Here is a 72,089-nt window from a genome sequence, read left to right as displayed (position 1 = left end):
CACCAAGAGACAATTCAGGAGATGGAGTTCCACACTGCATCACTCTACTCACTTCAGGTACTGCATCTGCTCCAGGAGGCCCCAGATAAAATCAAAGTGACTGTGCTGTTAGAAGGCAAGTCAAGCCTCATGGAGGTAAACTCTGGGGCGGGCCAGACAGTCATCTCAGCCTGCACGTTCCGGCGGCTATGCCCTGTGAGGGAGGCTAAGCAACATCCTGCTCCCTTTACGGTCCAGGATTTCCAGAAGAAGGAGGTTCCAGTGTTGGGGGTGGGAAAGGTCCAAGTTAAATATGGTCAGTTCTCAGGAAAGCTGCCCATAATAGTTGTGGAAGGGAACCTGTGCAGCTTACTGGGTTGGTCATGGTTTGGCGCACTAGGGATCCAGGTCACAGGAATCCATCAAGTTCTCTCTAGGAGGGACTTCCAGAGCATGTGTGGGGAGTTTCCCGCCATCTTCAACGGCACATTGGGGACCTACACAGGACCCCCGGTTTCCTTAGACCTGAACCCCAATCTGCAGCCTGTCAGGCTGAAGGCCCAACAAGTACCTGTGGCCTTGAAACCTAAAATACAAGAGGAACTGGACCACCTGGTGGCCCAAGGGGTTCTGGAGTCGGTAGTAAATGCTAGGTGGGAGACGCCCATAGTAACCCCGGTGAAGCCAATTGGAGTGTCTGCATTTGTGCAGACTATAAATGCATAAATAAGGCACTGCAAGGCCATGTTTATCTTGGTCCCGTCGTCGATCATATGCTGGCTTCCCTAGTGAGTGCAAATTTTTTGGGGAAGCTGGATCTGGCTCAGGCCTACCAACAGCTTCCTGTGGACACCACCACGGCCGAGACCCAAACCATCGTAACGCACAGGGGGGCCTTCAGGGTTAAACTCAGATAAAATATATACCACAAGTTAGGAAAGTCACAAACAGGTATAAGAGAAGGCCTGCATGGTTAACAAACAAAGTAATGGAAGCTGTAAAAGGTAAGAAGGACTCCTTTAAGCGGTGGAAAGCTAGTCCAAGTGAGATTAATAAAAGGGAACACGGGCAGTGGCAAATCAAATGCAAGACTGTGATCAGGCAGGCAAAAAGGGACTATGAGGAGCATATTGCAAAAAACATAAAGACCAATAATAAAAATTTCTTCAAATATATTAGAAGCAGGAAACCAGCCAGAGAGGCAGTGGGGCCCTTGGATGACCAAGGGGTCAAAGGATTACTGAAGGAGGATAGGGAAATGGCTGAGAAGCTGAATGCATTTTTTGTTTCCGTCTTCACTGTGGAAGATGAGAAGTGTTTGCCTGCTCCAGACCCACTTATATTGGAAGGGGTGTTGAAAGTCCTGAGTCAGATTGAGGTGACAAGAGAGGAGGTCCTACAACTGATAGACGAATTAAAAACTAATAAGTCACCAGGTCTGGATGGCATACATCCAAGAGTTCTGAAAGAACTCAAAGTTGAACTTGTGGATCTTCTGACAAAATCTGTAATCTTTCATTGAAATCTGCCTCCATTCCTGAATACTGGAAGGTAGCAAATGTCACCCCCATCTTTAAAAAGGGTTCCAGAGGAGATCCGGGAAATTACAGGCCAGTCAGTCTGACTTCAATACCGGGAAAGTTGGTAGAAAGCATTATCAAGGACAGAATGAGTAGGCACATTGATGAACACGTGTTACTGAGAAAGACTCAGCATGGGTTCTGTAAGGGAAGATCTTGCCTCACTAACCTGTTACATTTCTTTGAGGGGGTGAACAAACATGTGGACAAAGGAGACCCAATAGATGTTGTTTACCTTGACTTCCAGAAAGCTTTTGACAAAGTTCGTCATCAAAGGCTCCTTAGAAAGCTTGAGAGTCATGGAGTAAAATGACAGGTCCTCTTGTGGATCAAAAACTGGCTGAGTAATAGGAAGCAGAGAGTGAATATAAATGGGCAGTCTTTGCAGTGGAGGACGGTAAGCAGTGGAGTGCCGCAGGGCTCGGTACTGGGTCCCATGCTCTTTAACTTGTTCATAAATGATTCGGACTTGAGAGTAAGCAGTTAAATGGCCAAATTTGCAGATGACACTAAATTGTTCAGAGTGGTGAGAACCAGAGAGGATTGTGAGGAACTCCAAAGGGATCTGTTGAGGCTGGGTGAGTGGGCGTCAACGTGGCAGATGAGGTTCAATGTGGCCAAGTGCAAAGTAATGCACATTGGGGCCAAGAATCCCAGCTACAAATACAAGTTGATGGGGTGTGAACTGGCAGAGACTGACCAAGAGAGATATCTTGGGGTTGTGGTAGAAAATGTCAAGACAGAAAATGTCAAGACAGTGTGCGATTGCAATAAAAAAGGCCAACGCCATGCTGGGAATTATTAGGAAGGGAATTGAAAACAAATCAGCCAGTATCATAACGCCCCTGTATAAATTGATGGTGCGGTCTCATTTGGAATACTGTGTGGATTTTGTCGGTGCGGTAGTGAGCAGAGTGAGCTTGGTGACGTGCCTGACACAGGGCTCCAGGTAAGAAATCAGCCAGACACCTGCAGCTAGTGCCAAAATAGTGTATTTACAGATATATACAATAAGTGCTCACTAGTGCAGTTCCATATATTACTCCAACAGACAAAATGCTCCGCCAGACAGCTAACCCTCAGAGAGAGACCAGTGTATAGCACACATAGTCTTCTTATAGTTCCACCAGCCAATCCAGGCTGGGCAGTGTCATGCTGACTCAGCATATTCCTTCACCTGTTCTCAGCTGGCTCAAACCAGCCTGCTGATAAGGTCACTGTGACCTAGCATGCCTGCTAGATCACCATCTGTCAAAGCAGAGCTGTCAGACTGGGTGCAGATAGATTCTTTATCCAACACACCTCCTAATCTATCGAACCCAGTGCACCCAACCACCGTACACAGTTTCCATGTTGCTCTCAGACAGTAACATACATTTCATATTTACACATTCACAATTACCAGTTCAGGAACTCATTATCCTGGTGATAAAAAATATCATCACTGTCCTGGTCAGCCAGCTCCTTCTGGCGTTTGGCTTCAGCCTCCTTGTTCTTTGCCTCGCACTCTGCCACCCAGACCTTCCACTTCTCAGCCTTTTTCTTGAGCATTTCCTCAAACCCTGGTGGGTCTGGTTTAACTGTCAGAGTGACATAGGGCACCTTATACCTGGCAGGAGGTTTGCCCTTTGTGGCCCTAGCAGATACCCGTGGTCCTGTGCTTGGACCGGCTTTGTCTCCTTCAGGCTGGTCTGTTGCCACCTCCTGGCCTGGTACCTCCTGGGCTGGTTGTTCTGCCCCTGTGATTTGAGGTTGCACCTCCTGACTCTGCACCTGAGGCTCTGAGCCAACTTGGAGCTCACGTTTCTCTGCCCCTCTGCTTGCCAGTTCCCGGTCGGGAGATTGTTGTTCCTGCTTAACTACCCTTGGCAGGACTCCAGCACCGTTATCAGTGGTTGGCAGCAGTACAAATTGTTTCTCCGTAGAGTGTAATCTAGGCCAGCTGCACTCTTCGTTAAACTGGGCAGTCTTACTGAGAATTATTTTCTTTCTCTTATCGCAGAATCGATAACACCTGGCCTCTGGCTTGTAGCCCAGAAACGTTAGGCTCTCTGCCCGGTCATCCCCCTCCCTTCTGCTCTCGGAGGGGATGCCAACCCAAGCCTGTGTCCCAAAGACTCTCAGAAATCTTAAATCTGGACACCTATTATACAGCATTCTGTAGGGCAAGTTATTTACAGGTTTACACCAAACATGATTATGCACAGAAACAGCACAGTACATAGCTTCGGCCCAATAACAAATTGGCAACCTTGCATCTTCAAGCATGCTGTACATTAACGTCTGTAGTACAGCCCCTGTGCGCTCCGCTAGCCCATTTTCTTGGGGCGTGGCTGGGTTCGTTAAACGGTGGGCAATGCCCTTGTTCTCCAGCCAACATTTCAATTCATTTGATAAGAATTCCCCCCCTCTCTCGGTCTGAATAGCCTGGAGGTTTACACCTAATTGCCTCTCAACTGCTTTGACCCATTTGGTGAACACTTTGTACACTTCAGATTTATGCACCATGGCAAAGACCCAAGAGTACCTTGTATGGTCGTCTGTGGCTACTAAGCAGTATCTCCTTCCCGACAGACTTTTTGGCAATGGGCCTATCACGTCCAGATGGACGAGTTCCAGGGCTCGCTTACTCTCCCTTGTGCTATGCTTAGAAACAGCACAAGCCCTGCTTTTGGTCTTTTTGCAGACCTGACAATCTAGGTAACATTTGCAAGGTTTTACCTTTAGACTGGGCACCAACTCCAGGGTCTTTTTCAACGCTCTAAACCCACAGTGCCCCAGTCTCCTGTGAAGCAAATGTATACACTGATCGTGCACAGGCACATTGGACACCTGTGCCACCTGGGCACAATCACTCTGGACCACATATATTTTACCTTCTCTCTTCCCAGTTACAAGCAGCTTCCCCCCACCTCCTAGGATTTTACAGCAGGTCTTTTCAAACTTCACCTGGTATCCCTGGTCGATTAGCGTGCTAACACTTAGCAGGTTCGACCTTAGTGAGGGTACACACAAAACATTTTGTAAAGTACAATTCAACACAGGAAATTCAACATTGCCTGAGCAAGTAGCATTTGCAGTGGTCCCGTTAGCTAATCTGACATGCCTGTGCTCAGGAATGTCAATATTGTTCAACAGCTCCTTATTGCAGCAGAGATGGCTCGTAGCCCCAGAGTCTAAAATCCAAGCAGACCCTGTACGCTCTCCTGCAGACGTGACCAGCCGGGCTCCTTCCTCACATGGGCTGGTGGTCCTCTGCTCTCGCTGCCTCCGTTCACGCCGCTTTCCCCTCTCTGGGCAAGCTCGAAGCAGGTGCCGAAATGACCCACAGCCATAGCAGCGTCGGACTGCCAGTGCAGTCGGCTCCTCTTTCTCAGCCTTTGGCCGTCTGCCAGCGGCAAAAGCTGGCTCACTCCTGGACGCCTTCCCGGACGAGCTGATAACCACACGCTCCTCAGCCGACGCCCCCGGACAACTCACTGCTGTAATCCTCTCTTGGAAATCAAGCAGGTGGGCACAGACGTACTCCATCGTTAGAGTCGCCACATCAACCGTCTCCAGGGACGTTATCAAGGGAGTAAACTCAGGCGGCAACGACGACAGTAAAATGTAAACTCTGTCATCGGGAGCTACAGTCTTGCCTCTGGCCTCAAGCTCAACGAAACAGTCCGTTAGCTTCTTGATGTGGTTTTTCACACACCCTCCAGCTGGCAGTAAAGTGCGAAACATCTTCCTAGTCAAGGCCATAAGGGAGCCAGCAGTGGTACTAACATGAACCCCACTGAGCGCGTCCCAGGCAGCCTTGGGAGTGTCCTTCCCTCGCACATATACCAACTGATCATCTCCTACTGCCAGCATGATGTTTGCCAGTGCCTTATCGGCTAACACAGTCTCGGCAGGAGTTAACACTGCAGGGGGATTACTCACAAACAGCCATTGCCCTTCACGCTTAAGGTAGTGTTGCATTCTCAGGCTCCACACCGCGTAGTTGGCTGAATTAAGCTTCTCAACGGCCACTGCGAGCTGCTGCTGAGCCATGATGCCGACTCCTCCACACAGCTGGCTGCCGTCGTCCCTCTGGCTCTCAAACTGAGATAGCTGGTGCTTCTTTGTCCTTCCACCGGCGTTCCTCGCCTCCGGCTCTTTCCAAACACTCCGTCAGCTCAACTCTCACGGTGCTCCTCCGCGCAGCGGAACCGCCCTGGGCCCATAACCCTGTCGGTGCGGTAGTGAGCAGAGTGAGCTTGGTGACGTGCCCGACACAGGGCTCCAGGTAAGAAATCAGCCAGACACCTGCAGCTAGTGCCAAAATAGTGTATTTACAGATATATACAATAAGTGCTCACTAGTGCAGTTCCATATATTACTCCAACAGACAAAATGCTCCGCCAGACAGCTAACCCTCAGAGAGAGACCAGTGTATAGCACACATAGTCTTCTTATAGTTCCACCAGCCAATCCAGGCTGTGCAGTGTCATGCTGACTCAGCATATTCCTTCACCTGTTCTCAGCCGGCTCAAACCAGCCTGCTGATAAGGTCACTGTGACCTAGCATGCCTGCTAGATCACCATCTGTCAAAGCAGAGCTGTCAGACTGGGTGCAGATAGATTCTTTATCCAACAGATTTCTGGTCACCGCACCTCAAAAACTATATAGCATTGGAAAAAGTGCAGAAAAGGGCAACTAGAATGATTAAAGGTTTGGAACACTTTCCCTATGAAGAAAGGTTAAAACACTTGGGGCTCTTTAACTTGGAGATACGTCGACTGAGGGGTGACATGATAGAGGTTTACAAGATTATGCATGGGATGGAGAAGGTAGAGAAAGAAGTACTTTTCTCCCTTTCTCACAACACAAGAACTCCTGGGCATTCAATGAAATTGCTGAGCAGTCGGGTTAGAATGGATAAAAGGAGGTACTTCTTCTTAAACAATTGCAGTTTGGGGTCAGCGTGGCCCCGAGGATCTTTCAGAACTTAATGGACTCTCTCCTTAAAGGTATCTCTGGGGTCCAGCCATTCTTTGACAATGTGTTGTTCTCTGCAACCACCAAAGAGTTTTCCCTTCACCTCCGGGCGGTACTTCAGCATTTCGATGGGGCAGGTCTCAAAGTCAAAAGGCAGAAGTGCGTGTTAATGGTTTCCAGCATCGATTTCTTGGGGTACACAGTGGACGCAGATGGAATTCATCCGCTAAGGACAAAATTAGGGCTATTTGCGAGGCACCGCCTCCCCTCCAAACAAGGCAGAATTACAGGCTTTCTTGGGCCTCTTGAATTTCTACCATGCCTTCCTCCCCCACAAGGTAGTGGTAGTGGAGCCCCTTCACAGATTTCTGGCCAAAAGGGCTCCGTGGGTTTGGGGTCGCCTGCAAGCCGCTGCTTTTCAGGCGATAAAGGACATATTGACTTCAAACAGCTTGCTGGCACATTTCGATGAGCGGTTGTCTGTCGTTCTGTCCTGCGATGCTTCCCCATATGGGGTGGGCGCTGTCCTGGCCCACGTGCTGCCAGATGGCAGGGAGGTTCCGGTTCCCTACTATTCCCGGACATTGCCAAAACTGGAGCGCAATCATGCGCAGATTGACAAGGAGGGCCTGGCCATTGTAGCGGGGGTAAAAATTTTTCATGATTATCTGTATGGCCAGCCCTTCACCATCCAGATGGCCCACAAGCCCCTTCTAGGCCTGTTTGCTCCCGACCACCAAACACAGAAAATGCTCTCCCTGCGGGTCTTGCGCTGTTCCATTTTCCTCACGGGGTACTAGTATGACCTCCAATACTGCCCCAGAAAGGCCATGGTACATGCTGATGCTCTGAGTCACCTGCTGCTGCCTTCAATGGACCCTGATCCAGCCCCTGAGCACCTGATCATGGTGCTGGATTCCCTGCTGGACTGCCCAGTGCATGCCAAGGACATTGCCTGTTGCTCCAAGACGGACAAAATCCTCTCCCGCGTTTTGGACTGGGTGTGGAGGGGTTAGCCCTCAGGCTGGGTGGGGTCGGAATTTGTTGCTTTTGCATCCCAAAGGGATGAATTGTCAGTCCATAAAGGGTGCCTGTTGTGGGGGAAAAGGGTGGTGGTGTCCCCGATACTGCGGCACTGAGTCTTCAAAGCACTGCATGAGACCCATCTGGGGATTGTGCACATGAAGGCGCTGGCCCGCAGTTACGTATGATGGCCGGGGATGAGGCTATCGAGTCCTGGGTCGCCTGCTATCAACCATGCCAGGAGACCCATCCAGCTCCACCCCAAGCACAAGCCCAACAGTGGGAGTCCACACGTAACCCCTGGTCCTGCCTGCACCTTGACTCAGGTACTGGCCTGAGTTTCCAGGGTACTAGGGTCAGTGATGTACGAGGTCAGAGGAGGGGTTTATGTGGAGGCAGCACATTGACCAATTGTGGTCATGTGAGGGGCCCGGGGGTGGACGCAACCCATGGGCTACACCAGTCCTGAGTGGCCCAGCACCAAGTGAAGCCAAGACACAGAGCCCAGTGTTTCCATCAGTACCCAATGCCTCAGGGGAACCGGAGCCTCCCACACTCCGGAAGTCAACACGAGAGTGCCGTAAGCCTGCATCCCTACAGGACTATGATTGCTAAGGCTTGCAAACTTGGGGGGGGGGAGGGATGTTATGTATATGAATACATGTATGTGATGAGCTTGGGGTCTGAGGAACAATGGGCAAGAGGATCCAAATCCTAACTGTCCTGCTCCAATCACAGGCCCCCAGCTGGTTTGAATGGCCCTATCAAACACTAGCGTGGGAACACAGTATTGTATATAGCTGGCCCTGCAGGGCCTGTTCAGCATTTACGCAGTAAAGCCATCAGCATCCTGTACTCAAATAAGAGCTTGTTATCACTACTGCCTCGATCTCAATGCCTAGAACCCACTATATTATATGGTGTCATGATCCTAGGCCTAGTGTGGCCTACAGACTCCAGGAAAACCTATATTAGAATAGTAAACAGGCCTGCTTCTCCCAAGAGCCCTTCTGTCCTTCTGATTGGGTGGGCAGAAGTTCTGGAGGAAAAAAATGCCTAATGGAGAATAAAGGAGTGGAACTTAGGAGGAAACAATAAAAGGAGTATTTAGAAAAGGGGAAGTGTTCTCTCTAGAAAGGCTGAGCTGGAGAGCAGCTGCAGCAGGAGAGTTCCCTCATCCAAAGAGAGAGTCTCATATTGATATGAGGTGAGTTGGAAACAGAAGGAGGGAATGTGTAGTTAGTCGTGTCAGGGCCAGACGCGTAGGGAGGGGGGGGCGGGGATGGCGGACCGCCCCAGGCCCTGGGGCCCCGCGTTGGCAAGGGGGCCCCCCAAACAATGGCCGTGACGTTGCTGAAAAAGAATGGAAGCGCCCGCGGCGCCCGACAGCGAGGGGAAGTGCGCGCGCACGGCGGAAGAAGGGGGTGGGGAGGGGCGCGCGCACGCACGCACCTCAGGGCTCCTCGTTGGGAGCCGGGGTTATGCTCTGGGCGGGGATGACACCCGACGATACGCAGAAAAGGAGCGAGCAAAGGTGGGCAGGTCCTGCGGAGCAGCTGCGAGGTTGGAGCAAGCAAAGGCGGAGCTGCAGAGCGCTGGATGCTCGCAGAGCGTCTCACTCCAAAGGGCTAGAATTGTTAAGGTTGCCATTGCCAGTTCTGGGTCAGACGGTTTTTGGGGACTGGGGCCGGAGCCTGGAGAGGGAGCTTCGCAGGGGATAGTGGCATAGAGGGCACCTGCCAAAGCAGCCAGTTTTCCCCAGAGGAGTGGGTCTGGAAAAGAGTTGTTATTCCAGATCTCCAGGCTCTGCTTGGAGGTTGACAATCCTAGTATGTTGGGAGTGGGGAACAGCACACTTGCTTTGCAAGACTGAGGATCCCGAGTTTAGTTTGTGGCAACTCGGGGCTGAGAAACATCCTTTAGAAAGTTGTTGCAAATCTGAGTACAGTGTACCAAGTGAAATGGACTAATAGTACAACGTGACATGTAAAACAGTTAAAGTGGTGTCAAGGGAGGTATGCTGGCTTGGTAGCTAAAATCGTGCTGAAACTGGTTTTTGTTTATGTAGTTTATTTGTTCTTCCTTTTTTAATCCCACTGTTCTCTGAAAAGCTCAGGGTGGCATACATCGTTTTATTTTTACAACAACCCTGTGAGGTAGATTAGGCTGAGAATGACCTGCTCATTTCTATACAGTAAGCTTCATGACAGAGTGAGGATTTGAATTCTGACTCTCCCAGACAGTCTTGGTTGCTAAAGAGGTGTGATGTACTGGACTAGCGGTCTCATTCTGTAATGAAGCTGTGGTTTACTTTGTTAAATGATTTTGGTTTGTATCATTTTTTCGAACAGGCAGTGAAAAATATTAAAGATTTTAAAAACTATTCTTTGTTGTTGTATAACTTTATAGTACCATTAACATACATAATTTTTATTAAGCAAAATATTCAAAAGAGAAGGGCTGTGCCCCAAGGAGCGTGCTATCTAAATTCTGACAGTGAGAGAAATAAAACACAAAGATGAAGAGACAGGCAAAATAAGCAGGCGATGACCATGCATGGATGAAGTGACAGATACAGAGTATCCATTTAATTAGAAGTAAGTCCTATTTTATTAAATGGGGTTTACTTCCAGGAAAGAATTCTTATATGACTGCAGCCTTAGTCATCATTTACATAAGAGATAAGGATGAACAGAAAGTAGAAAACTTTATTTTTAAAACAAAAGTCTTTATCTCTGAAAGTATTGATGTTCTGGCAACATTGATATCTATTAAAATATGCTCAATCCATTAAACTGGGTGTAGTTAATTAATTTTGCTTTCTAAATCAGCATGTCTGAATATTATGAATGATTTTATTGAAAATGGTGGCATATCACATTTGACCATTTAGAGGCCTACAATTTTTTGAAGGTGTATTACAGAGACTCCATGTGTCAGGAAACTAGCTTATTTAGAGGGGAGGCAATTTCATACACGTAAGTATATGTAAATATCAAGTGACTGAAAATTGTTCTTTTATCTGACGTAACTACAGAAGCAAGATAGTGAACTTAGGACCTTTTGGTATGCAGGGCTTGTGTCCTACTGTTGAATAACAGGCCTTTCTGTAGTCAGCAGAGATTATTGGTTTAGGATCCGTTCTCTTGAAAGGCAAGGAGCAGGCCAGTACAGGTACAGATGATGCTACCTGTGATTAGATCTTAGACTATTAGCCATAGTGTGTGTGTATTGGCCACTGTGTGATACAGAGTGTTGGATTGGATGGGCCATTGGCCTGATCCAACATGGCTTCTCTTATGTTCTTATGACTCTCCCAGCTGAGCTGTTTCAGCTGATAAGGGCTACATAAGAAAAGCCATGTTGGATCAGGCCAATGGCCCATCCAGTCCAACACTCTGTCACACAGTGGCCAAAAAACCAGGTGTCATCAGGAGGTTCACTAATAGGGCCAGGACATTAGAAGCCCTCCCACTGTGGACCCCTCCAGCACCAAGAGTACAGAGCATCACTGCCCCAGACAGAGAGTTCCATCTATACCCTGTGGCTAATAGACACTGATGGACCTCTGCTCCATATGTTTATTCAGTCCCCTCATGAAGCTGTCTATGATTTACAAGAGGCCTAAAAAACACGGACTGGAAGTTGACCTGGCCCAGGAAAGTGAACAACAGAACTCTCAAGTGATCAGAAGGTCTGGCTGAATTCAATCAAGTGCTGACTGGCTTATTCTTATTATGGGACATCCAGGGATCCCTGGAAAGATCTGATAGTAGCAACTAGCATAAAGGCAAGGGAAATCCTAGCTTGGGAGAAAATCTAAGTGATTAGACGTTCTGGAGGCGTGCACACACATGGGGGGCCCACATAAATCTTGGGCCCCGGGCCCCCAAAGCCCTAGCTACGCCACTGGTCAGGGCTTTTATTTTTTTTGTACTATCTTTACTGTTTTTCCCTTTTTCACTGTTGCACTAATAATGAAAACCCACTTGTTTGTTCTTGAGCATTTACATTAAACTTATTATTGTTATATTCCGAGTCCACATCTCTTCAGTCACGGAGGAAGGTATTTGCTGAGAAGGAAGACAAGGTGGATGCTCTAGATGCTTCCAGGCAGACTGATATCAAAATGGTGACAGCCTGAAGAGGCCCTCCCTGGTCCCCTGCTTGTGACACATGGCATTGTGACATATGTAATACATGAGTGGGAAAGCCCCTTTCTAGACACTGTTCAGTATCCTTGAATCTATGTCAGTTCTTCAATTTGATTTGGAAAAGAGAGGCCTAACATTTACGCAAAGAAGTTCAGGGGCTTGCAAATTCTGTCAATAGCTCTCACTGTCACTGGGACCTCAGTGTCTCTGGTCATGACTATATGTGCCAGTCTCCTGCTGCTCTCATTTGTTAGCTACTTTCCTCCCAAACTGAAAGTTCTGGCAGGAACTAGGGAATTTGGGGATGTGTAGATCATGTAACATAAATAGGCACATATATGTGTTTATCTACAAGAGGTCTAGGGTTAGCAGCTTCGTAAGACTGACTATTTCTGATTGGCTCCAATAATTTTATCAGATCTGGAAGCCTCATATTGATATGGGGAAATAAGTGTGCATAAATATCCTCAAGCAGCTATGATTTATAATTAACCATTACTTATTTCGTCACGATAATAGGCTTACAACCTTAGATGGCATTCCCTTGAGCTCTACCTTCCCCCCCAGTACAATATATATACCTATTCCCAGGGCTTTTTTTGTAGCAGGAACGCCTTTACATATTAGGCAATACCCTCCTGATGTTGCCAATCCTCCAAAAGCTTACAGGGCTCTTAGTACAGGGCCTACTGTAAGCTCCAGGAGGATTGGCTGCATCAAGTGTGGGGGGGTGCAGCCTAATATGCAAAGGAGCTCCTGCTACAAAAAAAGCCCTGCCTATTCCTGACTTTTCTCCCCAAGGGTTGGACCCTGCTTCCCAGTTGCCTTTACTCACAGAAAAGATGTTGCTGTGATCAGGATTGCTAGCTTTTCCCCATCCCAACAGAGCTCCTGTATCTTTTACACTTGTTAGGAAAAGGAAAGGTTCCCTCTGCAAGCACCAGTCGTTTTCGACTCTGGGGGGCTGTTGCTTTCACAACGTTTTCATGACAGACTTTTTACGGGGTGGTGTGTCATTGCCTTTCCCAGTCATCTACACTTGTTAGGGAGGTAGAAATACAATATGTAATTTTTTCCTGGGGTGGAGATAAAGCAGCAGACAGCAGTTCTTCCTTGGGCCTTGTAACTGTTAAAAGCACAAGTTCCCATCAGTAAAAAGGGCTGGAAACCCATTTTGAGATAATCACCTCAAAGAGTTCCTGATAATACCACACTGCTTAGATTTCTGTGTACCCATTTTGAGATGATTTACCTCAAAGAGTTCCTGATGATGCCACACTGCTTAGACTTCTGTGTGGTTTTTAAAGTTCTTATTGAAGTTCCCCTTGCAAGCAAGAAACTAGAAGCTCACATCACTACCCACATGATTTCTACTATCAGTGAAGTCATACTGCTGACAGCTCCTTGAATTGGTTGCAGCATAGATTTAGATGTTGTGCAACCACAGCAACATAAGAAAGAGAAAGGAGAAAGAAAACATTATCTTGGTTTTCAGGGAATGAGGCATCCTGCAACCAACTGTAGTGTGAATCAGGAATCAGAGCAGCTGCTTTTTGTCTGCATCAAAATGTCAAGAAAGAAAAACAAGGAACCACTGAAACATACAGTCCTTGAGCAAAAACATCAGAGAGAGACGAGCAGGTGAGCATGATGGGTGATACAAAACCTTCTTCTTTTCACCTTTCCGTAGAAAAGGACAAGCTGAGATACCAGCAGTTGCAGAGCAGCTGCAGAGATTGTTAGTCATGTCTGGGACAACAGGCAAGACAGCTGGATGGATAGGAATTTTCCAAGCTTGCCTCCTCAGTTTCTATTGATTTTTTAAAATTTCCTATTAAACTCTCACAGTCTCATTTCTTCTATGAAAAACAAATCTTTGGGGGAGAAATTCTGCCAGTTTCAGTGTACGTGAGAAGATAAATAGCCTCTGTGTATGTGCATATGCATGTGTATATCTGCATACACATTCTTGTTTCCAATTCCTTATTTTATATCCACAGCACTTCCTCTCTTCAGTGTTCCATGGCTGAAGCTACCAAGTATTACAATGATCTATGGGCATGAGAGATGCTGGATTATATGTGATGAAAAGCAAACCAAAGTTTTGACTTTCAGCATCAATTGTGTATTGTCAAACCCAGAGAATCTTCTAGTTTGCGGTAAAATGTTTAGAGTGTGGTCAGAGGTCAAGCTTCTGATTATTCACTAAGGCAACTAGAACCAGTACCACATAAAATTCAGCCATGAATGCAGACAATTCTCTTGTGGGCTTCCCATACTGTTTATTTACCTGTATATAACATACTCCTCTGCTTCTCCAACCATGTATAAATGGATCTCATCCAGCAGAGGTGGGCAGAAGGTAGGTAGAACTGGCCAATTTCTTCTGCTTAACCATCTAAGGCAGGGGTGTCAAACATGCAGTTCAAGGGCCTAATCAGGCCCCCAGAGGGCTCCTATCAGGTCCCCGAGCAACTGGCTGTCATCTGCTTCCTTCTCGTTATATCTTGCTTCCTTCTGCGTAACAGCTTGCTTTGCGAGACTTGCTCAATTGCTCAGGAGATACAGAGCAAAGCCTTTATTTTCTCCATTGGCTGAGGCTCCCCACCCCTCCAGTCCCCTGGGGAAGGAAGGAAAGAGCCCGAGCTTTCTTTGCCTAGTTCTCTGGATCCCATAAGAGAAATACAAAGAAAGCATCCTTAAGACCAATGAGTACTAGGATTGCCAAGTCCAATTCAAGAAATATATGGGGACTTTGGGGGTGGAGCCAGGAGACTTTGGGGTGGAGCCAGGAGACATTAGGGGCGGAGCCAGAAGCAAGGGTGTGATAAGCATAACTGAACTCCTGGCTCCACCCCCCAAAGTCTCCTGGCTCCACCCCCAAAGTTCCCAGATATTTGAATAGGACTTGGCAACCCTAGCTCGGAGCCCAGCCCGGCCCAGACACCCCCTCCTCCCCGCGGGAGCCGCCGAAGGGAAGGAAGCAGCGCAAGCGATGCCGAGCCTTCCCGGGCCTCTCACCAGCTCAAAGAGGTTGGCGACGCGCCCTGCCGCCTCTTGCTGGGGCTTCCTCCGCCTGCCGCTCGCTCCAGACCGCGCCTGCCCAGACCGCGCCGGGAGCTGCTGCTCCTCCTCCTTTTCTTCCTCCTCCTTGGTCTCCGGCAGCACCTGCCTGCGCAGCTCCCCCCGCAACCGCCTCAAGGCCTGCCGCGACATCCCCAGGCCGCGGACCTGAAGCCAAGCTGGAAGAGGACACCGCGGACTGGAAGCCAAGCCGGAAGAGGACCCGAAGGAGACAACTGGTTCTCCTTCACCGAGGGAGCAAGGCCAAAAGCGGCCAGAGGGCAGTCAGCCCAGGACAAATGCCGCTGGAGCGTGGCCCCTGCCACTCACCAGGCCACGCTCCTTGGCGCCGTTTCCCCCTCCCCCCGCTTCCATTTTTTTGGGGAGCGGGGGAAGAGGCTGGAATTCCTTGGGTCTCCCGCCAGGGCGGGAGGGTTGGGAAGCCTAATGAGTGCTAATGTTTTAAGCATGTTTAAAGTTTTAAAATATATATATTTGTGTTTGTCCGTGTTCTTTATAACATTTATATCTTTGCTACCGAATCTTAAATAGGTACACACATGGCCTGACTCAACATGGCTCGGCCCAACCTGACATGGCCCGGCCCCTCAAGGTCTCATTTATGTCAGGTTCGGCTCTCATAACAAATAAGTTCGACATCCCTGATCTAAGGCATTCCCTCCAACATTTCACAGATGAAAAAAGGGCAGTCGTGGGCATGAGGCATGTGGGTAGGGATAGAGTAAAGCTGCTCAACAGCATGGCCTGGTTGTGGATGCACATAAGAAGAAAGTAAGAACTAAATACACATGGAAGCAGATAGCCTACATGGCAAAAACAGCAAGGCAAACCACAGATTATGTGGCTACTAAAATGCATTTATAAAAATATTTCAATAAAACATTTAACTTAAAAACCTGCACTATGAAACAAGAGATATCTGTAGGTGGTGACTGCAAATCCCATATAAGCACAGAAGCAGAATTTTATTTGATCAGACCATGGACCCCTCTAGCTCAGCACTGTGTTCCCAACTGTGACCAATCAAATGCATTTTGGAAATGTACAAGCAGGTTATGAGGGCAACCAGTCATCCTGTATTGCTGTCCCTTTCCCTTACAAATTCTCTCACACTCTGAAAGCCTTTGGCTTTAATTTTCTTTGATTTGACCCATTAATACATACATTCTCCTAAAGAAACCTATTTTTTTGCAGATTATTACAAGTGATTTTTCCAACAGCTGTAAGCTTGGTGCTCTGTCTAGCTTTGTTTCTAACATGCATTGAGGAATCTGAGACTTGGACTCATACATCAGTCTTTGAAGGACTATTAACAGAAACTATAAAGTAACAACACAGATAATGATAATAGGAACAGGAGGTTTTGTTCCACATGGGGATATTGGAGGAGAAAAATCCCAGTGCTTAGGGAGGGGTGGAACTGGACTGTGCAAGTTACCCTTCTTTGAAAGCTATCTTGCTTTCAATACACAGGTGGTTGTCAAAATCCATGTGATCTATGGAGACTCAGCTCAAAGGCTAAGTGATACACATAAGCTGGCGGGATCACAGTACTTGTCAGGCTCCTGCCCTGTGGAATGGGCTCCTTGAAGAGACGAGAGGAGCAGGAGCCCCCTCCTTGCAGATATTCAGGGTGTGTGGCAAGGCCTGCTTGTTTGCCAGGGCTTTAGGGGAGGGGGTTTGAATGGCAGGCATCTTTTAAGGGGGGGATGGAGAGATTTGGGGTTAGTCTAGTTTTAACTAGAAATGTTGTTCACTGTTAATGTAAATCGCCTTGAACCTCAAGGAGCCATAAAGAAAGGTGAGATAGCTAGAGAGATGAGAGAGAGGGAATCCAAATGCTATCTGTGGGAAATTAAGAAATCTGAGGAACAAACTTGGTATCAAATTTGATCTCAATAGAAAGTTTTTTTCCAGGTCAAATACCTAAAAATTTTGAGGGAAATGGGAATAATAATAATAATAATAATAATAATAATAATAATAATAATAATAATAATAATAATAATAATAATAATAATAATAATAATAATAATAATAATAATAATAATACATTTTATTTATATCCCGCCCTCCCCGCTGAAGCAGGCTCAGGGCAGCTCACAACATATTTCCATTATTCAATAAAATCATACAATTCAATAGTTATACATTATAAAACCAATATTTAAAACATTTCTATTTAAAATTAACATTTCTGGTGCTATGTTGTAAATTTAATTATGATTGTAATTGCAGGAAAACACCTACAGTGAGTCTATCAATGGCTCAATAATCAAGCGAAGGCCATCTTAAAAAGTATGGTCTTGCAGGCCCTGCGGAACTGCTCAAGACTCTGCAGGGCCCGCACTTCTTCCGGAAGTTGATTGCACAGGTGTGGAGCTGCAATTTAGAAGGCCCGTTCCCGTGTGTTCTTCAATTTTGCCTCCTTCGGCCCAGGGATGTTCAGTTGGTTCTTTCCCGCTGACCTCAGTACTCTCTGGGGTTCGAATAGGGAGAGATGGTCCCTCAGGTAGGCAGGCCCTCGACCATATAGGGCTTTAAAGGTAATAACCAGCACTTTGTAACGAACCCGGTATGCAACTGGCAGCCAGTGCAGTCTGTATGTGCTCCCACTTTGGGAGCCCTAGCAACAGCCTAGCCGCCGCATTCTGCAATAACAACAACAATTATAACAATAGTTTTCAAGGGGAGTTCACAAATCCTGATGCTGCCTCATAAACAGAAACAGAAGGTTTCAACTGAAGAGAAACATGTTGGAAATATCAAAAGAAGTACAGAGGTCTTGTCAAGAGAAATGCCTTGGGGATCCTGCACATCTCTGATTGGAGGTCTTAGCACATCTGAAGCAAAATGTTGACATTAATGCTCAGGAGAACCATTCTGGAAGTTCCAGGAGAAGCAAACAGATGTTCAATATTGTATCAAGGGGGTCTGTAAAACCCCCTGACACTACTGGCAGAGGGAGTGGCTCTTGCGATCCCTTTCCTGCTTATAAAGCCACAAACAGCAGCCTCTTGTTTCCACTAGAGGAGGCAGGACCTTTCCATCAGAACAGCTCTTCTGCTTTCCCAAACAGCCTATAGCATGCTTTTTAAAAAAAATAAATAAGGAAAAGCAATCTTGAGCTAGCAGCTGTTCTGGTGGTTAGAAAGGCTGGGGAAAGGTTTAATTTAAATTTGCCTGTGGTGGTTTTGCCTTAATCTCTCTATAGCCTGAGTATGGTTCTCTTGAGTTTCCTAAACTGGCAAACCTCCAATCACTCAATAAAGACTCACCACAAGGAACATCAGGGTGGATCCAAGCAAGCATGATTGGTGCTCCTGGATTGTGTGCTGGGAATACTTTGGACAGCTGCTTTTATTGCCTTGGCAGCTAATCTAACTTGCCTGCTTCTTCCATCCCTACCCCAACCCCATCAATTTCTGCTGAGAGCAAATATAAATACTCAAAATCAAAATATCAAGGGAGACATTCATTTTCCAGCTGTATAATGCAAAATATATTTGTTACTGAATGACAGAGAACTGAGAAGGCAAAAAGCTTGGCACAGTTAGCAACTGCAGTCCAGCTCATTCCTTAGCCATGAGGCAAGCTCTCCAGTGCTGATGGCACACAGGCTGCCAGAATAGCTCCTCTCTGACTCTTTCTTCTCCAAAAAGGTGAGAAACTCCAGGCAACCTTTAAAGGGTGGATTTCTTATGTGGGAGAGAAGCTGTGCAGAAACATCAGGCTGTAAAAGGACACAGCAGTCTACTTTCTGGCAGGGGTGAGTCACTGCAAACATATTAGATGGATGTTCAAGTATCTGTCCTGGATTTCCTTTCTGTTTTGGGCAGTTTTAGGTTGCAACCATGTGTGATGATGGTCCAGCCTAAAATAAAACCTAGGAGCCCACACATTTATTGCAACTTATTTATTTGAAATACTTAATGACACAATAGAGAATCTTTCTTTCCTATGTGCCCTCCATTATAACCAAGGAAACTCTCTGGAAGACACTGGAGCCTACTTCACAGGGTTGTTGTAAGGATAAAATGGAGGAGGAGAGAATGATGTTGCAAGCTGCTTTGAATCCCCACTGAGGAGAAAAGCTGGCTGTCAACCAACAAACAAATACTGTGTGAAATACTGGTGCACAGGAGACCATCATAGAGTGCGTATGGAGCTGTGGGTCTTACCAGAGCTGGATGCACACACACACAAATTAAAATCAAGTCCTGAAAAACACCCACCCTTTAGATACAACCAAATAGTACAATCCTATACAGAATTACTCCATTGGCAGAACTGGCTCTGCCATTACACAAACTGGGCATCCCCCATGTGACTCAGTGATGTTATCAGTGCAAGGGGTGTGTGTGTACCAAAAATTAGACTTGCCTAGGGTGCCAGGCAGTCTAGGGCCGGCCCTGCCCATTGATTGGGGTGAGTTCATATTGGAATAATTGTTTAGAAATACACAGCAAGGTTCCCTCTTAGTTCTCAGGCATGCTTCTTTGTCCCTGTAATTAATTTTAAAACTAATTTTCCTTCTTTTTTTTTGCAGTCTTTAAAATTGAGATGAATCTCTTACCAATCCTGCAAGAGCTAACAGTAGGCCCTGTACTAAGAGTCCTGTATGCTCCAGGAGGATTGGCTACATCAGGGGTGTGTGGCCTTGGCCTAATATGCAAAGGAGTTCCTGCTGCAAAAAAAAGCTCTGGAGGTGCTTAATGAGTGTATCAGCAAATGCAAGGAGAATCTCTTCATCTTTTCTCCCCATCTCTAAGAAAATAAAGAAAACCCAGAGGAAAACAAAGATCGAAAGACAAACCGATGTCTGAACTATTGTCTTTAGTTATTACAAATTTCTGGTATGGAAAATTCAAAGAAAAGTCAATAAAAGCAGAGAGGGTCTTTAGAGCTTGTGTTACAAAGACAAGCTGAGCATTGCATTTTGTTCCCTGGTACAGACTGGGTCTCTTTAGAGATGCTGATGTTGAATTGCCACTGACATGTTAATTCAAACATAAAAGGCCTGCTACCCTAAACCAGAGAAGAAATACTGAAAACTATTCAAATGGTTAAATATAAGACGTGTCCCATCCACACTCTCCCCCCCTACCCATCTGAACAGAAGAATGCTTGGGCTGAATTTATAGTGGTTCTGGCCAAAGACTGGATGGGATAAAGGTCTGCTTTATATGAGTATGTACCTTACATTTTGTCGAACTAGATATTGGCTATAAAAATACCCTTATAAACTTTCAATTTGACTTGGCTTTAATGAGAGAGGCCATGAAAAAGCTTTGCCTGCAACATGAACTCCTACTGGCTTGGATACTGATACCACCTTGTGAATTGGAAACAGGCAGAAGGAATGGCAAAAGAGCAAAACTGATAAGAGCCAGATTGAGTGGGAGAGGAAAATGCGTATGTTTAGGCATGGTCTCAATTAACATTTTCATGAATGGTTTTGGAGCTTTCCATTCTTTAGTTTCTCTGATAAAGTTAAAGATGGAATGGCAAAAAACCAGAAATGACAGCCAGATATTAAACTAATGCCAGCAGAAAAATCAGAAATATGGATATGTTATTTGGAAAGAAGGGAGTAACCTGCTCAGGTTAACCCAGAACTGCCCTGACTGCTGCTGAAATGGCATGGATACACAAGCGGAATAGGCCTTTTCTCAAGTACACAATCAGTAACAGTTTTAGAAAGAATAAACAATATCCCAGACACGTCCATGGTCATCTTAGCTATAAGGCAACTGGAACAGTTTGCCTTGGGCCCTATGGTGGAGGCTACTGTCATCTTCCACAGTAGTTACTCAAGAGGCAGGCAGCAGTGAGAATAGAGGTTGGAAGTAGGGATGTGCCAAAAACCCAAAAATCGATAGTACATGGATTCGGAAATATATGGGGGGAAAAATACGGAATCCTATATATTTCTGAATTCTGTAGTCGGAATAGCTGAAGCCGCTTGGAGGGGAGGGGGTTTGAGGGAGAGCCCCCAAATTTGCAGGGAACCTGCAGGGAACTCTCCCCTACAAACCCCCCAAGTCCCAAAAAGATTGGGCCAGGGGGTCCAATTCCTGGGGCACCCAAAGCCAAACCTAACTTTACACCAGAGAATCTCTATAGGACCCAAATGAACTATATACATCTATCTACTCTATGAACCCTGCCACACAAAACACAATCTGTTCAGCAGATTGGCTGCTGCAAATGCAGATGCCAGCTCTCCAGCCCTGCCCCAAAGAACGCAGGGAGAGCTGGCCAAGCACAACAAGCATGCTGGCTCTGGGTCTCTCACCCAGGTGCCAGCTTCCCTGCCACAGAACCAGATGCCAGCTCTCCAGCCCTGCCCCAAAGAACGCAGGGAGAGCTGGCCAAGCACAACAAGCATGCTGGCTCTGGTTCTCTCACCTAGGTGCCAGCTTCCCTGCCACAGAACACACAATCTACAGATGCCAGCTCTCCAGCCCTGCCCCAAACAACACGGGGAGAGCTGGCTAAGCCCAGCCCTGCCCCAAACAACACCCAGGTGCCAGCTTCCCTGCCACAGAACACACAATCTACAGATGCCAGCTCTCCAGCCCTGCCCCAAACAACACGGGGAGAGCTGGCCAAGCACAACAAGCATGCTGGCTCGGGATCTCTCACCTAGGTGCCAGCTTCCCTGCCACAGAACACACAATCTACAGATGCCAGTTCTCCAGCCCTGCCCCAAAGAACACGGGGAGAGCTGGCCAAGCACAACAAGCATGCTGGCTCTGGTTCTCTCACCCAGGTGCCAGCTTCCCTGCCACAGAACACACAATCTACAGATTCCAGCTCTCCAGCCCTTCCCCCAAAGAACGCAGGGAGAGCTGGCCAAGCACAACAAGCATGCTGGCTCTGGGTCTCTCACCCAGGTGCCAGCTTCCCTGCCACAGAACACACAATCTACAGATGCCAGCTCTTCAGCCCTGCCCCAAACAACACAGGGAGAGCTGGCCAAGCACAACAAGCCTGCTGGTTCTGGGTTTCTCACCAGGGTGCCAGCTTCCCCCCCCCCAAAGCCAGAACCAGGAAAAGGGACAACAAGAGAAGGCCAAGAAACTCAACTGTTAAAAAAGTGGCCTTTTAAACAATGAAAATTAGGCCAAACAGCCCCCCCCCCAAGAACCAGAACCAGAAGAGAATGGGAACAACAGCAGCACAACACAGCAGCAACAAATCAAACACAGAATCCTTTTAAAACAGTAAAAAACTTAACTGTTAACAATAGAGGAACTTTACCAACCCCCCCTCCAAATAAAACACTTCACCCTAACCCCAAGAAATCCAAGCCACCCAAATCAGGAAAAGTAAAAGGACACTGCACTTTTAAAAGTCCTCTCACTAAAGTAAGATATGGGCAAATTGGCAAAAACCCCTCCAGGCCCCCTTCCCCAGCAGAACCCCCTAACCCTAACCAAATAAGCTACCCATCACCCAAATCTGGATAAGTAAAGGGACTCTGAGTCTTAAAAAGTCCTTTTACCAACTACAATAAAACAAGAACCCCAAGACTGTCTCACCTTAGATATCTGCTCTACTCCAGGCAAGTCTGGTAAGGCTGAGAGAGAGCAGCAGCAGCTGAGGCCAAGGGCCAGCACAGCACAATCTCTCTCTCTCACCAACACACACCAACACAGCAGCAGTGGAGGAGTCCAGCCAGGCAGACTCCTTAAAAAGGTTCTTTGGTCCTACAGAGAGCAGTTTCAAAAAATAGCACTGCTCTGTGATTGGCCAGACAACAGTTCTTACTTGGATACCCAAGTATGCAAAAGATCAAAAGAACAACAATATTGCTGATGGCTGGGGGATCAGCTACACAACAGCCCTGCAAAGCATGCATTTGCAATGCATTTTGCAAATGTATGCTTTGGATTGGCTGCTGGGGCTCCTCTTCCCCCTCCCCCCTCCCTGATCCCAGGGAGGCTATGGGAGAGGCAGGAAAAGGCTACCAAAGGCGGGAAAGGAGGCAAGCAGCTCCCCTGAGGCTGCCGAGGCCCCTTTCCCGCCTTTTCCATGGATTTCCGTATACTTCCAAATATCTATACGGAAGTATACGGGGAGCCATATTCAGCTCCCGCATAATGGGCGCCAATTGGATTCAGCTGTATGCGATTCTGTATACAGCCGAATCAGGGGTGATTTGGTGGTTGATTCAGTTCGGCCGAACCGAATGAACACCCCTAGTTGGAAGCCCCCGGCAGTGAGTGCGGGTGGCCATAAAGCCAGGCCATGCTGCACAGCTGCCTTCTTTCATGGCTGGCCAGCACAAAGGACAAAAGAGGGAGGGGGAGGGAAGGAGTGACAGAGAGGTGCTGTATCCACCTCCCTGTTTATGCACTATCCTGCCTCACTCAGCCAACTCAGCCCCTGGCAGATGAGCAAGACAGCCACACTGCACAGCCACTTTTACCCTCTCATCATGGTCTGACACCTGCAGATCTGCACAACAAGCATTATGTAGGGAGACATGCTACACCCACCTGCTTGCCCATTGCCATCCCATCACCAGCCAGTGGCTGCAGCTCCATGCACCAAGTCTGACAGAGGAACAGGTGCAAATTTTGTTATTTCCTTCCCCCACACTCCTCTTCAGAGTGAGCCAAAGGAACTGGTGAGGAGCATGGGCAATGTGCTGAGTGGCTGCCCCCTCCCATGGGTTGCCATGGGCCTGGGTAAGTCATTCCCTTTATTCTTGTTCAGTGCATTGGGTGGGAATAAAGGTAAAAGTCATCCTTGACTTTTACTCACAGCCCCAGAATCATGAACACTGCCTATGGATATTCCTAATACCATCTCTCTATATATGTTTCTGTGTCCCAGTGTTTTCTGGTTGCCACCATCTAGTTCTTCCATCGCTTATGGTAGTTCACTTGGCATCTACTGTTCCTCTACTATAGGGGATCCACATTGCAGAACAAGCTCCCTGGGGGAGTGAGGATGACCATCTTCAGAAGGTTTTAGGAAGCATTGCAAAGCCATTTTATTTGCAAAGGGCTTAAGCTGCAGGTATCTTCTTGGGGAGGGGAGTAAATGGAGCTTTGCTGTATTTTGTATATTTTTAATTTTGGAGATTTTGTAAGTTGCCTTTTGCCACGAGGGAAAGGTGGGTAATAAATCTATCAATAAATAAATAGTATAATCTCTGAACATTAGTACCCACACAGAGTGATTCTAAACAAGTCTACTCAGAATCCTACTCAGGTCTATTAAATGGGGCTTAGAATTGCACTGACAGTTTACTAGGTGCTGCACAAGAAAGACATAAGTGGAGCAGTGCCTGCTGAGATTTTAGTTTAGGACAGATGGAAAGACAGGAATACAAAATGATGATAGCAGAGACTTGACAATAAAAAATGAAGAAAGAGTTCAACTGCCAAAGAAAAGACAAGGCAAGATGGCTGGCACTGACAGGCGACTTCTGTATCCCTCATGACCCTGAGGGTTCCCTTCCATGTTAAGCATAGTTGCATCTTCAATGCCTTCAAACAAGCAATTGCAGAGCAGCACAAATATCAACATCAGCTCCAGTGGGAAGGCAGAGTGAGGCTTCTGGTTGGACAGGACTAGCTGTCCCACAGGGTCAGTGTTGAGATCTTTATGTCAGATCCTCTGCCCACTCTCTCAGTCTACAAGACTGCAATTTAAAACTAGCTACATTTGGGGAAGTCCACAGACATCAAGAAGACCTCAGATTGAATGTCAATTTTACTTTTCCTGAAATAGTTTGAAACAAATATAATACACTACTCAAACAAATACTGACAAAATCATTTAAATGGAAAAAGTTGGAATTGATTTGGATCACTTAACATCTGAATAATGGCAGAAAGATGGAGGCTAATTGGACTGATAACGATTTCCTTTGTAAACAGTTTCTGGCACATGATCACAAAAACCCCAAATGGTTTAATAATTAGTGGTTCATTAAATAGCCTAATAAAATTTCTTATTTAAAAAATTAGAGGCAAGGAACTGTTTTTGGCTATCCCTGTGGTGACATGTTGCTTTAGTCATGGGAGGTTATTACAAAAATTTATTTGGGAGACAACTAGCCTGCAAAATATATTTAATAAATTGAGTTGCAGTAATCAGCACTGGATCAGCATACAAATAACTGTGTGAGGTCATTCTTACTGGGAAAGAGCATACTACTTGACAGTTAAGGTTATGCCATTTGTATTTTAGGCTATGGCTACATTTACAGATGTGATACTAGATAAGAGAAACTCAGGGTATAGCACAAGCTCTTTTGAAATAATTAAAATAATAGAATAATAATTTAAGAGAACAAAATACAAGCAGATTGTGGCATAAATTTTCATGGACTAAGATCCACTTCATCAAATGCACACAGAGAGAGAATCAAGAAAAAGTGTGTGTGTGTGAATCTGTTCAAAAGTAATCCATGCATATTTCCCAAACATCTTCCATTTCATTCAAAGGTGCTTAGCCCAATGGGTTATGTTTGTACCAGTACGGGCCTGTGCTAGTGATAAAGAGCCTCTTTCCAAAACAAGGTCTAATTTAGACAGGTGACAAGAGGGAATAGCCAATGTTTCCAATACTTGCAATATTTTTAAACATATTATGAATTTAAACCATGTTCTTAATAGTGGTGGTTGAGGAAACATCACTTATATGAAAAATTTGGTGGTCATTCATCTGCTTTTCACCAGACAGTCCTTTTAGTCAACTATCTTGCATCCGATACAAAATGCTGACAGATAATGATAAAACTGTCTTGTTTTCCCTAGACTGGACAAGGTCACACAGGACACAAGCATGGTATAGTGATTAAGAGTGGCAGACTCTAATCTAGAGAACTGGGTTTGAACTTCCTCCTCCACATGAAGCCTGCTGGGTGACCTTGAGCCAGTCAAAATTCTCTCAGAACCCTCTCAGCCCTTCCTGCCTTACAAGTTGACTGTTGTGGGGTGAGGAAGGGAAGGCAATTATAAGCCACTGTGACACTCCTTAGGGTAGAGAAAAATGTGGTACAAACAGGGTTGGCCCTAGACTGTCTGGCACCCTAGGCAAGGCTAACTTCTAGTGTTAAACCAATTTTATTACTTCTGCAACATATTGAAAGATATTCATCAACCATAAATTCCAAAATATTAACTAATATATTACAAAATTTCCTCCTCCCCCCAACCCTCTTTTTCTTGACCTCCGCCTGTGTCTAAATGATTAAAAAGAAAAAAAGGTAAAATTCACGCTTATAGAATCTTCACTTCGAGTTTACCTCAATACAAAATAAACCAAGATTATGTATTAATTATTATTAAAATTAACCCTCTATTTATCTCATAATCTAACCCTCTACTAAATTGTATATCAAATCAAAAATCCATTTTTGCATCTTTATCTTCCCCTTAAAAGTTCAGAAAATATTATCAAAAACCACCAAATGACTCTTGACTTTCCATTGTTTTTCAACAAATTCTTGAAATTTCTTCCAATCATCTTTGAATTTTTCTGACTTACAGTCTTAAGATTCTAGTCAGTTTATCCAATTCACTCCAGTGTAACACTTTTAAGATCCAGTCCCATTTCTCTGGTATTTTATCTTGCTTCCACATTTGCGCATATAATGTCCTTGCAGCTGAAAGCAAGTACCACAACAATGTCCTATCTTGTTTTGGAAAACTTTCCATTTGTAATCCCACCAGAAAGATATCTGGTGCTCTCTTGATGTCATAACCCAAAATTTTTGAGGTCTCTTGTTGAATCATTTGCCAAAACTGTTTTGCTTTATCACAAGTCCACCACATATGGTAGAAAGAACCTTCATGTTTTTTACACTTCCAACACCTGTCTGATATTTGCTTATTAATTTTTGCTAGTTTCTTAGGTGTCATATACCATCTGTACAACATTTTAAAACAGTTCTCTTTTATATTGTAACACGTCGATATTTTCATAGAGTTCTTCCATAGGTGTTCCTGTGTCTCCATTTGTATTTCTTTGTTCATGTTTATTGCCCATTTTATCATTTGAGGTTTCACTACTTCATCTTCTGTAGACCATTTCAATAGTAACTTATAAACTTTTGAAATCAATTTTTCATTTTCGCCCAACAGCACTTTTTCCAATTCTGTTTGCTCTTGTCTTATTCCTGTATTTCTAACATCTTGCTCCACCAAGCTTTTAATCTGTTGCAGTAGATACCAATTAAGTTTGTCCTGCAATTCTTCCACCGGTTTTAGTTCCACCTTGCCTCCCTGTATTTTTAGCAGTTGTTTGTATGATAGCCATTTAACCTCCTGTGGATCTGAAGACAACTTTATGACTTCTGTTGGCACAATCCATAACGGCTTTCTCTCATCACCATATTTATTATATTTTTTCCAAGTATTCAACAGATTCCTTCTTATGTAATGATGTGAGAAAAATCCATCCATCTTCTCCTTCCCGTAATACATATAAGCATGCCAACCAAAAACATTCCCTTGGCCTTCTAAGACCAATAATTTTCTGTTAAGAAAAGTTATCCAGTCCTTAATCTATACCAAACAAACTGCATCATGATATAACTTAATATCTGGCAACTGGAAACCACCCCTTTCTTTAGCATCCGTCAGAATTTTCATTTTAATTCTTGGCTTTTTACCCGTCCATACAAATTCTGAAATCTTTTTTTGCCAATGGTTAAATTGCTTGTTATCTTTCACTATTGGAATTGTTTGAAAAAGAAACATAATTCTTGGTAGAACATTCATTTTGATTGCAGAGATCCTACCCAGCATAGACATATTCAGTTTATTCCACTTTAACATATCTTCTTCAATTTTACGCCAAAGCTTTTCATAATTGTTTTTATATAAATCAATGTTTTTCATCGTAATCTCTACACCTAGATATTTTACTTTTGAGGTAACTTCACACCCAGTTATACTCTGTAATGCTTTCTGTTTGCTCAATGGCAGATTCTTACTTAAAATTTTCGATTTTTCTTTATTAATATGGAAGCCCGCCAACTCTTTAATTTTGTTTAGCAACAAAGGCATCACTTGTAGTGAGTTTTCATTAATAAACATCACATCATCTACAAATGCCCTATACTTGTAAGAAAACCCTTTCAATTTCAACCCCATTTCTTTATCCTCTTTAATTTGCATCAGCAAAATCTCTAAAGTCATTATAAATAGCAACAGAGATAGAGGGCAACCTTGTCTTGTTCCTTTGCTAATTATCATTTGCTCTGTCAGGTCTGCATTCACACAAAGTTTAGCTTGTTGTTCTGTATAAATTGCCTTGACCATTCTTGTAAAATCACTTCCCAATTTAAATTTCTCCATCTCTCGGCTTGGCTTCGCGAACGAAGATTTAAGAAGGGTGCAATAGTCCACGTCTGCTGCAGGCTCGCTGGTGGCTGACAAGACCAATGCGGGACAGGCAGGTCCGGCCACAGTGGCTGCAGGGAAAATTCTGATTTAGGGTTGGTGCTGTAGCAGTGCGATTCTTCCTCAATCTCCTTTTGTCCTCAAGACCAGCTATGGGTGCGTTCTCAAAGGAAGAGACAGCCTGGTGGATGGTGTGTCTCCATGCTTTGCGATCTGAGGCTAGGTCAGACCACTGGTGATGGTTGATGCGACAGGTGCCAAGGGATTTCTTCAAGGAGTCCTTGTACCTCTTCTTTGGTGCCCCTCTATTTCGATGGCTGGTGGAGAGTTCGCCATACAGGGCAATCTTGGGAAGGCGGTGGTTTTCCATCCTAGAAATATGCCCTGCCCAGCGCAGCTGCGTCTTCAGCAGCAGTGCCTCGATACTGGTAACCTCCGCCCGCTTGAGGACTTCAGTGTTGGTCACAAAGTCACTCCAGTGGATGTTGAGGATGGTGCGAAGGCAGCGCTGATGAAAGCGCTCGAGGAGTCGCAGGTGATGACGGTATAAAACCCATGATTCGGAGCCGTAGATGAGGGTTGCCATCACAACCGCTTTGTAAACATTGATCTTTCTCCATCACCGCAAACAAAAAGTCCCAATTAAGATTGTCAAAAGCTTTGTCTGCATCGGTAAAAAACAATGCTACCTCTCTTTCTGGATGCTTTTCGTAATATTCTACAGTATCTACTACTGTTCTGATGTTATCTCTTATTTGCCTTCTGGGGAGAAAGCCTGCTTGCTCCTCTTGAATAAAGGTATTTAAGTGCTGTTTGAGTCGTTCTGCTAGTATCCTAGCAAAGAATTTATAGTCATTGTTAAGTAATGAAATCGGTCTATAATTTTTAATGCTCGTGGCATCTCTGCCTTCCTTTGGTATCAATGAAACAACTGCTTCTTTCCATGTATCTGGCACTTTCCCATCTTGTCTAATATTCATCAATTTTTGGAGTTTCGGTACTAATACATCTGCCAGGACTTTGTAAAATTTTGTTGAAAAGCCATCAGGACCCGGTGCTTTACCTAATTTCAATGAATTAATTGCTGCTTCTATTTCAACTTTTTAGATTGGTTCATTTAAAGTTTTTTCCCATGGTTTCTGTCAATGGCTTTACTTTTATTCTCTGCAGGTACACTTCTATTTTCTCTTTATCTACTTGTTGACCTTTGAATAGTTTAGCATAGTATTTATAAAATTCCCTTTTGATTCCTGCTTGATCCACAATATCTTTACCTCCAACTATAATTCTGTTTATAAATTTATTCTCCCTTTTTTTCTTCATTTGCCACGCCAGGTACTTCCCAGGTTTGTTAGCACCTTCAAAAGATTTCTGCTGCAGTTTTTTTAAGTTCCATTCCACCTCCTTATTCAATAAATGCCTCAATTGACTGTAAAATTGTAATCTCCCGCAAAATTTTCTTCTTTCCCCGTCTTTTCCGCAGTTCTCTTTCTTTTTTACCGATTTCTTTTTGTAGATCCACCATTTGTTTTTGTTTATCTCTTCTATCTTTATTGTTCAATGTAATTAAAATTCCTCATTACAGCTTTATATGCGTCCCACACGGTTTGATATTGAACGTCCTGATTTTCATTTATTTGGAAGAAGGCTTTATTTTCTTTTTCAAGAGAAGCCACTATTTCTGCATTTTGCAATAAATCCTCATTTAATCTCCATCTCCTCACCTTTTTTCCTGTCTTTTGCCAACCACAATAATGGATTATGGTCTGCACCTATTTTCAGAAGAATCTCTATCATTTGTAATAAGTCCCAAATCTTTGGTAGCTCATAACATATCAGTTCTTGAGGAGTTGTGCCTTGCTGAAAAGAAAGTATAATCACGTTCATTAGGATTAAACTTTCTCCATACATCTTCCAGAGTTTCTTGTTTTATTAGTTCAAAAAAATGACTTTGGCAGTTTGCCATCTGTATTTTTTCCCCCAGACCTATCCAGAGAATTCTTAATAGTTCCATTAAAGTCTTCCATTAACAATATCTGGTCATATGTCAGTTGGTCTAGTTGTTGCATAATATCTTTAAAGAAAGCATTCTTTGCCACATTTGGGTCATATAGTCCCAATAACAATGTTTTTTTCTCATTCATCAACACCTCCACTGCAACATATCCACCTTCACTGTCCTTAAAAATCAACTTTGGCTCCAATTCTTTTTTAATATAAAAAATCACTCCTTTTTTCTTTTCCTTAGCCAATAAAAAAAATTCATCACCCAAGGATTTGTTCCATAAAAATTTGTAATCCATTTGTTTAATATGTACTTCTTGTAGACAAATTATATTACATTTTTATTTTTTATCCAATGAAATGTTGCTTTTCTTTTTTGCGGTGAATTTAGTCTATTTACATTCCAAGAAATTAGTTTGTAATCCATAATGATTCTTCAATTATTCTGTATCTCCAGATTCTTTATTGTCTGCAAAAAACTTCTCCATGCCTTGAGTATCTATTATTGTAATTCTCAGTCTTTTATACTCAAAGCTAAGGCCTTCAGGTAGAATCCATCTCTATCTTATTCCCTTCACCCTTAACTTATCTTTCAATTCCTTAAATTGTCTTCTGTCACTTATGACCTTTCTTGGCAGCTCCTTCATTATTCTTACTTTGCTTTCCTCTACCACCATTTCTTTTTCATATTGCTGACTTAAAATCCTTCCCACCATATCTCTTGTAGTAAATTTTACTACCACATCTCTTGGTAGCTTGCATTTTCTAGCAAATTCTGAGTTGACCCTGTAAACATAGTCACACAAATGTCCTGTCACCTCAGGGTCCTCTCCCATGTACTCAGCAATGATTGTTGAGATGTACTTCTTTAAATCCTCTTGTTCATTTTCAGGAACACCTCTTAAACAAATCAAGTTTTCCATTAACTTGCAATCTTGTAGTGTTGCTTTCTCCTGCATCATCTTAATAATAGCATCTTGGTCTTTGACTTTAGCTTCAATCTCCTGTGTCTTTTGCACTGTTGCTTGTGACTCTTTCCTGAGATCTTCAATCTCTTTTTTAATTTCTTTCTTGACTTCTTCAGCACTAGAATTAATTTCTTTAGTTAGTTTCTTCTCATTTCCAGTTATTAAGTCCTTCATCATCTTCGCCAATTTTGCCTCCATTGCATCCAGTTTCTCTTGAACTTGTTTAGCCATTTTTCCTTCCCCCAATGAGCCTGATCTCAAATGTATTCCTGACTTTTGATCAGACATCGCTGTCCTCCCATTGCACAAAATAGGCTCTAACGTTGACCTCACCAATCAGCAAACCAATGGATGGATTCAATAGATTAGGGCATGCCCTTTCCAACAAGCCCAACATCACCGTTCTCTGAGCTTCCTAGCTCAAGATATTATTTTTAAAGTTTTTATAAAATCCAAAATGGTGGCCATGACTTTTCCAAGCCCCTTTTTCAAACAGTTTTCCTTTCTTCAATAATGCTTAAAATTTAGTTTTACTCATATAGTCCAAGATGTTTCTCCTTTTTAGGATGATTCCTGCCAGTTTTAAAAACTTTTAAAGTCCCGTTCTTTGTTTAAAAATATAAAACCTTTGACCCTTCTTTAATGGCTGCCGACGTTTCTCTATGGTTTTTGGCTCTAGAGATGTCTCTGGAGGCTTGAAGATTTCTCTTCTTCCAGCTTTTACTTCCTGACTCTCTGGCCGTGAAGTCTTGTTCTCAATGATTTATAATCTCACAATAGTTGTAAAAAGTCACTTCCTGTTTCGTCTTGAAGAACAGCAACTCTGTTATGTCGGGGGGGGGGGGGTCAAAGCCCCGGGTATGTCAAACAACAGTTGTTTTTCTGCACTTTCCAGCTTATTTTAAGTCCCAAAAGTTCCAAATTTACCCCCTTCTTCTTCTTCTTCACTTTATGCTCTCACAGTTAGTCCCAGATCTTAATCTTTTAATTTTAAAAATCTTATTTCAGTCCCAGAGTGGTAGATAATTTTTTTTACCTTAACGAACGTCTATTCTCCTGTGCACCGATCTCTTCCCTTTCAGATGTTATTGTAATCCATAGAAAGTTGGAATTTGGATGAGTTTATGTCAAATTAATGACTCTGGAGACCCTTTGTAGACGATGAAATGCAATTCTTCACTGGGGGTTCTTCAAAGCCGAAAAGGAATCCCACTGGGACTCCTCGTCTGCCAAAGTAAACCCCCTCAAAATTCTTCAAGCATGTCTTAGGCAGTTCCCTTTCTGGAAAGAGTAGGCAGCAGGCATTGGAGTCGCCTTTTATGCCCAAAACAAAGGGTCTGGTCCGCTCCTCTAGAAAGAAGCGTGTCAGCTCTCCATTTTTCCAACCCTCCTTGCTTCAGGCAAGGCTAACTTCTGGCACCCTCCTGCACTGATAATGTCACCAGATCTCATAGGGGTGCCCAATTTGGCACGTCCAGAAGGCCAGTGCCCTAGGCAATTGCCTAGTGGCAGAGCTGGCCCTGGATACAAAACCGAACTCCTCCTACTCCTGCTCCTCTTCCTCTTCTTCTTTTTCTTCTTCCACCACTTTCATTCCCTGTCTTGCTGTTCAACAGACACTAGCATCTCCACCCATGCAAGTCTACAACCTTCCTCCCTTGGAAGACAGGATTAGAAAGACCCTAACAGCTGTTCTCTTTCTCTTCTCCATTTCCCCTCTCCTTTGGAGATAAAAGGGCAGATGAAGGAAGATAATTTTTTTAAAGGTGTGGGGAGAAAGAGACATGAACCAGATCCACAGGGAAGAAAGCAAGAGACTGTCCTTTCCATTCATCAAGGGAAAGTGCTGTATTGGAAGGCCCATGTCTCTACTCCTTCACCCAGGAACAAAAGCAGATTGGCTACAACAGCTGTGGAACTGGAAAGAAATGGTATTCAACCTAAGCAGGTTTATTAATTCCTGCTAGTCTGATGGGGCTTCTAGGTACGTGTGCACAGCATGAGACTGAGCCTAAAGGATAAGGGTGGTGCAGCATGCAGGAAGGGGTGAGATAAAGGAAAGGAAAAATATGACATAAGATACTTAAATGGCTTAATGCTTCACATGTTTTAAATTTTCCCTCCCCCTCCTTTTTAAAATCTCTGCCCAATGACACACTAAGGTGTTCTCCATGTTTATTGTAAACAATGGTGGGTTGGGTTTTTTTGCAGATACAGCCTCTGAAATTGTTTGATAAACACTGTTTTAAAATTATATGAGCCTGGGCTGACCTTAACCTGATTGGTTCTGTGTACATGCTGGGAGTGTGCTATGTTCTTGAGATCCATCAATAGTCACTCTAATGGAAAGTAGTTTAACTAAGAAAGCAGTGGCAGGATTTCCCCACACTGTAGCCATGGTAAGACAAACTCAGACTTTTAAAAAGCCTAAACAATATGCACAGACTGCAAATTTAAAAGGCACACTAGCACAGTGATGTGGCTAGTGAAAAGATGAGGGAGACTGACCACATGCCCCTGGGGATCACTCAGGCAAGACTAGACCAGTTGGAGGGGTGAAGAGTGTTTAATTCAGAAGACAGAGATCCTCCCACCCACCTATTCACCCCCACATAATTTGAAAGGCAAAAAAATGCAGTTGGAAGGGAAGGAACCAATCTCTCACCAGTAAGTGCTTCTGTTAAATTTGAATTCAAGTGGCTGTGCTTTGGAATTTACTAAGCTGCAAAGATATTTAGTAATTGGCATGAGCATTATGCTTAAAAGCATTAGGAGCAACTCTAAAAACCACTTCGTTCTACAGTAGTCTTCTTTCAAGCAGTTAGTCCAGAGAAAAGAAACTCATTAGTCCTAGCTGCTTCAGAACCCTGGTATAAATGAGCAAAGAAGTAGACCAAATATTTCATCGTCTTAGGCCCCATGGTAATTTTAAAAAGCTAATGTTTGCCTAACAATCGATGACTCCTTACGAAACTGGCAAGGGCCTGTCCAGAAATGTGGCTGCCAGCCTTGAACAAAAAGAAATAGTACAGGCTTGGAAGAAAGGCCTGCATTTGCACTCGACAATGTCATTTTCTCTCCCCAAATGCCTCATTCACTCCTGTGAAACTAGCCGTTACAGTTTTCAACAGAGGTGCCTGTTGTGCTGGGTTTCTTTGCATGATGCCTAATAGCCTTTCTTACTAAACAAAGTTTGATTTGCTTTAGTGTCTGTCATGGCTCTTGCAAGGTATGTGCAACAGTTATGTTTAATCGTTGTAACTCGTCAGCTTGCAATCTGCTTGGAAACAGCATGAAATTAACAAAAATAAACACAAGACAAAAGAAGATAAGTAGATGGAGTAAAGAGAAACTGAACTGGTGATGAACTAAATTATTGCTAACAGAAGACAGAGGGTGATGATTCCTCCTCTCAAGGGAATCAACAGGAAAAAAAAGTGTGTCACAGTGCTGAGCTGAAATAGATGGCCTTTTTACAGAAAGCCTTCTGTACCCCATGAAAAGTCCCCCTCCCCATTTTGGCGATCTTTCAAGGAGAGCATGGACAGGGGCAAAAAGGATATCTGTATTTCCCTCCTTCCTTGGCCAAACACTTGTCCAAGGAAAAGGTATTATTCTGTGCTGTTGATTAAGGAGGTTTGCAACAGGCTTTCCCCCTTTCTCCCCACACCCATGAGGACTGAAAGGCTCTGTAGGGTTGCCAACTCCAGACTGGGAAATTTCAGGAGATTTGGGGGTGGGGAGTTGGAATGGTGGGATTTGGGAAGGGGAGGGATCTCAGTGGGGTATTATGATATAGTGGCTACCTTCCAAAGCAATCATTTCCCCCATGAGAACTGATCTCTGTTGTATTTGGGGTTGCCAGGTCCCCCTGGCCACCAGTGGGGGGTGAAGATGTCAGGCTTGCCTGCTCCAGGTTGGGAAAGTCTTGGAGATTTGAGGGTGGAGCCTGGGGAGGACAGGGACCCCAGTAGGGTAAAATGCCATAAAGTCTACCCTCTAACACATCCATTTTCTCCAGGGGAATTTATCTCTCTAGCCTGGAGATGAACTGTAATTCTGGAGAATCTTCAGACCCCACATGGAGGCTGGCATCCCTAGTTGTATTAATTGTAATTCCAAGAGATCTCCAGGCTCCACCTGGGAAATGACAACCCTAGGGATGGTTTCTGTTTTCTCAGTGTTTGCTTAGCTCTCTTCCATGGTTCCTGTCCTCCATTCATGCCCAGTCATCACCATCATCCATCCTCCCCCCCCCACACACACACATATAACCCTTTAGGGAGAAGAGCTCCAGCTTAGTCTTTCCCCCAGTATGTTAATTTTCCATGCATGCTTTGTGCAAAGATATAAATCAAAAGAGAAAAGGCAGGAGAGATTAAAAGAATGTGATCTGCTGTATTACATGGAATGTACCACATTTCCGGAAGCATTTTCATCATCTAAATAACCACCAGTCTAATTGCCATTAGCCCTGTAGGCCTTAGAACAGAAGATCCTGCTCTGGAGCTGACTATGGCTGGTCACATGGAGCTGGCTTCTCCCCAGGTGCCAAAGCACATTAAGAGGAGCTTTAAATAATACAGCTGGTATTTGGCTGGACTGCCTTCTCCATGTAAGCAATCATTATAGTTACTGTTGGGTATGTTTTGCAGAAGAAGCAAAGCAGCTTGTGAATGGATAGATCTTTTGTTCTGTTCCGTGGGAGCTGAGGTATATGTGAGAATCCTGGGTTAGTAAACCAATGCTCTAAAACTCCAATGTGAATTAAGGGGAAAAGCAGCATGCAGTGTTGCTAATAAGATTTTTTAAAGGGGGTAGTCTAAGAAAGGATATAGGGAAATATTGGATTTCTTCCATTATAATTTCCCTGCACAACAGGATGATCTGATGGAAGGAAACATTATACATAACGTCCCAGAAATGTAACAAAACAGCATATGTGCTGGCTCACTATCAATTTTTACTCAATTTCTAGCCAACCAGTTCATCCAGATGTAGAGAACCTATAATATGAGGAAATCGCTCTATATTAGTAAATAGCTCACAGTTAAGAGCCAGGGCTCAGATCGCTTTATACATTCAGAGCGAGAGTGCAAGGGACCCCACTGACAGTTCACTGGATAAGGTGATGGAAGATTCTCTCCTCTTGTCCTGCAGAACATCACTGTCTGTCATACCTCTGTATGGAATATGTCAGTTTCCCTTATGGCCATGTCCTGCTCTACACCCTAGCTTAAGGAGAAGAGATGAGTTAGATTCTTCTTGACTTTCCTTTGTCTCACACATGCCTCGAGCAGGAGAGGAAAAGTTGAAAATGAAATAGCTTGAATATGGGAAAGAATAATGATCACCATCTCATTGGACAGAATGTTTCTTCCCTCTTGTGACACTGTCTCAGGGTCAGACATATCATCTGCAGGTCTCATAAGCAAGAACAAATGCCGTGGCCTTCAGTAGTTTCCATTACCATCCCCTCATTTCCCTTCTATTGAGAACAGGAATCTTCTGTTTCAGAAGGGGTTAAGTTTATGAACAAACATTTGTTTCATTTTTTAACATAGCGCATCCATGGATAATTAGAAACATATCCTTGTTGTTGAAGTTTACTATGTCTTTGGATCACTTTCCATCATCAAATATGTTCTCAAAAATCTTGCTGATAGTATGCTTGCTGAGCACACCCAACCTATCAAGCACAAATGAAACATAAAAACAAGAATTGCCACCGATTTTTTTCTCCTGTGGGAAAAGCACAACTTCCTTTCATCTTTCCAATTTAATTTAAAGACATATGTACCAATGGTTCCAATGCTGATTTGTCTTTGGTTTGGTCCTTTCCCATGCTTCAAAATACTGCCAGTTTAGCCCTAACCTGTATAGCCTAGGCTGGCCCTATCTTGTCAGATCTTTGGAAACTAAACATAGTCAGCCTTGGTCAGTAAATGGATGGAAGACCACCAAGAAATACCTGCGTTGCTACACAGAGGCAGACAATGGCAAACCACCTCTGAACATCTCTTGCCCTGAAAACCCGAGGGGGTTACCGAAATTCAGCTGCAACTTGACAGGAAAAAATCACTTAAACATATGTTGTCTCATTTTTTCCCCCAGGGTTCTGTCCTCTTCTCAATTACACAGTCAGAGGAGATGCTGGTTAGAACGGCCAATGTTTCTAGAGGGGTAAATTTATTACCATTGGACAGTATAGCTATGGATTGGTGGATATAATAAAAAAATCTGGGGGTATTCCTGAAATATTCAAATTGTGTTGGCTTGTTTCCCACTTCAGTTCAAAGTGCTGGTTCTAATATTTAAAGCACTTACCTATCTGTGGCCTGCATACTTGCTAGAACACCTCTCCCAGTATCAACATTCAAGAGTGCTGCTCTCATCATAACAGGGACTATTTATGGTCCTGATCTTGAGGGAGGTTAGGGTGGTTTCAGTAGGAGCTTGAATCCTTTTGAATAAGCTGCCTAGAGAAGAATGGGAAATGTGATCTGTGGATATCTTTAGGGGGGGCGGAATCATTTTAAAAGGCCTTTGGAAATCAGCCTGCTATTCTGCTGACTAGAGATGGACACAAATTGGCTCACGAACTGAAGTTCAACATGAATTTTGGCCAGTTTTTTTTCACAAAATGATGTTCATGGAAAGGCACGAACACTTCAGAAACTGGTGCTGTTCAGGAATGATTACATTTCCCAGACAGATTGCCTCAGTCTCAGACAGACTCAGTCAAACTGTTCACAAAACTCTAAGACATTGGGTGGGGGGATGGAGTTTTCCAGCCTTCAAAACACCAATAGGAGCCCTCCAAAGCTTAATAGGCACTGCTGTTTGCCAATATCAGAGCTCCATTCTGCTCTATGGGATCAGAAAGCTATATTTACACTCTCAGTTCTGCAGCCTCATTTCTCTTGGCTGTTTAGTTACAAAGAGAGGCAGAGAACTTTTAAAAAGTGAACTAACAGAGCACATTCCTTCATGATTAGGAATTCCTCTCCCCTACTGGGGTTTTGGTGTTAGGTGGATTCAGGGCTCTGAGCCACTCTGACTCTCTGCTCATGTCAAGCAGAGGGGCATAACTAGTGGGTTCCTCAGCTGAGGAACCACATTTTGATTGTAATGTTATTCCCTCCCACCACTCCAGATTGTCAACCAACCCCTCTGTGTCATAACTTGAGAGTGAAAGTGGGTGCAAAGGGAAGGAGGAAGTAGGAAGTTCTCCATCCTCCTGTACCACAGCCCCCCCCCATCCCATTCTGCTAGCCCACAGAAGACTGCCCCTAGCAGGGTATCACCAGAGGTATCAGAACCTCCTTTCCCCAATCTGTTCCTGGGGCTTTCTACAGAGGACAAAGAGTTGTTAGCACTGTCCAGAGACCAGCAGTTGATAACACTCTTGGGATAAGTCTCTGACAGTGATTGGAGGGGGGAGCAACTCCCTGTAGCTGCTCCTGCCTCCAGTACACCTCCTATTGCCCCTCCCAATCCAGTGCCAGAAAGCAGCAGTCCCTCCCACCTTCTCCAGTATTGGGGCACATTTTTGAATCCACACTTCAGAAAAACTTCTGCACCCTCCCCAGTGATCACTGTGTGTCTGAGTCCCAGGTATGCCATGTCCATGTCAGGAGGGGCATGAACGCCCAACACTTGTCCACCTCTGTCCCCTGTAGGCACCTTCAAAGAAAGTGACTAGCTTGTGAAGCAACTTCAGAGTCGACAATTAATATGTTAATCATGTACTCTGTAATCCCTGGTTGTTTGTAATACCTGGCCCTGTAATAATTACCATTATTACTGATGCACTTAATACTTATTTCATACATCTATTCTGTTAAATTCTTGGACTTCAGAATATCTTGTATCATGGTCCAATTGGTTGTTAAGATTAAAAAATAACATCCTTTTAGGGAGCCTAAGCCTGTTGAATTTTCATTGAATATTTTCCTTGTTTATGTGTGAGTCAGTGCTGGCTGCCCATAACTTTGCAAGGAACTCAGTGTCCCTTTCTCATCCACTGCAGAAACTGCTGATGTGGCCTTGAGAAAGATCTAAAGCCAGGAGCATCAGTTGTCCTTTCTGGCATAGCCCTCAGCCTGTAATAGAGGATTATTATGATTAGGATTAGTGCCAGTGAGCACTCAGTATACGAATGAAAACAGAAAGAAGAGAATTACTAAATGCTTGGGGTGAACAAATAGCATTTGAAGAATGCGTGGGAGTTAAACTCTGTTGTAGACAGTTAACAATTTGTCTAGGGTATGAGGAACAACTCCTCTTGTGAGGATCCTGCCCCCTCCTCCAGTGAAGACTCCTTTGGTTAGTGGGATCCTCCTATAATTTTGCTTACCTGTTTTAATAAGCACCCCCTTTTACAACCTAAGTGCCAAGGGGATCTGAAACTTGGGGTGTCTCATAAAGGTGCCAGGGTGCAGCCATGACGTTGGAAAATCCCAGGAGAGGAAGGGTGTGCTGACATTACAAACTGATTAAGTCCTCCAGTGTAGGGTTGTCGGTAAACATAAGACTTTCCTGTAAGACTTCACTTCATTCTCAATAACTGTTGGAAAAGGCAATGTCTGGTGTACAAAAATGAAAAGAAGACCCTAGAGGGGGCAGCAAGAAGACAATTAGATAGGATAGTGAGATCAGTACCTTCTCTCCTGTTGTGTCATTTTTAGTATGTCTCCAGATTGCCACTCTTAGGGCAATTTTCCACTTCTTCTTGGAAGTGCCAAACTCAGTCTTGCTCTCTCTCTCAGCTAGAGATGTAGTTAGGAACCTCAGTCTCTCCCTTTTCCTATTAAGTATGTTAATTTCTAAATAAACATTTATCTACTCTTTAATCAGATTGAGCATCATCCGCTTTCTGATGACCCTGAAGCAGGGAGAGGGCCACCAAATTGGGGAATCCCCTGCCCCCACCTGGGGATTGGCAGCCCTATTCAGGACCTATCTTGACTCACCCAAACTTTTGTATCAATACAGATCAGGCTCACTTCAATCTAATTACTCAGTCAACAATAACAAAATACTTTTCAACACTGGAATATCCTGGGATACCGCAGAGGTGTCTGTCCAGCCCAAGGAAGTTGCTATTTCATTAACCAATGCCCAGTTCTTCTTTTTCATTAAAAAAAATGCAATCAAGAAGGGTATTCAAGTTATTAATTTACACTTCATCCTGTTTCAGGACTAAGGTTGCCAGGTCCAACTCAAGAAATATCTGGGGACTTTGGGGGTGGAGCCAGGAGCAAGGGTGTGACAATCACCATTGAACACTGAAGGGAGTTCTGGCCATCACATTTAAAGATACCATGCTCTTTTTAAATGCCTTTCCTCCATTTGGCATAATGAAGGATAGGGGCACATTCTTTTGGGGCTCATAGAAATGGACCCCGCAGTCCAAACTTTTTGAAACTTGGAGGTTTTTTTGAGGAGAGACACCAAATGCTATGTTGAAAATTTGGTGCTTCTACCTCAAAAACAGCCCCCCCAAGCCACATATAACCACAGATCAATTCTCCATTATATCCTATGGGAATCAGTCTCCATAGGGAATAATAGTGCCCAGCAGATATTTTCCTCCACTGCCCCCGCTTTCTGATGACCCTGAAGCAGGGAGAGGGCCTTCAAATTGGGGGATCCCCTGCCCCCACCTGGGGATTGGCAGCCCTATTCAGGACCCATCTTGACTCACCCAAACTTTTGTATCAATACAGATCAGGTGCACTTCAATCTAATTATAGTATGTTAATCATGTTGTCTCATACAGTCTCTTTGTGCCCATGCGCATTTGGCTCACAATATCCTAAACAAGGTATTCTACCCACTTCTCCCCTACAAACTTTGACAGAAGTTAACTTTAAATCAGCCAGTGAGATTCAAACTTTTTATCTTGACACAAGCCAAAAACCAGGATGGCCCAAATCCCACCTACGAGGGGATCTTCTGTCTATAAAAGAAAGACATCATGCAATAGCAAATTGTTCTTCAGATCCCTATTGCTCAGAACTCTGTTTTCTGGCTGAGAACTCCTGCTGCATTTCTCAGTCCTTTTCTCCTTGCATAGCTGGCTCCTTGCTCTGTTCCTCAGACCTCAGCTGTATTTGACTCTGGACCACTCCAGACCTGAAGCCCAGGATTTCAGGTTGTATGTCCCTTCCCTAAAATTTTCCAGTTTCCTCCCACCTACCTTTTATAAGTGTGCCCTCTTGGTGGTGTGTGTGTGGTTATTGGGGAAATTAGTTCTTAGGTGCCCAGTGTAAGTTCTTCACATTTTTATTCATTTTATTTTATTCTGTATACAATTAAAATTTTTGTTTGTTTTTACAATCTCTCACATATTTTTTCTTCATAACTTTATTTTGGGGAACCACTACAGAGATCCACACTGGTATTCAGAGGCTACAGAGGTCTCACATTAATCCTTTCTGGAACCCTTTTTAAAGCTAATTTTCTCTTCTCTGGGTCCAGTTTGGGTAACACTCCTTAGCCATGACCTAACATTGGTAGACTGACAGTGATTAATATCACTGGGGGGGGGGGGATTTGGGGGGTGGAATATCCTCGATCTGGAGAGAACCTGTTGGCTCCATTCCTCTAATCCCTAACAGTAACCACCTCCTCCAAGAGCCAAATAATTTAGGAGAGGCATGAAATGGACTAGCCCAGACAAACAACTTCTGGTTTATCAGACTAGTATCTGGGACACCAGGGTTCAAATCCTCACTTGTGCCATGGAAAGTGACCTGGGGCCAGTCACACTCTATTAGCATAACTTACTTTACAGGGTTATGCTGAGAATAAAATGGAAGAGAGGCAAATGATGTCAGCTACTTTGGGTCCCCATTGGGAAGAAAGGTGGAGTACAAATAAATAAATAAAAACAAACAACTAAATAAAAATGTGGGTTACCAATGTGGCTATATGGACATGCATACACAAAGTATTTCATATGCCTTTTAAAATCCATTTTGAAATTTCAGAAATAATTCTGAAGGCCTGCAGCCATAGAAAAGGAAGGAATATTTAACCTGGGAGATGTTTGTTTGACACCTACAGTACAAACATCAAAATGTACACATCCACAGTGGGCAGGGTGTGGGTAAGAAAGGTAGGCACCAATGTGACTTCAGCTTAGACTCATTTTGTGGTGAGGAGAGGGGGTTGAGTTCAGAAGATAAAGGTAATTCTCTCCTGCCAGCATCTCACAGGAAGAACTGTGGATATGGGAACCATCTGTCAGGGTATTTTGCAGACTGTTTAAGAGGCAGCTGAAGGAACACATGAGAGTGGGATGAAACACAACATCCTTGAATGAGGAGCAATCTCATTATTCTCTAGTGGAATTACACAAGTGGGCATCTTTCCAGCATTGTCTCTGGCTCTGTGAAACACAAGGCTAATTAATGTCATGCTATGTCCAATTTTCCCATTATAGAATATTTTACAGTTGACAAAGTGAACTCATACAGCTGAAGCAAGCTCTCCAGCCTCCCCAGCTCTGTAACAGGAAATTCAATGGCTTTGAGATAAATGGTCAATATCACTTATTTGTTTCCAAGTTGCTATTCTATCAATAGCTTCCTAAGGGTGGGGGAGAGGTTTATAAAGAAATATATGGCTCAGCCTGAGTACCTCTGAGTTCGCATGCACTCAGGGCTTTTTTGATAGCAGGAACTCCTTTGCATTTTAGGCCACACACCCCTGATGTAGCCAATACTCCAAGAGTTTATGGGGCTCTTAGTACAAGGCCTACTGCAAGCTCCAGGAGGATTGGCTACATCAGGGATGTCTGGCTAAATATGCAAAGAAGTTCCTGCTACAAAAAAAGCCCTGTATTTCATATACTATTCATAAGATGCTTCTCGTCCTTTGTTGCTCTGTCACTTTGGAGAGCTTCAGAACCCATGATAATGGGTGTTGGAGTGTTGATATTACCCAGGGTTTTCTACAACCCTAACAGTGCCTGTAAACCTGATTAATGTTAGCTGCACTGCTACACAATAGTGGTTTCTATAGCTCCAATATTTATAACTCCACAGTAATGACCCTTGTACTGTGTGCTACACAAAATGGTCATCCAGTCAAGTAACAGGAATATCACCTTTTAAAAGAATCATCAATGTGAAAAAGTTGTTCAAGATAAAATTCAGCCTGCCAATGGGATCTGTTTTATTTACCCAGGCACTGCATAACTATTACTGCCCCAAAGTACACACAGGATTAGGAAATTTGCTGTCATCTTTCACAGTATGGGATAGACATATGCATGATAGCCTGTGAACCACAAAATGCACAGCTTTGTTCTCTCACTGCATATGGTGAGAATGAAGTAACAAATATGTCTTGGGATGTCTCCACATTACTTCCTATAATATGAGATCACTCCATCAGCAAATTGCAGCACAAAGGCTGCTTTATACCAGCCTTTTAGAGAAACAGAAGTGGCCTCCCATTTCAACAAGCTCAATTTAATTGCACCCACCTATGGCTATTAACCCCTGGTAATAGAGGTCACATGATTTTCACACATGTGAACAGGATGCTGTCAACTCACTGGTTGTGAACCACTTTTTCATTGACTGTAGGGCTATTATTGAACAGTTTGAGCCTGTCTGTTACCCAAAAAGTCTCCTATTTAATTGGGAAAATTAGCTTAAGGAGATAGAGTGAGAGGAGGGTAACTGGGATCTCCACCAATGCTTATGGGGATTTTTTCCTTAACAGAACTTTCAAATAAACCAGTTGGATGTTAAACTGGAAAGATTATATTGAAAATAAGAATAAAAGAGCAAAACACATACACAAACACACAAGAAGCAAACAAGCTAACTAAGAAATAATCAGGGAGGAAGTGGGAGAAAGTGATTTTGGGGAGACAATATTTACCAGTGTTAGAGAGAAAGATCCATGGAAGACAGCAAGCAAAATGATCAGTGTTTCAGAGAGTTAAGAAGTGAGGAGACCCACCTGCAAGTGGGGGTGTGAGTTTTGACATCAAGAACTCACACGCATATACAGTGCTGTGGTGCAAAGTGCTGGCAGTTATAGGAAAAATGTTCCCTGGGGCAGTCTAATGCATTTGACCCCCAAACAATGGCCTGGCGGCTGTTCTGGAGATGAGCAGTAATCTTGGGAAACCATGATTCCCAGCAGTTGAACTATAGGTGTTGATGTTCCTTGATGACTTTCTGAGCACCAGACAGGAAAACTACCAGTTTTTGGTAAATAGCATTACATAATGAGGATAAATGGGTAAGGGAGAAGTGAGGCTGGGCATGTGATGGGATTAGTCCAAAGTGAGGCAACCTATCTTGGGAGACTCACTGCTTTTAAATTATGCATCTCCTCAGGGTGTGGGGAGGTTTGTTAGTCTGTCAGCTGTTTCTGACTCAACTTGAAAAATATTTTCCCAGGCTTGTCTCTGGCTGGAATCCATTTTGTGTCTTTTGGGCCAAATAGTGTACATTTATGATTTTTGAGGTAGTATTATATGATGTTTGTTTATGCCTTTTTCTGTCTAACCACTAAACTGCCCCTCTGCAGGAGGAGGGGTCTGACCACTAACATGTATCCTGGGTTACTCTTTGTGTATTAAAAGAGTACAATGTAGTGTTATTGGTAATGTTTTACACATGCACATTTTTGCATCGCTTTATGGGAAGCATAGTTCCCCTCTCACATTATTTAATTATGTGATCTGATCATTCATGGCCTTGCTGAAGAATCAATTTCACTTACTATATGGATGCAAAAGAAGCCAAAAGTAAGAAAAGGAAACTACCACTACAAAGAAACAAAATTCCTCCACTATTGCTGCTGCACAATTGGACAGAGGCAAGAGGAATAGATCTGAGGTGCAGTTCACAAATGATCATGGCTGTTGAACATGGCATGTTTGCCTGCTAACCTTGTTTGCCAAGAAGTTTTCTGCATCTTTATTTTCGCTCAGTAAACTCTGGATTTGTACAACTACCATGTAATCACTGAATCCAATAATGCTTTTTTCACACCCCATGAAGCAAGGGAAGTAGAGAAGCATGCCAATTTCACTAGCAGGAAATTGTGAAAGTAATATGTATAAGACAGCTAGAAAGTCCAAAGCTGGTGTAGCTTCATTTTCAATCTGTGATTCTACACACTGACAGAAACTAGTAGGGATGGGCACAAACCAGAAAAATGCAGATTGCTTTAGTTTGTGGTTCATGGTGTACTCAGTTTGTTAATCATGAACCATCATGAACTTTTAGTGGCCAAATGAACTGGTTCAGTTTGTGACGCTTGTAATGTGGCAGAGTGGCCCTCTGACACCAAACCCAAAGGGGACCTCCAGATGACTCTCTTCTACCTGCCTTTCAGTTTTTGTGAGGATCAAATTAACGGGGTCCAAGTTACAGCTGAGCTACTCTCTAAAGAAGGTGCCCCTGGGAAGTGCTTTCTTGAGAAATGACAGGTGCAGGTTTAGGAGCCTCAGAAGTGTATAGAACAGATCCTGTGCAAGCTAAAGGCATCAAACTCACAGGGAACCTCCCTGTGATGCTCTTCTACAGACCCTCCATATTATGTGCATATTGGATTTAGGGGGTCCAAATTATAGCCCCCCAAATATGCCCCCAGGAAAGTGCTTTTGGGGAAAATGTCAAGCACAGGTTCAAAAGTTTATAGAATGGACCCCCTGCAAGCTACACACACCAAAGGAGCAGGGAATCTTACCCAGACGCCCACTCTACAATCTCTCCCAGTTTGGGGTGAATTACATTTCTGGGGTCCCATTTACAGACCTCCCCAAAAAGGTCTCCACATTTATTCCCTCCCACCCCTCCTGAGTGTGAACACCTTTGTGTGCCATGAGGGTGAAAGTGGGCCCATAGCCATGGGGCCCCTTGGGGCAGTGCCCCCTCCCAAAAATGCAGTGCCCCAAAGTGCTCCCACCCACTCACTGCACTCACTTGCTCACCTCATTTAAAGAGGAGGCAGGCAGGCAGGCAGGCCAGAATGGCCTGCCCCAGTGCCTCACTGTGCTGCACCAGGGTGGCAGGGGAGGAGTTTGCTTCCCAAGTCACATGACACCAGCAGTAGTGAAAGCTGTGTGCCTCAAGGGCATCATCTGCCCGGCATATATGCTTCAGCTGCTTGGTAAATTATGTTTTGGGACTGGGGAATACTGCCAAGACCACCTGGGACACTGCCCCCTCAATAGCCCTACTTATTACTGTATCTTTGTAGGAGCAGAACAACTGGTTGCACAATTAGCTTATTTGCTAAGAAGATAAAAGTTCTTTATTTTACAAACTGAAACAAATCATTCTTTTATTTCCTGTGTTACATCATTACATCTGATTATGTAAACACAACAGATAAGCCTGTGAAGGTTATATTTATATGATGGTTGTTTGAGGGGTGGGCAGAATTAAAAAGAAGAATGTTATGCTAAACAGTGCATTGTTTAAGTGATGATATTTTTGAACATTTGAGAGGGAGAACTGGAAACCTCATGTGGTAAATTGAATTGGGGGCGGGGGATCCACATTTAGAGTGTCTCCCAGGTGATTTTCAAATTTACACATGAACTCAACTTCCACCTACAAGATGCAGCTGCAAACCAGAGGTCTTGTGTAATGTACTGAGTTGCGAGACGGGTTGAAGGCAACATGCTTTATTCGGTGGTAGATTACAAGAGAGAGAACACGCGGGCCGGGTCCCGCTTATATACATTTCCTGGAACTGCCCCCCCAGACTGACCAGTCCAATCCTGGCCAGTTAAACTTCCCGCCATAGATCTTGATGGGCAGGGCATCTAGCGAGCTACATCCGGGGACCCGTGGGTTTCCCTGGGTCGCCTCTGTAGCGGTCGCCATGCGGTACATTAGCTTATGTTTCAAGACATGACACTCCTCCCCCCCTAGTTCAGGACACATAGTCTTGTAAGTAAGTGGGGGCCTTACGTTCCCTGGTCGACCTCCTTGGAATTACTTGTGGAGTAGGAGCGGTCACTGGGGCTGCCGCGGCTGCTGCGGCGGACGGGTTGGCAGTTTTCCTGCGTGGGGGTAGCACCGGCCTATGGCTGTCCATCAACTGTTGCCCTTCTGGTGGCCCTACTCTGGGGGGGTCACCCCCGCCTCGGTGCTGCACTTCCGCTCGATCGGTTGGAGTGGTCGGCAGGGGCAGGGTAGCCCTCAGCGTGGGTGCTGCTGTTGGTTCATCCTCATTCTGTACTACAGCCGGCTCTTCCCGCAAGGTGTGGCGGCGCATCTGATTTATATGCCTACGCAGGATTTGGCCCCCCTCCGTTGAGACATTGTAGTGGCGGGACCTGGTCACGCGCAGCACCCGACCCGCTACTCACTCAGGGCCACTAGCGTAGTTCCTTGCGTACACCGGATCCCCCAGAAAGAACCCCCTAGCCGCTTCCCTGCTCTCGGGAGAGCTGCGAATGTCGGTGGCCCGATCAGGGTGCAACCGGTCTAACCTTGTGATCAGCTTCCTTCCCATTAACAACTCGGCTGGGCTCACCCCTGTGACTGGGTTGGGGGTGATTCTATTGTCAAATAAGAAGGTGGCCAGGCGGTGGTCCCAGTCCCCCTATACTATGCGTCCCAGAGCCTCTTTTGTGGTGCGTACCATCCGCTCTGCTTGGCCATTGGTGGCTGGATGGAAGGGGGCAGACCGTATATGTTTTATTAGGTATCTCTGCAAGAATTCCCGGAATTCCCGGGAGGTGAACGCGGTCCCATTATCCGAGACAATGGTGTCAGGAATCCCGTGTGTGCAAAGGACCCTGTGCAACGCTCGGACCGCCGCCGCCATTGAGCTGGAGGAGACGGGGATGACTTCCAACCACTTCGTGTAAGCGTCCACCAGAATGAAGAATGTTTGGCCCTGAAATGGCCCCGCAAAGTCAATATGTAACCTAGACCACGGCCTCCTATTGGCTTCCCAGCGGTGAACCGGGGCACTGAGTGGTTCAGGCCTGGACTCCTGGCAGGCTTGGCACCTTCGAATCCACCCCTCGATCTCTTCGTCCATCCCCGGCCACCATACATATCTGCGTGCTAGGGCCTTCATCCGTACAATCCCAGGATGGGTTTCATGTAGAGCCTCCAGCACTTGTTTCCGCAATGGGGGGGAACTACCACCCTACTTCCCCAGAGAAGACACCCCTTGTGCGTGGACAGTTCTTCCCTGCGTGTTGTGAATGCCCTGAATTCTTTGGCCTGTTTTCCCTCGGGCCACCCCCTCCCTACCCAGTCAAGAACCCGCGCGAGTATTTTGTCCCGCCCCATGGCCTTTGCTACCTCGGCGGCGTGGAGGGGTCTCTCCAGAAGCATTTCAATGAGCATCACATGGTGGGCTGGGGCCGGGTCCATGGAGGGCAGTGGCAGGCGACTGAGGGCATCCACGTGGCCCATCGCCTTGCCCGGGCGGTGGACCAGCGCATACAAATAAGAGTTCAGGAACTGATTCCACCACAGGACTCGCTGCGACAGAATCTGTGGCGTCTGGCGGTCTGGGGCAAGGAGGCCCAGGAGCGGCTTGTGGTCCGTGGCGATCATAAAACGTCTACCATACAGGTAGACATGCACCCCCGCCATGATTGCCATGGCCTCCTTATCAATCTGGGCATAGTTGCATTCTGCGGGGGTCAGGGTCCTGGAGTAATATGCTATCGGGACCTCCCTCCCATCCGGAAGTTGGTGACCCAGGACGGCGCCCACTCCGTACAGCGACACATCGCACGCTAAGATCTCCGGCAGGGCTTCATCAAAATGGTGGAGCACGTTATTGGATACGTGGAGCTCCTTGACCGCCTGAAAAGCAGCTGCCTGCTTCTTTCCCCAGACTCATGGGGCGTTTTTATCTAAGAGCCTATGGAGGGGTTCTGTTATGGCCGCTTTGTGGGGCAAAAATGAATGATAAAAATTTAATAACCCCAAGAAACTTTGTAGCTCCGCCTTGCATGTGGGGGGCGGGGCATCCACTATGGCCTTGGTTTTGTCGGTCATCAGGTGGATCCCTGCCGCGTCCACTGCAAACCCCAAGAACTCTACCCTTGGCACCCCGAGGGAACACTTTTCCTGCTTGACTTTCATTCCGGCCACCTGGAATCTGTGGAGTACCTCTCGCAGACGGTTGCTGAACTCCTCCTCATTGGGTGCGGCGATCAGAACGTCGTCCAAAAACGGTTGCACCTCAGGGATCCCTTTGCGGAGAGAATCCATCAGGCTCTGAAAGATCCCCGGAGCCACACTCACTCCAAATTGCAACCACCGCACCCTAAAAGCTCCCCTGTGGGTCACTATGGTCTGGGCCTCCACTGTCTCGGCGTCCACGGGGAGCTGCTGGTATGCCTGGGCCAAGTCCAGCTTCCCAAAATTTTTTGACCCAGCTAGTGCTGCCAAAATGTGACTGACCACGGGGACAGGGTAAGGGTTATCTTGTAGTGCCTTGTTTATGGTGCACTTGTAATCGGCGCATATACGCACGTTCCCATTTGGCTTTACCGGGGTAACTATCGGGGTTTCCCATGTGGCATAGGAAACCAATTCTAGCACTCCCTGGGCTGTCAGGCGGTCCAGCTCTGCTTCGATTTTGGGCTTCAGAGCGAACGGAACCCACCTGGCCTTTAGCCGTATTGGCCTCATGTGGGGGTCGATGGGTAAGGATATGGGAGGACCCTTGCAGCACCCTAGGGCCCCATCAAACACCTCCGGAAATTCCTGGCACACATGTTCGAATCCCTGCGTCCTCAGCTGTTGCACCCCCACAATCTGAATTCCCAATGGTCGAAACCAGGCTAGGCCCAGCAGTGTGGTGAGCTGGCGTTTGACCACCAGTATATCCAGTTTCCCCCTAAAACTCTTAAACTCCACCCCCACTGTGGCCCATCCCAGGATCTGTACGGGGTTCTTTTGGAAGTCCCGTAGTATGAAACCAGCCGGTTGCAGCCTGGGCCGACCATATGGGCACAGTTTTCTTACGGACTCCTCCGAAATTATGGAGATGGAGAAGCCCGAGTCCAGTTCCATCAGGCAGGGGCTGCCCTCGATCCTGATTGATACCTTGACCTTGTCGGGGGTATTGTTGGGCAAGTTCATTACCTGCAGGCTGGTCGAGGCAGTCGAGTAGTCCTCGGTTGAATCTTGGTTGGTGGACTGGCGTCTGCGGGCAGCCTTGGCCCAGCAAGCCCGCGCAATGTGGCCCATTTTCCCGCAGTTCCTGCACTCCACGTTGCGATAAGGGCAGTCCTGACGCTCGTGTGGGTCCCCGCAGCTTGCGCACTTGGTGATGGTTGGTTTCTCCATCGCTCGTGGCCACTGGGTCGTTCTCAGTCCCGTCCCTGGTGGGCGGCGTAGCTGGTGCGTCTCCTCTTCCTCTGGGTGGCTCTGCGCCGTCTCCTCCTGGTGGACGGCTTCTGCCCTCGGGCTGTGGAAAGCTTTAGTGGCTCTCTTGAATGCTGTGGCCTCGATGAAAGCGCCCTGGAAGGTGAGCTCTTCCTTTGTGAAGAGCTTCTGCTGTAGTCTTTCGTCCCTCAGGCCCCAGGCGAAATGGTCCCTCAGGGCCTCCTCTAGCTTGTCGAAGCTACAGTTTCCCGCGATTTGGCGGAGAGCGGCCAGGTATTCGGCTGCTGTATCTCCTGCCTCTTGGTCCCTCTTGTGGAAGAGGAATCAGCGGGCGATGATTGAGGGTTGGGGCAAGAAGTGCCCCGTAAGGAGTCGGACTATCTCCTCATACGTCTTCTCCGTGATTCTTGCGGGGGCCGAGAGACCCTTGGCGATCTTGAATGTGGCCTCTCCGCAGACGCTGAGTACGTCTCTTTTCCGGCTGTCGTCCGTTATCATGTTTGCTCAAAGGTAGCAATCGACCCGCTCCGTGTAGGTCTCCCACCTCTCCAGTTTAGCGAGGATGAACTCTTCGAGGTGACCCATCGCTCCGCTCGGGTTAGCCATGGTGGCTGCAGCGGCGGGTGCTTCCGTCACCCTGGACAGGGTGCCTTCTTCGTCTCCGACCAGCTCTGCGAAGGTCCTCTTTGGGAGTTACCTGGCTAGAATCCCACCTTCTTTGCACTGTAATGTACTGAGTTGCGAGACAGGTTGAAGGCAACATGCTTTATTCGGTGGTACATTACAAGAGAGAGAACACGTGGGCTGAGTCCCGCTTATATACATTTCCCGGAACTGCCCCCCCCAGACTGACCAGTCCAATCCTGGCCAGTTAAACTTTCCACCACAGATCTTGATGGGCGGGGCATCTAGCGAGCTACATCCGGGGACCCGTGGGTTTCCCTAGGTCGCCTTTGTAGCAGTCGCCATGCGGTACATTAGCTTATGTTTCAAGACATAACATCTTGTATTGCTCAGATTCTTTCAAGAGATGAGGCAAAATAAGAAACAGAATTGCATTCAGCTTATGGGTCATTCAAAAGTCACCCTTGGGTGATAATAGCTCAACAACATAAACTCTACCCCAACTGGGCTAGTCCCATTACATTGGAAACTTGCTATAGGAAGCTGACATAATTGTTTTCATTATCATCCCAGGCATTTCCTTACTAGCGGTGATTAAAGAAATAGAACAATATCCCTGGATGATACTGTCATTGCTGTCCGTTGATAAGGTCTCTACTTTATTCAACAAAATATCCCCAACTTCCCTGCAGCAACATAATTTTCCCAACATGTACTAGACAGGAAGACCTCTGGCATCTTACAACTAAGGCTCATCAAAGCAGGCCGTAGAAATCCCTCCCTTGCCTCCATCCAAAATGCTTCAGACATTTGATTTATAGAGTATATTGCTAAATTTTTGGAAGGCTTAGATAGTATCTCAAAACTCATTATATGTTCAGAATAAGAATATGCATTTAAAAGCAACAAAAAAATCCTTCAAAAAGTAGTGCTGCTCTGTCAACTCAATGTGAATCAGTGGACTATAAATAGTTATATTCTCAGTTCTGTAACTCAGGTTATATGAACAGGCTCAGACTCCCAGCTCCCACCCTTATTCCCATGAATGTTAGCAATGGAAGCTCTTTCTACCATATGTCCCTACGTAGAAGGGTCAGAAGTTAAATCTCTGTCTCACTATAGCAGAGGTGTTTTATGAGGGCTATATCAAAAGAGAACAGGCACCAAGTCACAGCTGACTTATGAAGACCCCATAGGGGTTTCAAGGCAAAGATGTTCATTTGCCATCGCCTGCCTCTGTGTCATGACTGGTATTCCCTGGAGGTCTCCAATCTGGATACTAGCCAGGGCCAATCTTGCTTAGCTTTAGTCATCTGACAAAGTCAGGCTGGCCTGGGCTATCCAGGTCAATTTACTACAGCCTTCAATTGTGGTATTGCTAGCTAGGGTGGATAAACGACATGGGATGGATACATTCAGAAGACATCTTTACATTAGGAATATACCACAGGCCAAGAACTAATATGTGGATATGGAGCATTATTATTATTATTATTATTATTATTATTATTATTATTATTAGTAGTAGTAGTAGTAGTAGTAGTAGTAGTAGTAGTAGTAGTAGTAGTAGTAGTAGTAGTAGTAGTGGTGGTGGTGGTGGGAGATTTTTAAGGAAGTATTTTGTTTCATATGAACATTGGGGTGATTTTGTGCTTGGGAATTGTGAACTCAAAATGAAATTCTTATTTTCCACCTTTACTTAAATCCACCACAAATACAGTGTGTGTGTTTGGGGGCAGGTGGGATGAGTGCTGCAGCCTCTATACTAGCAAAAGAGATTATTCTGTTGCAGTCCAGACCTCCCAAGGAGTCTCCGCAACACCACAAAAAAAAAAAGGAGGGGGAGTGCTCACAAGCTTGAGAGAGGACAATGGAGAGGAAATCAGTGAGTGCTGGAAGTTCTAAACAGCTGAAGCCAGCTGGTTTAGGAAATACACAGAAGGGCATTCTTGTATTATGGCTCATTCATATCCTCACCAAAGAACCCCTTCTTCCTATGTGTTCCTTTACAGCTAACTAGCCTGTACAGCTAGATTCTGAATTCAACAAAGAAAGAAAGATCACAGACAGTAATTATCTCAGATTCAGGTAGGTAGCCATGTTGGTCTGAAGCAACAGAACAGTTTGAGTCCAGTGGCACCTTTAAAAGTTTAATGCTGGTTATAAGCTTTTGTGTGCATGTATACTTCTTCAGAAACATTGAAACAGACACCAACCATTACATATAGGCAGGACTTTTTTGTAGCAGGAACTCCTTTGCAGATTTGGCCACACCTCCCTGATGTAGCCAATCCTCCTGGAGCTTATAGTAGGCCCTGTACTAAGAGCCCTCTAAGCTCTTGGAGGATTGGCTACATCAGGGGTGTGTGGCCTAATATGCAAAGGAGTTCCTGCTACAAAAAAAGCCCTGCATATAGGTAGAGAGAGGATGTGGGAGGGATCAGTTGCTGGGAAGGGCTAATTAGAGTCAAGCTGCAAAAATAACTGAGTGATAAGTATAACTAAGATTAGATTAAAGCAGTTGGTAAAACCTGTGAATAACAGCAAATTAGCATATAGATAATAAAAAGTTAACAGACACAAGAACTAAGTGACTTAAGCATGTGTAGTGAGATAAGAACCCAATATCTCTGATGTGTAGTGAGATAAGAACCCAATAACCCTGGGGGCTCCATTGTCCTGCGTATTGTGATAAGTTTCTTGACTGTCAAGATACAGATTAACAAAGCCAGAATGGTACCCAGAGAAAACCTATTGCAAGACAGACCTGAGAGAGATAATAACTGAACACTACTAGTGGTCACACACAGCTCTAAACTTAAAACAGTTCAATGCATCATCAGTTACTTACAACCTCTACTGGATAATGACAGTTCTCTTTCACAAGTACTGAAGGTGGGGGGGTGGAGAGAAACTTTCTCTTATCCACAGGCACCTCCTAATCTTAAACAACTTCTTACCCACAACAACCTCTAATCTGAACATGGTCAATGGCACCAGAGCTTGCAATAAATGCCAACTTTGCTGCCACAGAGACTTGGACATCACAATCACTGGACCTAACAACATCAACCACATCACCTCAGGCTCTTTCACTTGCTTATTTTTGAACACTGTTATAACAGCGCACCTCGCGGACTCACTGGATCGCTTCTATATGCAGCTTATGGCTACCCCAGCCCCTCTTCCACCTCAGTTCTTCCTTTTGAATTTTACCTCACGACTCCGGAACTCAAGGGGTGGGTGTAATATGGATTTCTCAGTACTAGTCTCTTTGGGGTTTTTGTTTTACTTTCAGATGGATATAAACTCAGCTGGAAGGTAGGGGACCACAGCAGCTTTGATAGCTTTCCCAATATACTGGCACCAGAGAACTTTAAAGTAAACCACAGAAATTTATTAACGTACACACACCGTCTTCAACTGGGGAATGGGAAATATATACATGGGCTATATTGTATCTCAAGCAGTTAACAGTTTCTTCGTAGTTCAGGCTTTATAATATCTAGTTCACTTAGGTCTCTCAGGTTTCACAGATCATATAAATTCACTCTCCAACACTATTCTAGGTTGGCCTCTTGGGTATAATGTGCCAAGTCCCTTAAGTCGACTGGTGTCTCTTCTCCCAGCCCTTCAGACTTCTAGACCCACATCTTTCCCTCAACCACCTCTTTAGCTCTTAAGAGAAGTGTCTCTGTGACCTCTCAGGTCTTTTACTGTGACTCTCCCTTTAGTCACACACAGCCCCTTGGCTGTCTTTATAGAGTGAACAGTGACCTTTGCTTCTCTCGAAGACTCTCCTCAGCTCCTGTCTCAGCTTCTTCTCAGACCAACTGCTCTCTTCAGCAGTCTCCTTCAGACTCAGTCTGTCACTAACTGCACTCAGCCGTTAGCTGTCAATCACCTCTGAGAGTTCTGAGCACTCTCGCCCCCACCCTCAGATCACCTGACGCAGGCTCTATGCATGCTTAGTTTTCTTGTTAACCCGTCCATTACCGTCACAACTGTATATGTCATTGAATGTCAACAATGCTCTTTGATTCTACATATAGGGCAAATCGGTCAAATCCTATGCCAAAGAATAAATGGACGCAAATCTGATAACAAGAATCACAGAATTGAGAAACCAGTAGAATATTTTAGCCTCCCTGACACTCAATGGGGGACCTCAAATAAGCTGTTTTATTGCAAAGGAATTTGAGACACAGACTAGGATGAGAGATTGCTGAATTACAACATTCAGGACAACACAACCCCCAGGGTTTAGCAGAGATATTAGGTTCTTATCTCAGTACATATGCTAAGTCATCTGTTTCTTACTATCTGTATGTAAATTTGCTGCTATGCAGATTTTACCAACTGCTTTAATCCAGCCTTACTTATCGCTCAGTTATTTATGCATCTTGACTCAAATTAGCCCTTCCTGGCAACTAATCGCCCCCTACAACCTCTGTCTACCTTTATGTAAGGGTTGGTGAAGTCTGTGTCAATATATCTGAAGAAGTTTGCATGCACACAAGAATTTATACCCAGAAATGAATTTTGTTGGTCTTAAAGGTGACACTGAACTTTGTTCAGTCGTTATAGCAAGTGGATTCTCATGTGCTATATCATTCACAACTGGTCATTGATCTTACAAAAGGATTTGATTCAAGTTGTGAAGCTTTAGCAGCTAGTATAAACAGTCACAGTTTGATGTCAGTCTACAGAGTTATTCCACATTCCTCCAGCAGAGACTCAAGGATCTCAGGCCATTGGTTTCTCTCTCATTTTTTATGAAGTCCTGGTAAAGGCTGAAATACGTCTTTACAAACAAAAACTCTGCAATACCACTTCAGTATTAAATTCCTGTGCCCTGTCTGCTTTTCTTCTTTTATTTAGTGTTGCCAGACTAAAAGTCTGTAAGCAGGTGCCAGAAAAAGGTAATAACCCAGGCTAAAGAGAATGAGCTATATTCTGAGTGTAAGCTTTATGAGCCTTGATAGACTTACCCAGTTTTTTCCATTGCTTACTTTCCCCAGTGCTGGACAGGGTGCATCAATTCCCTTGTTCTCCTGGGGAAATTGGTCTATGGATTCAAATTCCAAACTATTCAAGGAACGTCGAAAACATGTGTTCCCCTTTGTTGTCTTAAGCACCTGGCTGGAATGAGGAGGGCAAGTCAAATTCTCTCAGTATGACCTCATTCTTTCCAGTTCTTCAACCAGCACCACCCCCCTCCCCATTCTTCCAACAGGGAAAGCAAAACACTGCAGTCAAAGTGACTGAGGTTTTTTTTTTAAAAAAAAGTTCAGGTTGTTCTGAACAAGGTGTTCAGTGATGGACAGGATATGTGGGGCTGGTTGTGGGAAAACAAGAGGAGCATATCCTATGGGCAGGGTTACACACAACGTTCTTTGCTCTCGAAACACATTGTCCTACCTACTTGTGCTCTCATTCTCTTCTCTTGGCTGTAATTCTTAAAAGATGGAGTAAGTTACCAGTTTAAAGTAAAAGCAACAGATAAGCATCCATCAGCCCTTGTCAATTGGTTTTGTAATTTTTATGCTGGTGTAGAGTCCTCTGGTGAATTCTACCTTGCAAAATTAGGACAATCCCACAGGAATGATTATTTACTGTTTCCATGTGGCCGGATTACTAATGGGACAAGTGCAAAATAAGGTTTGAATGATTACATTTCACACATAAGTCAGTGATGGGTAAACTCCCTTGGCACATCTTGTAAGTTATATTTTTCCCCTTAATGTCCTTGGAGAATTCTTGAGCAGGGAACAGAGGAATTAGGTGGGGAATAGTTTTCTAAAAATGAGATCTCTCTGAGGAAGCATGGAATGCTGGTGCCTCTGAGGACATGCCCTTATCTCTTTGTTAGTCCTCCCTCTCTCTCTCTCTCTCTCTCTCTCGGCTTGGCTTCGCGAATGCAGAGGAGTGAGGAACTAAAAGCACAGACAGGTGACTGGAGATGGCAGAAGACTTATAGGCCTTTAGTGCCAGAGGATGTTCAGAAGTGTCTACTGCTGCTAGGTTGAATAGGAATTGTGGGCTCCAATGCCTTCCAGCCCAGTTTTCCTAAACCAGGATATACAGGCAAGTATACCATTCACATACATCCTAGTAGCAACAGATAGTCCTGATCATGCTCAGAGAGATCCAAGTGATGGTTGCAAAGCTCCCACAGGTGTACCACTATCCCACTTTCTCTTGGAGAACTGTCACTAAAAATGATCCATCTTCCTCCCACAAGATTTCTCCAAAAAGCCTGAGAAAAGTGAATTAATTATGAGACAAGCTTGGAAGAACCAGAAAACCAAAAATTTGCTTAGAATTGTCTTCAGGGATAGATACATTTATTTCATTTATACCTAGCCTTTCTTCTCAATGGGGACCGAAAGCACCTTATATCATTCTCCTTTCCTTCCCAATCCCCAGGTCCCAGCGGGGGATCCCCCAGTTTTACAGGCTTCCCCTCGCCCCCAGCCAGCTGGCCGGTGGGGGAAGCCCCTCCCCCACAGTCACTATGTACCTGTAGATCTCCGGCAGGTTTAGAAACCTGCAAACACATCTGGTTTTGTGCATGTGTGTGCCTTTAAAGTTAAGCAGGAAGTATTTCATGGGGAAGGGTCAGCAGAAGAGCCCCTCCTCGCCGTTTGTTTTGGCTTCATTTCACAGCAAGTAAATGTGTGTGCAAAAGAGAGCAGTGTAGCCCCAGTACCCTTCAGACCTCGTTATGGAGGCACCAGAGACAGTTAAGTGTGTGTGTGTGTGTGTGTGTGTGTGTGTGAGAGAGAGAGAGAGAGAGAGAAAGCACAGAAGTTTATGTCTCTGTGCTTGTTTTGCATTGTTTTCAGAATCTTTGTATAGGAACCTATTTGTGTAGGGTTGCCAATCCCCAGGTGAGGGCAGGGGATCCCCCATTGGAGGCCCTCCACCCACTTCAGGGTTATTAGAAAGCAGGGGGAGGGGAGGGAAATGGCTATTGGGAACTCTATTATTCCCTATAGAGACATTCCCATAGGAAATAATGGAGAATTGATCCGCGGGTATCTGGGGCTCAAGGAGGGGAGCTGTTTTTTGAGATAGAGGCACCGAATTTGCAGCATAGCATCCAGTGCCTCTTCCCAAAATACCCGCCAAGTTTCAAAAAGATTGGATCAGGGGGCCCAATTCTATGACCCCCAAAAGAAGGTGCCCCTATCCTACATTATTTCCTATGGAAGGAAGGCATTTTTAAAAGTGTGCGATCCCTTTAAATGTGATGGCCAGAACTGCCTTGGAGTTCAATTATGCTTGTCACACCCTTGCTCCTGGCTCTACCCCAATGTCTCCTGGCTCCACCCCCAAAGTCCCCAGATATTTCTTGAATTGGACTTGGTAACCCTAATGAGGTAGTATGTACTGGACCCCATGCTTTTTAACTTCTTCATTAATGATTTGGAATTTGGAGTAAGCAGTGAAGCAGATGACACTAAATTGTTTAGGGTGGTGAGAACCAGAGAGGATTGTGAGGCATTCCAAAGGGATCTGTCAAGGCTGGGTGAGTGGTCGTCAACGTGGCAGATGAGGTTCAGTGTGGCCAAGCACAAGGTAATGCACATTGGGGCCAAGAATCCCAGCTACAAATACAAGTTGATGGGGTGTGAACTGGCAGAGACTGACCAAGAGAGAGATCTTGGGGTTATGATAGATAACTCACTGAAAATGTGAAGACAGTGTGCGACTGCAATAAAAAAGGCTTACGCCATGCTGGGAATTATTAGGAAGGGAACTGAAAACTAATCAGCCAGTTTCATAATGCTCCTGTATAAATTGATGGTGCGACGTCATTTGGAGTGTTGTGTACAATTCTGGTCACTGCACCTCAAAAAAGATATTGGAAAAAGTGCAGAAAAGGGCAACTAGAATGATTAAAGGGTTGGAACACTTTCCCTATGAACAAAGGTTAAAACACTTTGGGTTCTTTAGCTTGGAGAAACGTTGACTGTGGGGTGACATAATAGAGGTTTACAAGATTATGCATGGGATAGAAAAGGTAGAGAAAGAAGTACTTTTCTCTTTTTCTCACAATATGAGAACTCGTGGGCATTCAATGAAATTGCTGAGTAGTCGGGTTAGAACTGATAAAAGGAAGTACTTCTTCACCCAAAGGGTGATTAACATGTGGAATTCACTGCCACAGGAGCTGGTGCCAGCTACAAGAATAAACAGCTTCAAGAGGGAATTGGATAAGCATATGGAGCAGAGATCCATGAGTGGTTACTAGTCACAGCGTATTGCTGGAACTCTCTGTCCGGGGCAGTGATGCTCTGTATTCTTGGTGCTTGGGGGGGCACAGTGGGAGGGCTTCTAGACCCACTGGTGGGCCTCCTGATGGCACTTGGGTTTTTTTGCTGCTGTGTGACACAGAGTGTTGGACTGGATGGGCCATTGGCCTGATCCAACATGGCTTCTTTTATGTTCTTATGTTCTCTTATGTGACTGGTTCAAGGTCACCCAGCCAGTTTTTATTGCAGTCAGGATTCTAACTTGGGCCTCCCACATTCCAGTCCAGAACTGTAACTACCCCCCCCCCCCACACACACACCCTTCTAATATTGAGGCAGAATGTGCCTCCTGTAGCATGAAAGTCCCATTTCTGCTCTGCCCTCCACAACTGGAATGGCTTTTCTTTCACTCTCAGGGTAGCTTGCTACCACCACCTGATTTTTTTTGCTGGAATTGCCCACTGGGAAGCTCAGGACCCCCAGCTTCCCTCCTAAGTTCTGAGGCTTTGCCTCTGTCTCACGCTGCCCAGCACATGTTTGCCACAGAGACACTTTACTGCCAAGTGTGCCTCCAGAGGAATGGCCACTTTCCAACTGCTTGCCTTCCCCCTGGTGCCACTTTTAAAATAGTATGTCCAAGATAGTGGCGGTCTACATGGTATGGAGAACCACTGCCCTCATCCAAAGTTATAAAATATTTATTAAAAATAAAATCTTTACATGCATACTTTTAGCACAGCACCAAATTGAGCATGGAATACAAAAGAAATGGGGGAAAACACAAATCCTTTGTCCCTCTCTTTAGCCATGCCCTATCAGAAGTTAATATATGGGACAGGCCCCTTTAGTTTAGGTAATTCCAAATCCCTACAAAATCTCCTCTACCTCAAAGCCTGATCCAGCTCTTGAGGTGAACCATAATGGCTGCTTTCCCAGAGGAGGGGTCTGTGTTCTCTCATGGACTCAGCATCCCAGGAAAAGAGAGCTCCTCCTTGTTGCAAGGAGGTTTTATCATATCTTGTACTCCACCTACTGATCCAGTCATGCCAGATCAAAGAGGCTTTTCCTGGATGTCTCTAGAATTCTCCTTTCTGAAGACCTTCAAGCCTTATTCCTTCCAAATCTCTGTTCCCTGCTTGGAAAAGGGGAGGGGAGGAGGGGGAGGCTGGACTATTCCATTGTCTAGATCTATTAGCATTTGTATGAAGGTGGGCTGAGGTAAGTCTGCAGACTTTCTCCTCTTCTTGCCTGTTCTCTGCCCAGAATGTGTGTATGTGGAGGGGGGGGGGGGAAGGGGACTGTTAAAATGCGAAGTAGTGGCTTTGCTCATCTCAAACCTCCCAAGAGAAAATGCATTTCTTCACAAATGCAATAGCATGGGGACTCTACACCACTACTGGCTGCACATCTCAGAGAGGCCTGAGAGAGACAGCAGAACAGGGCAGAACAGCTCTAATAAGCTGAGACAGCTGGAGACTGAGTTTTGGAAGACTTCATTCTGAGGTTTGTGTGACTGCTTAAAAGTCTGAGTTCTGATAGCTGGGGAACTGCTCTTTGTTTGGTTGAGTGGGCAAAAGGTGAAAGAGATTGAGAGTGATTGTTGATGATTGCTTAGGAGTGGTCTGCTCCACCCTCTTTGCATTTTAAGCTGCACTTTGCCAAAGGCGCGAGAGCTAAAGGGCTCTTGGCCTGTGGCTCTTCGCCTAGGGGCTCCCTAAGGACCAGGAACCCAGATCCCTGATTTCCTTGTTCTCCCTATAAGGTAAGTTGACCCTCCAGAAGGGGAGCCACTTAAACAACAGCATTTAGGAGGACTGTATATTTTAATATATATATATATATATATCATGAAGGTAGAATGCCAGCAGGGGGGTGGGGGCTTTCCAGTGTTTTGCATTGAGTGTCACATGTATGACTATCTGCCCACAGGACAGAAGTCTTGGGTGTGTGCTCGATGCAAGGAGCTCGTGGTCCTCAGGGAACGAGTTCGTACCCTTGAGGCCGAGGTGACTGCCCTGGAGAAGCAGAGACGGTCAGTTAGGCACTTGGGGAAGACTCTCGGGGGTGTATTAGATGAGCCCCGCACTGAACGTGGCAGCCCCGTTGCTGCCAGAGAGCATGAGGGTTGAGAGGGAACAGGGCACCTTGCTGAGGATAAGGGGAATGCGCCCTCAGAAGGGACCTCTTCTTCGGCTGGTGAGCGGGTATCCTTTCATGCCAAGGAACCATCCCTGCGCAGGGGGAGAGGGGGGGTCTTGGTAGTTGGTGATTCGATCCTTAGGCAAGTAGACAGCTGGGTGGCGAAACCGCGTACTGACCGTATGGTGACTTGCCTGCCTGGTGCAAAGGTAGCGGACATTACGTGTGTAGTAGATAGGCTGATAGACAGTGCTGGGGAGGAGCCTGTGGTCGTGGTGCATGTTGGCACCAACGATGTGGGGAAATGTAGTCGTGAGGTCCTGGAAGAAAAATTTAGGCTGCTAGGCGGGAGACTTAAGGCCAGGACCTCCAAGGTAGCCTTCTCAGAAGTGCTACCTGTTCCACGTGCAGGGCTGGAGAGACTGGCACAAATTAGAAGTCTCAATGTGTGGATGAGACGATGGTGTAAGGAGGAAGGGTTTAAGTTTGTTAGGCACTGGGATGCTTTCTGGAACAAGCGGGAGCTGTACAAAAGAGACGGTCTCTACTTATCTCCGGATGGAACCAGGCTGCTGGCGCTTAAATTCAAAAAGGTGGCAGAGCAGTTTTTAAACTAAATCTTGGGGGAAAGCCGACAGGAGATGAATTGTCTCTGGTTCGGGAGGACTCGTCTCAAAGAGATGAAAGGTTGGCTGCTATTTTTCTACCGGGTAACGGACCAGAGTTGTCCACTGTGATGGTGACAAACAGTATGGACTGTCTGCTAGAGTCTCGAGGCGGCAAGAGGGAGGTGGCGGGCCTAGCTTGCCAGGGAAATTATAGATGTTTGTATGCAAATGCTAGAAGTGTTCGAAGTAAAATTGGTGAATTGGAATGTTTAGTGTTGGGAGAAAACATAGACACTGTGGGAATTTCAGAAACTTGGTGGAATGAGGAGAATCAGTGGGACACGGTGATTCCTGGATATAAGTTATATCGGAAGGATAGGGAGGGAAGGGTTGGAGGTGGGGTGGCTCTGTATGTCAGAGAGGATATACGGTCCAGTAAGACTGAGGTCAGAGAATTAGATTCCCTTTTAGAAATGCTTTGGGTTGAAATAGAGGGCCCAAAAGGAAATTTAACTATGGGAGTTTGTTATCGCCCACCAAATCAAAAGAGAGAGGACGATTATAATATGATGGAAGGCTTAAAGATAGCGGCTAAACGTAAAAACTGTGTCATAATAGGTGATTTTAACTACCCGCAGATTGATTGGGTCAATATGTGTTCTGGTCGAGAGAAAGAGATTGAGTTTCTTGATGCTCTCAATGACTGCGCTATGGAGTAGATGGTCTCAGAACCTACTAGGGGTGGGGCGATCCTGGATTTGGTCCTAAGTAATGCCCAAGACTTGGTGAGAGATGTAAAAGTGATCGCGCCGCTTGGGAGCAGTGACCATAATGTTATTGATTTCACCATTTGTATAAATAGGGAGTTGCCCAAAAAGACCGCCACAACCACGTTTAACTTTAAAAGGGGTAAATTCTCTGAGATGAGGAGGCATGTGAGGAGGAAACTGAAAGGAAAGGTAAATACGGTCAAAACCCTTGGGGAAGCTTGGACACTATTTAAAACTATAATCCAAGAAGCTCAGATAAAATACATACCACAAGTTAGGAAAGGCACAAACAGGTATAAGAAAAGGCCTGCATGGTTAACAAACAAAGTAATGGAAGCTGTAAAAGGTAAGAAAGACTCCTTTAAACGGTGGAAAACCAGTCCAAGTGAGATTAATGAAAGGGAACACAGGCTGTGGCAAATCAAATGCAAGACTGTGATCAGGCAGGCAAAAAGGGACTATGAGGAGCATATTGCAAAAAACATATAGACCAACAATAAAAATTTCTTCAAATATATTAGAAGTAGGAAACCAGCCAGGGAGGCAGTGGGGCCCTTGGATGACCATGGGTAAAAGGATTACTGAAGGAGGATAGGGAAATGGCTGAGAAGCTGAATGCATTTTTTGCCTCCGTCTTCACTGTGGAAGATGAGAACTTTTTGCCCACCCCTGAACCACTAATGTTGGAAGGGGTGTTGAAAGACCTGAGTCAGATTGAGGTGACAAAAGAGGAGGTCCTACAACTAATAGACAAATTAAAAACTAATAAGTCACCGGGTCCGGATGGCATACATCCGAGAGTTCTGAAAGAACTCAAAGTTGAACTTGTGGATCTTCTAACAAAAATCTGTAATCTTTCATTGAAATCTGCCTCCGTTCCTGAGGACTGGAAGGTAGCAAATGTCACCCCCATCTTTAAAAAGGGTTCCAGAGGAGATCCAGGAAATTACAGGCCAGTCAGTCTGACTTCAATACCGGGGAAGTTGGTAGAAACCATTATCAAGGACAGAATGAGTAGGCACATTGATGAACACGAGTTATTGAGGAAGACTCAGCATGGGTTCTGTAGGGGAAGATCATGCCTCACTAACCTGCTACATTTCTTTGAGGGGGTGAACAAACATGTGGACAAAGGAGGCCCGATAGATGTTGTTTACCTTGACTTCCAGAAAGCTTTTGATAAAGTTCCTCATCAAAGGCTCCTTAGAAAGCTTGAGAGTCATGGAGTAAAAGGACAGGTCCTCTTGTGGATCAAAAACTGGCTGAGTAATAGGAAGCAGAGAGTGAGTATAAATGGGCAGTCTTCACAGTGGAGGACGGTAAGCAGTGGGGTGCCACAGGGCTCGGTACTGGGTCCCATGCTCCTTAACTTGTTCATAAATGATTTAGAGTTGAGAGTGAGCAGTGAAGTGGCCAAGTTTGCGGATGACACAAAATTGTTCAGGGTGGTGAGAACCAGAGAGGATTGTGAGGAACTCCAAAGGGATCTGTTGAGGCTGGGTGAGTGGGCGTCAACATGGCAGATGCGGTTCAATGTGGCCAAGTGCAAAGTAATGCACATTGGGGCCAAGAATCCCAGCTACAAATACAAGTTGATGGGGTGTGAACTGGCAGAGACTGACCATGAAAAAGATCTTGGGGTCGTGGTAGATAATTCACTGAAAATGTGAAGACAGTGTGCGTTTGCAATAAAAAAAGGCCAATGCCATGCTGGGAATTATTAGGAAGGGAATTGAAAACAAATCAGCCAGTATCATAATGCCCCTGTATAAATCGATGGTGCGGTCTCATTTGGAGTACTGTGTGCAGTTCTGGTCGCCGCACCTCAAAAAGGATATTATAGCATTGGAGAAAGTCCAGAAAAGGGCAACTAGAATGATTAAAGGGCTGGAACACTTTCCCTATGAAGAAAGGTTGAAACGCTTAGAGCTCTTTAGCTTGGAGAAACGTCGACTGCGGGGTGACATGATAGAGGTTTACAAGATAATGCATGGGATGGAGAAAGTAGAGAAAGAAATACTTTTCTCCCTTTCTCACAATACAAGAACTCGTGGGCATTCGATGAAATTGCTGAGCAGAAAGGTTAAAACGGATAAAAGGAAGTACTTCTTCACCCAAAGGGTGATTAACATGTGGAATTCACTGCCACAGGAGGTGGTGGCAGCCACAAGCATAGCCACCTTCAAGAGGAGGTTAGATAAAAATATGGAGCAGAGGTCCATCAGTGGCTATTAGCCACAGTGTGTGTGTGTGTGTATATATATATATATATATATATTTGGCCGCTGTGTGACACAGAATGTTGGACTGGATGGGCCATTGGCCTGATCTAACATGGCTTCTCTTATGTTCTTTATTCCTGCATACCTAAACTGGTAATCTAGCCTTGCTCTTGACAAGTAGTCCAGTTTTAATGAGGTTTCTTTATTTTATAATTGAGCATTGAAGTAGGTGTGGAAGGAAGGAAGGAAGACACTGAGTGGAATCAGATGGGCAGGTAGTGGCAGCAGCATCTAGTTTCTGAAAAAAAACATTTTAGTTTGTGCCACCTGTTAAAGTGGCATGGGTCCATGGTCAGCCACTCACATTGCTAATGCATCACAACCACAGACCCACGGGGAATGGTGGGTTTTTTTAAGACCCACTGTGTGTGCACACAAATGGATGAATGCACAGGTGCTCCTTGGAGTGGGGTTGGAGGTGGGGGGGAGGACCTGCCAGAAATGGAGTGGAACAATCACACTTCCCATACATTTCCATGGCATGCTGGGGTGACCAGACACTTGGAAACCTGTCCTGAAAGTGCTTCCCCAGGCTTTAATCCACCTGGGAGTCGTCATAGCACGAGGTAAGGACAAGTGGGGTATGGGGGCCAGATGTGTGCATGTGATCATGTCCATTTAATCTGGGGGGAGGGGTTGCTATGTTGGACCAAATTGCTTGTGTGATTGCACCCACTGTCAGTGCAATCCTAAAGAAAGTTATACCCGTCTATGTCCATTGGCTTCAAAAGGTGCAATGCTGTTTAGGATTCTTCTTTCGCATTGTAATATCAGCCAGAATAGAATTCCTCTCTAGGCAGCATCTCAAGCACCAGAGAAGGAGGTAGTGGGCAAGGGGAGGCCTCCCTGACTACTTTTGTAACAGCAGATACTGAAGCAGCAGAAGCAGAGTAAAGAAGTTCAGGGCCTCACAAAGGGTAAATAGAGAAATTCTGACTCTTTCACATGATGTATGACATCACTGAGAATATAACAGCATCCAAGCTGAACTCTAACATAGTCTGAAAAAAGCAAACAATTTCCCAAGTTTTGAGGGATGTAAGTTTTTTTTAGCCAGGTCCAATTCCAAACTGAGGCCAAGAGGGGTTTTTCATAAACAATATAGATCCCTTCTCTTGCCAAAAAGTAGGATTTCATCAGAAGGTTTACATTTGAGGGAGATGATGAACAAAAGAAATAGTCTTCAACAAAGCTCTGTACATGTTTATATAAACTGTATGATGACTCATCAGGAACAATAAGTAGACAATCTCTGTCACATACAGACAAGGGAGCCAGGAACTGACCAGTGGCTGAATTAAGCAAAAACTGTGTGACTCAGAGGACTTGTTCAAAGGTCAAGGATGCAATCGCTATAGGAGCCGACAGGAAGCAGAGCAGGGTGGAGAGTCTACAGAGCACAGATGGCATTGGAAGAATACTAAAGGGGTTAATCAAAGGGACTCTTTCAAGATATTTTGAGCATATGTAACCCAGCTTAGAATAGTCAAGAGGACCTTTGCTTTCCCCATTGCTCAAATCACATAATCACTGAATGGATTCTCTCCAACAGATTGCAAATTATCTGCCTAGTTTCTGGTCTGGTCCTGAACATAGTAAGCCAACATCAACAAGTGTTGTGTTGCTAGGGTTTCAGCTCCCATTAATTCCAGTAACTAGCTAGCAGGACCTGGGTGAGTGGACCTAAGGACTTGGGTGAGATAGATGACTCCTAAATTCCCATTGCGAATCTCCCTGGAAAAGACCCTGATGTTCTAACTCTTTTCTCAGGGGGGAGACCTACATTTTGCAGTTAAAATCTACATACCCAATTCTATTGGGATGCAGTCCTTTTTTGTACACTTATTTCATGTATAATTGTGAAGCATCTATTATTAACTTAGATTTAGAAAAAATACTGCCTTTGCAGGAATCTGCCTGGGGCAGTTTACAAAAAAAAAAGTAATAATAAAAGTCAAACATGAAAAGATCTTAATTAACACCCAGCATTAAAAACCGATACAAGTATAAAAACACAGAGCATAAAACCAGACCATTGATAGCTTAAAATAACAGTTTCCAGACTGAAATAGTTTTAAAAGACCAACTCCTTAATTAAAAGTCTGGCCTGGCACCTAAAAGAAAGCAAAGTAGGCACCAGGTGAGCCTCAAGGGGGAGGGCATTTCATAAGTGAAGGGCTACAACTGAACAACTGGGTCTGTGATTGATGCCTGCCTCACTTCTGAAGGTGGAGGCACAGAGCAGGGCTTGTGAGGCACATCTTAACTGACAGCTGGACTTCCGGGTTATGTTGCCTTGAGCTCAGTGAGGGTCCACGGAGCTTGTCTCTAGCGGGCCCCCTGAATCAGGCAGTTGAAAAGGTGCCACAGATGTGGCATCTCCTGGGAGACCCTGAAGGGGTTTCCTTTTGGCATGGGGCTTTGCAAGAAGCCAGGGGCATAGCGGTAGCTGTTCCTGTCCTTCTTGTATGCCCCGAAGCTCCGCCACCATGATCGCCATCACGGCAGTAAGAGGTGAACACCTGACCACTTGCTCTTTTTTCTCTTATCAAGCTTCTGATGCATCGCTTTCCTACCTCAAGCACGGCAATTTTACTAGGCAAGTAAGTTTGTTTTCAATACCACTGGCTAGTGGGTCATTTTACGTAACAACAAACGGGATAGTTCAAAGGAATGGAAGGAGGCGAATCCCCCCCCCCACACACACACACTTTCCCATGAATGAGGCTTCGAAAAGACAAAGAACAACTTTGAGCATTGGCAACAATTTGAATTAGACTGAATATAGATACCCAAATCGACCCATATTATAATTGAATATGTGCTAATGAGATTATTATCTGGTTATAATATGGTCTGAAAAAAAATGAGATATATTTTAGATAGATTTAGAGAGATTTTAGAGATATTTGTCTTTGCCGCCTGAGTGCAACTGAAATGGCAACAATCAAAGCACACGGCTGGAGGAGATTTGGAGAGACAGACTAACTGGGTCTCTGAGTTACTTTTCAACTTTGATTAATAGACTGAGTTATTTGGTAGAGAAAAATGGCATTACCAAGTGAAATGTTTTATTAAAAAGATATCATGGATACCAAAACTTCTCTAAAGCAAGATCTTGGTTCATTAACAGAGTTGATAAAAAAGCAAATGGGAGCTTTTATGTTGAAAGCTAGTGAAATCTCAAATCTACCGAGCAGAGATCTCGGTGACGTCTGTGGAATTGGAAATGGAGAGTGATCTGCTGGGAAATGAACAGAAGAAAACCAAAATGGAACCTTATTGCGCAGTTAAAAAGATGGACTGGAAATTGAGACTGATTGAAATTTTTTCGAGAGGACCAAGTGGCGTGGGACCAAGTGGCGTGGGATCCTTCCTATTTTTATCAAGAGGGATGACTACACTAAGGAGAGAGAAGGTATATCTCAGCAAAAAAATCAAGACGTGGAAAACTTTTAGGAAGAAGGGTTTTTAAACTGTTTCTCTCTCTGTGGGTAATTGGATATGGAACTCTCAACAAGAACTGACATGCGATTTTAAAAGGCCAAGTGAGATTTTTGAGACATATTAAGATTTTTAAGACATATTCCTAGAGCAATATGGATATAAGAGTTAAAGGATTGAAAAGTTTTGAAAATAATTTTATATAAATCAATAGTTAACTTGGATTAACTTGGATTAATTCCTTGTTTGGAGAAATTGTTTATACTGAGATAGATAAATTACTATTTTTTTCTGCTTATCACTTTTTTATCTCTCTACATTTTATGATATTTTAAATCTGATTTCTTTTTCTTTCCATTTGAGATAAGTAAGTTAGAAGGATAAAGATATTTGTTTCTTATACTCATTTTAATAATGACATTGTTAAAATAACAAGTTAGTCTGTATTTTTAATATGGTTAAGCTTAGCCAATTAGTTCTGTGTTGAAACTTCTCTGACTTTCTTATACTTAAATGTGCTGAAGAAGAATAGTCTAGACTTGTATTTTAAATAATAGTTTAGTGAAAAAGTGTATAATGAAAGATAAAGATGGTAAAATATAAGGAGAAAATTTAATACTTGCAGGTAGAAAGAATTGGGTATTTCATTCGGAGGTAGAAATGTAACTGATATATTTGCATTTTTCTTTGTTTCTGGTCTTCCATTCTGTATCCACCCCTCCCCCTCTTTAATGCTTCTGTATCTATGCTTATGCCTTTTCTTTTTATAGTTAAAATCAATAAAAATTATAAAATCCTTAACTGACAGCAGGACAATATGGGCAGCAGCAGTCCTTCAAGTACCCTGAGTCTTAAAGGTCATGTAACAATAGCAATAATATCCCTAAGCATTTTTGCTGAGTTTGCAAATAAGTCAAGTGCTCAAGCACTTTTCACTGTCCCATGAATTTTATTATTTATTTAGTTAGTTAGTTAGTTAGATTTGTTAGGTTGTGCTTCCCTGCAATCAGGGCTCAGGGCAGTTAACAATACAAATACAATATAGAATGCATACAATAAATAATAGGATTAAAACAAAATTAAAATACTGAAAACAATCATAAGAAAGTAATACAAAGATGATGGAAGAATTTCCGCTTCCACCAGCCCCCTGGGTAGGGAGGATGCAGAGGCATGAGGGGGGAGGTAGGGAAATGAGAGTGCCAGACCATCAACAACATGCCTGGCAGAACATCTCTGCCTCACAACCCCTCAGAAAAGTAGTAAATCTTGTAGGGCGCAGATATTTTTTGGCTAAGAGTTCCACTAGGTGGGGGCCAGGGCCAAAAAGGCCCTGGCCACAGTTGAAGTCAGCAGAATCTCTCTCGGGCTGGGGGACCACCAAGAAGTTCTTATTGCTAGAGCATAGCATCCTTCCAAGGGCATATTGAGATATGTTTGCTTCAAGTATTTTCATCTTAGATGGTTAGCTGAACTAGTTACAGGGAAAAAGTAGGCTAAAGGCTGAGATTGGCCTTCTTATCTTGCTTTACCAGATGTATCTTATATGTACTTGCAGATTAGCTCATATGTTGCTTATCTAGTTAAGAACCAATCAGTTATCTAGATAGTATCATATGACTATGCTAGCTAATCAGCATTCATATTGCTTATCTCTAATTAGTCATGAACCAATCACTTTTTAAAAAATATCACATAATTATGATAGACAAGGGTTAGAAATAAGAACTGATATTTTTCTATAAATATGTACTCCTGTAACAAGCAAATCAGATTTTTACTACACGGAAGTCTCAAAAGGAAATAAATGAGATTTTTTGTGTGGGTAATTTGGACTTATTTGATTACCCCTAAAAGCAATGAGACAAGCAGCAGAAAACTGATTTGCTTTTTAAAAAGTATTACTTGCTAAAAATCAATGCTAGGTGCGTTAATAAGCATTTATTTTCACAGTAATTGTAAGGTTAACTTTCTCATGCTTATGTTTTGTTCTTACTTAGTGCACCAAAGAAACTAACTTCTAATCTCAATAAAAGAAAAAAGTTTCTGTAGGTGTCTGGTTTGCTGATGATATTCAAAGAACCAAACTCACCCCCCAGGGCCCCCCCATTCTTTTGTATTATCAGAAATAAAGGTTGCTAATCAGCCTTTAATATGATAAATGCAGGAGAACCCTGTTGCTGAACAGTTGCAGAGGCACAGACTGTTGAAGGTTCTCTGATGGGATGTGGGAGGGAACCTCACAATACAAGAAGAACCAGTATTTTGATTTGAGCCTAGAAACACATGGGCAGCCAGTGCAGATCTTTCAGCCCTGGGATGTTATGTTCCCTGTTTTTTGAGCAATGCTCCGAAGTACAGCCCAAGGACATTATGGAACAGCCAAAGTTGTTGGAACAACTAGTATGACCTGCTCATTTAAAGAAGCCCATTGCTTAAATTTGCAAGCAGGCTATGATCTGCATCCATGTGCAGCATGACAAAATGCTGCATATCGTCTTACACAAGGAACTTACTGACTACACTGCCTATCTATATACCTCCAGCAACCCCATAAGAATATATCTCATAAATTACTGGGCTGGATTCAGACTTTTTCTGCCAGTGGAAGGGATATGTGATTTTTACCAGTTCCCTCTTTCAAGGCAGACCCTCAATTCACCGCTCCTGAGGGTACCCTATCTGCTGTCTCCCAGGAGCAACAGTTCAAATGGTGCAGCCGGTTTCAATAAGAAAACTGATGACTAAATTTTCATTCTACTGATACTTCCATTAGTGGACAGACCCAACCCAGTATCTTCAGACAAGGTCTAAAATCACTCATATTTGCTCTCTAGTTCTTAGACAGGGACATGCATCTAAAGATATGCCATTTTCTAATAGCTACCCAGGGAATGGAGGGAAATGGTTGAAAAGACCAGACTGTTATTCAGGATAACCTCCTGTAGAACTCCAGGGAAAGTGAGAATACCCCTTGAGTCCTTGCTGTTATGCAGGGCTTTTTTTTTTTTAAAGGTCCAGCAGGAACTCATTTGCATATTAGGCCACACCCCAGAAGCCATGTTGGCTCAGGCCAATGGCCCATCCAGTCCAACACTCTGTATCACACAGTGACCAATATATGTGTGTGTGTATACACACACATACACACACACACACATATATACACTGTGGCTAATAGCCACTAATTGACATCTGCTCCATATTTTTATCCAATTCCCTCTTAAAGTTGGCTATGCTTGTAGCCACCACCACCTCCTGTGGCAGTGAATTCCACATGTTAATCACCCTTTGGGTAAAGAAGTACTTCCTTTTATCCGTTTTAACCTGACTACTCAGCAATTTCATTGAATGCCCACGAGTTCTTGTATTGTGAGAAAGGGAGAAAAGTACTTCTTTCTCTACATTCTCCATCCCATGCATGTCACCATTGTTTTGAACAGGAAACTCATTTGTATATTAGGCCACAACCCCT

This window comes from Heteronotia binoei, chromosome 2 (genome assembly GCF_032191835.1).
Source record: "Heteronotia binoei isolate CCM8104 ecotype False Entrance Well chromosome 2, APGP_CSIRO_Hbin_v1, whole genome shotgun sequence".
In the NCBI taxonomy this organism is placed as follows: Eukaryota; Metazoa; Chordata; class Lepidosauria; order Squamata; family Gekkonidae; genus Heteronotia; species Heteronotia binoei.
This window is presented reverse-complemented; position numbering follows the sequence as displayed.